This window comes from Rattus rattus, chromosome 12, assembly GCF_011064425.1.
Source record: "Rattus rattus isolate New Zealand chromosome 12, Rrattus_CSIRO_v1, whole genome shotgun sequence".
NCBI classification, from domain to species: domain Eukaryota; kingdom Metazoa; phylum Chordata; class Mammalia; order Rodentia; family Muridae; genus Rattus; species Rattus rattus.
This window is the reverse complement of record NC_046165.1, coordinates 27,124,937-27,197,025: the sequence shown is the minus strand read 5'-3', so window position 1 is coordinate 27,197,025 and position 72,089 is coordinate 27,124,937. Positions and strand designations below refer to the sequence as shown.

General features: G+C 36.3%; 1 protein-coding gene across 1 annotated transcript; it reads right to left on the bottom strand.

The window, feature by feature from the left end:
• Positions 1 to 48,567: 48,567 nt before the first annotated feature.
• On the bottom strand, positions 48,568 to 49,161 carry LOC116913913 (peptidyl-prolyl cis-trans isomerase A-like). Its single transcript, XM_032918189.1, has one exon. The coding sequence runs from the start codon at positions 49,153 to 49,155 to the stop codon at positions 48,568 to 48,570; it is 588 nt and encodes a 195-aa protein (XP_032774080.1). The 5' UTR covers positions 49,156 to 49,161.
• Positions 49,162 to 72,089: the final 22,928 nt, after the last annotated feature.

The following is a 72,089-nucleotide window of genomic DNA, read 5'->3' as shown; positions in this document are numbered from 1 at the left end:
TCTGTGCCAAAAACTTTGAACACCTAGGCAGTTTTAAACCACTGGAGTCATCTAAATTTCAAAAAATCATTTTGTAAAGTATTCTTCTAGCATACTACTGAAGTCCTTTAAAAGTACTTGGCAAATAGCAATCTAGTAAACATGTAGTCTGAGATATGAGAAGGAATGCACCATACACACAAAGTTTGCAGTGTTATTAATTCAATTAATAACATTTGGACCCTCCATGTACCTGAGAATGATCTTGAGTTGGATTTCCCTGTATCTACTTTACTCTGAAGATCATAAACCTAAGTCAACATGCCTGGTTTACGAGCAACACAGGAGTCAAACATGGGGCTTCATGGTAAGCCCTCTACTAAACTGAATTACATCTCCAGCTCCACAGTTTTCTTTTCATTAACTTCAATCTCCATGTTTAAGGACAGCTCTGGCAATATAAGGAAGTAACTGACTAAGCCAGGGGTAACAAAGCAACCAGCACTGGTTTCAGGTTCGATGGACTGCTTGAGGGTCGCGCATTGGCTTCCTTAAATGCTTGAATTACCCTAGATGCCTAGAATAAATGAAACTCAAGACGGATGATCAAAATGTGAAGGCTTCACTCCTTCTTTAAAAGGGGAACAAGAATACCCTTGGCAGGGAAGAGAGAGGCAAAGATTAAAACAGAGACTGAAGGAACACCCATTCAGAGCCTGCCCCACATGTGGCCCATATATATATATACAGCCACCCAATTAGACAAGATGGATAAAGCAAAGAAGTGCAGAAGTGTAGCTCGCTCCTGAGAGACACAGCCAGAATACAGCAAATACAGAGGCGAATGCCAGCAGCAAACCACTGAACTGAGAATAGGACCCCCGTTGAAGGAATCAGAGAAAGAACTGGAAGAGCTTGAAGGGGCTCGAGACCCCATATGTACAACAATGCCAAGCAACCAGAGCTTCCAGGGACTAAGTCACTACCTAAAGACTATGCATGGACTGACCCTGGACTCTGACATCATAGGTAGCAATGAATATCCTAGTAAGAGCACCAGTGGAAGGGGAAGCCCTGGGTCCTGCTAAGACTGAACCCCAGTGAACTAGACTGTCCGGGGAGGGCGGCAATGGGGGAGGGGGGGGGGGGAACACCCATAAGGAAGGGGGAGGGGAGGGGATGTTTGCCCGAAACCGGAAAGGGAATAACACTCGAAATGTATATAAGAAATATTCAAGTTAATAAAAAAGAAAAGAAAAAAAAAATGGACAGTAGCATGTGAGCTGAAATAAACATTTCTTTCCTAAGACTTTTTGCTTAACGTTCTATTAAAGCAGCTGAACGGAACTACTTTAGTCACTGAACAGCACCCAAAACAACATACTCCTTTTTAAATATTGGTTTCCTATAATACATTAAAACAATTTTATCATACTTATTCAATTTAATAAAGATTTGAAGGTACAAACAGCATGGTTTCGTTTGTATTTTGGTTTTTAAACATATTTAATTTTTAAAATATTTACATCATAATTGTTGGTCTTGAAATATTTTTATCAAAAGTTGCATTTTATTTCTTGAGTATTTATATACAAAGTTTGAGACACTGCTCTGGCAGGTGTAAAATACAAAATTACCCTATGTTTGTGTTTGATTTGAACCCTACACAAAGAGTAATAATTTCCTTGATAAAAATGAATAAATAACTACTGAAATGACAAAAAACCAATGCCTATGTAAAATTATTAATGAATCGAATACTTCATATCTTTAAGTCTTTGTTATAAATAAACCTGTCTTTGAAAATAAAAATGAATAAAATACATTTAGACAATTACAAACATAATGGAAAGCACTCATGAATGACGTTTGACAAAGGCATATAAGGGAACGTGAACATTGCTTGATAAAAATGAACATCTATAGATCGGCTGCCCCTTTTGTGATATATCATGGATTATTAAGGAAATTGTATACCCACAGACCACATCAGTTGAAATTAGTTAGTAAACAAAGGAAACACAGACTATATGTAATTAATGATGACAGAGAAAGATGTTGATTCGGTGGAACACGCTTATAGATTATGAATGAGATACAAACATAGAATGATTAAAAAAATTACTCTATGTATTTGATGAGCATATAAACAAAGCCACACGGTAATTGCTGGAAGACTGCTACCAAAAGAATACCAGATAATTACTGAACAACGATGAAGGAAAAGATAAGATCCCATAACAAAAAGTGAATGACGGAAACTATGTAAGAACAGCTCGCTATGTGATTGCTAAAAGTCTGGTACAGCCATTAATTTTAGTTACACGGAAATGAATTTTAAAAGTCTCAAAACTGTCCATTTCTAGCTCTAAAATCCTGGATATAATGCTTAAAACATGAGCCTCAGCTGCCTTTCCAAAGGTACCTATACCAAAAATCATAAGGTTTAATAAGAAGACATTTCTCAAGAATAAGATCTGATACTCTCTGAATATCATAAAAACGGTGAATGGAATTCTTTGATAACTACCACATATTTAACTGCTACTTTATTATGCAATATTGAGAACGTCTATCCTGCTTACAATGGTTGACTAACATAAATTCAGTGGAACTGAAATATGTCAATTTAGATAGAATAATGCACCTGCATTTGGAATAAGAAGTGGAAAATACCCTATAAATATTAGTTTCGAAATTTACTTAACATTATTGTATTGAACTTAAGTGCTATATAATATTGCAAGACTAATGTGAGAGAAATTATCAATACTATATATAAAGTCAAATACTAATTTGAATTATTTTCTAATTTAGTCTTGTCTATGCCTATGTCTTTAAGAAAATGTTTACACTAACATCAATAGTTATTTTAATCATCATTCTTGATTATAAATATTTATAGAACAACAGATAGCTTGGTTTTCTTTTAAACTTTTCTGTACACCACAATCAGCCTTTCTCAGATGATGATTTTGTCCCCTCTGACATCAATATTCTCCTTCCATTTTACATAGAAGTTCTAGGGATAATAATTGTCAAGTTTTCTTTTGTTGAAAATTTACACAGATATTTTAAAATATGCATTGGAAAATATCTAATTTGTTATGTTTGTAATAACATGTTGCATTAATCAAAACTTCATTTAGATAAATTGAAACCAGTTCAATTTCCACTTGTCAACCAGAAGAATACAAATCTTGTGCAATTGTATAATTGATTCTGTGATTCAAACAAAGGGCTCTTAGGAAGAGATAATTTATCAATGCCGATGAAAGTGGTAAATGAGGTTTTCCTTGGAAAATTGAGACTATCCCGATTGAAGTGTGGAACTTATAAAGTCCAGGACTAAAATGATCAAAGACTTTTATAATTATTGAATCTTTTCTTGCATTTATAATAGTTAATTCAATTAATCTTTCAAATCTATCTCAAAACCTTTTGTTCATTTTCAAAAAGGAAACACAGGCTACATATGTGAAAAATTGGTGTATATTTTCAGAAAAAAACATTAAGTTTCTCTTCTGGTCTTCTAAAATGTCAATGCATGGTCCATTCTGGGTGAAATTTAAACTATATATATATATATCTGATGTGAAGTTACTGTGATAAATGTTTTTAACTCTTACTGTAGGGTGGCATTCTTTATTATAAGAGCATTAATTAAGAGTATATATATATATATATATATATAAAATGCATTCTTATTCTTCATTTTTGTCGCTACATATAGTTTGGCTGTGCAGTGATAACAATACTGGGTCAATAATATGCTTCAAGGCATCAGATAAAATCTCTGGTGATGTCTCTTTCGCTCTGACATTTATACTGACTTCATTTATGACAGACTGAAGGTGATGAACAGGTCCAAGCAGGAGGTCACCTTGTGTCAATGCTGGTATACAATCTGTCAAATACAGGGACTGTAAGTCTGCTAATGAGGAATTAACTAGGGAGAATGTTGCTATTCGACTCTTTCCATTCATTCTGAACCTGTTAAATAATGCTAATCAGCTGTTTATTAACTGAAATCATTATGGCAAACTTGCCGCAAATTCTACCATATGTCAGAGAGGTTGGGGTATATTATTCATCCATTTTAAAGCCAGATTAATAAGTCATTCACTGAGCTTCACTTTTCTTAGCCTTCAGCAATGCCTGAGAATCAAGGTTATAATATTTCAAGATTTTCAATTTTTCATACAAATAATGTGAGAAAGTTATTTGAAGCTGGATGATGCTTCTAGGTAAATAAATACTTTTCATTTACTTCTTTCATGTTTTAAGTCCATTTTTTTTGTAATCAGCAAGTTAAAAGAAAATAAATTTAGTTTAAGGAATATTGATTAAATTAATAATGTGTTTGATAAAGTCATGGGGGAATGAATGATGATCGAAAGGATCAAAGATCTTAGGAATGAACTGAAAAATCTGAGGGCTTCCGATATACTTTAGGAGTAGTGTTCTGGAGAGGTGTGGCATTTAGACATTACAAGCTATTATTATTTGGACATTACTTAAGAGAATCAAGGAAGCATCTGGGGATCCAGATACATCTCTATAACATTTCTTACATCTCTGGCTCAGGGAACATCAAGTAAAGGGGTAAGAGATTATCTGTGCCAGAACAACAGAAAGTCCGCCACCCTGAGGAGTCTCTTTTAGAAATGGAGTCACTACCAAGATGAGAAAATGACAATAATAATGGATATGTTACCATGCAAAGAAGAAATCAAATGAGAGACAGAGAATTAACCTCTCATGGGGATAAATACCTTTGCAAGTACTATATTCTTGAAAATAGCAATTCAATGCATTGAAGAAATAAATAAGTTACAGAAAAATGTCCATTAAGGATTGAAATACAAGTTTGAAAATTTAGATGATCACCTAGGTTTTAATAGTAATCTCCATTCATTAATGACTTTCAATATACAAGACTGTATTTATATACTCACTTTAATACCCTTTTAAAAGACCAGCCAAGCTATGTGAGTTTTTTTTATTATACACTAGGATATATTCTGAAAATATATGCTCATAGGAGGTTTGTCCTAGATCTGGTCTAATCTAGGCCCCAATTCTAAATCTGATCATTGTATCTGTGCTCCTACTTGTTTATATAAAGACATGAAATTAATAAATTTTGGAATTTGTTTCACAGTAGACTGTTGTGATTAGATGATTCAACAAAATCTAGAAAATTACAGCACAATTGTTTTTATGCTTTTAAAAATAATATAGGGTGGTGAGCTTTTAGAGTTATCATTTATAATCACTGGGATTGCAATAAATTAAATTTATAGGCACCTTCTATAGCATCTAATTTATGAGTTGTTCTAATCATTCACAAGGCTCTATGTCTATAATAATTATTGAACAAAATAGATCCCTTAATGGGGTTATTTGATTTTGAAAAGTTTACAAATTTCTAAGGGTCTGGAAGCCTTTTCCTTGAGTTGTCAATAGTCTGTCTTGTGTCCACGGCAATGATAAATACTGAGCATTGTCACACACCTTTTGCATCTGTGGGTTCTTAGTATATTGTTTGATACTAATAATGGTTGCCTTTCATTGTATTTGGCTTGTTTTAACTGAAGTTTTATATCCTATGTGAATTTAATTTTAAACTAAAGTATTATTACTATCGTATTATGACTTCTGTTCTTGTTCAGTCTCTTTTAGATATCATATCTAAATGTCCCCAAACTCATGTGTGTGGGCACTAACACATGTGCATATGTACACAAATAGAAAAAAATTTACTAAATTGTAGCCTCTGATTAAATCTTAGGGTTTTGTATGATACTTGTTTATTCTAAAGGTAGTACTTTAATCAAGAGTATATGATAGCTATGAGATTTGTGTGGAATATTTTCAATTAAGTAAGATTAATCATTTCAGTGATACAAATATTGCTTTCCTTTTTTATTAATCCGCTCTTATACACTACATCTCAACAGCAATTTCCTTTCGTCTACTCAAACCCTTCCTTTCCCCCACTTCCCCTCTCTCCCATATCATCTCCTCCATTTCCCTTCAAAGTAAAGCAGACCTCCCAGGGTTATCAAACAAGTTGCAATAGAACTAGTAACAAACCCGCACGTTAAGGCTGGATGAGGCAAACCATTAGGAGGAACAGAGTTCCAAGCACACATATTCGGAATCCACTCCTGAGGTCCCATAAGAACACCAAGCTACACAACCATAACGTATATTCAAAGGACCTAGTTCAGACCCATATAGGGTTGGTATTTATGAGCCCTGCTTAATTGGCTCTGTGGGATGTGTCTTTTCTTCAATTAGATCCCTCTGGCTTCTACAGTTCTTTCTCATCCTTTTCTGCAGGGTTCCCTTGGCTCAACCTAGTGTTTGACTGAGTTTCTGCATCTACTAACATCAGTTGCTGGATGACATCTCTCTGACAATGCCAATGTTGATAAGTTCTATCCTGGGTCTCTGAGCTGTCCTGCCTCTGGTTCCTGGCCTTCTATTCTGTGTCAGCTGTGGGCTCCCTGGTGGAATTTATATTTGACCAATCATTAGTCAGCCATTCCCCTAGTTCTGAACCGCCATTGATTATCCCATAACATCTTATAGAAAGGACTGATTGTAGGTTAAGGTTTTGTGGCTGGGTTGACGTGCCAGTCCCACTCCTGGAATACTTGCCTGGTTGGAAAATGACCAGTTCCTTCTTCACGGGTGTCATTATTAGGAGACATCTCTAGGGTCACTCTCACAAATTCCAGGGAGTTTCTACTGCACTATTTTTTCTGTATTGCTCCCCCAAAGCCTCCTAATTTCAGTCGCATCTCCAGTCTTCTCTCCCTCTGTGTCCCCAAATCTGATACTTCCTGTTTTCATTCTGTTTCTCCCCCCAGTCTAACCACAAAATCTAATCTAATTCTCTTTCTCAGGAATATCCATTTGTCTCAGCTTGAGCTCTTCTTGTTACTTTTTCTGGGTCTATGATTATAGCGTGAATGACCTATACATAACAGTTAATGTCTACTTATAAGTGAGTCAACACTATGTTTGTCTTTCTGGATCTGAGTTATCTTTTCCAGGATGATTTTTTTTTCAGTTCTTTCTGTTTGCCTGAAAATTTCCTTTTTCTTTTTTTTAATTTTTTTTAATTTATTTGTTTTTACACTGCAGATTTTATTCCCCTCCTGGTCCATACCCTGACAGTTCCACCACCCGTCCCCCCATCTCCACAAGGATGTCCTTACTCCAACCACTCCAGCAGACTTCTAAACTTCCTAGGACCTCCAGTTTCATGAGGGTGCATCTTCTCTGAATGAACCCAGACCCAGACCCGGGGGTCCTCTGCTGTATATGTGTTGGAGGTCTCATATCAGTTGGTGTATGCTGCCTGGTTGGTGATGCAGTATCTGAGAGATCTCAGGCGTCCAGATTAATTGAGACTGCTGGTCCTCCTACAGGGTTGCCCTTTTCCTCTGCTTCCTCCAGCTTTTCTATAATTGAACCAGAGAGGTCAGCAGCTTCTGTTCTTTGGTTGGGTGCACATATCTGCATCTGACTTTTCCAGCTGCTTGTTGGGTCTTTTGGAGGCCAGTCATGATAGTTCCCTTTTTGTGAATGCCCTATAGTCTCAGTAATGGCATCAGGTCTTGGAACCTCCCCTTGAGCTAGATCCCACTGTCGCTAGACCTTCTTTTCCTCGTTGCCTGCAAATTTCATGATGCCATATTTTTGTTTGTTTGTTTTTGTTTTTGTTTTTTGTCTTTTTGTTATCTTTATTAACTTGAGAATTTCTTATTTACATTTTGATTGTTATTCCCTTTCCCGGTTTCCGGGCCAACATCCCCCAACCCCTCCCCCTCCCCTTCTATATTGGTGTTCCCCTCCCCATCCTCCCCCCATTACCGCCCTCCCCTCATGATGCCATATTTTTAACAGCTAAGTAATACTCCATTGTGCATACCACATTGTGTTTATCTATTCTTCTGTTGAGGGAAATCTAGGCTGTTTCCAGTTTTGGGCTATTACAAATAAAGGGGCTATGAACATAGACAACCAACTGTCCTTGTGGTATCCAGAAGTGTCCTTTGAGTATATGTGTAAGAGTGATGTAGCTGATGTAGATTGATTTTCAATGTTCTTAAAAACTGCCATAGTGGCTGTGCAAGTTCATACACCTACCAGTGATGGAGCGTTCCCTTGTTCCACATAGTAGCATGAGAAATCACTTGTGGTTGTGCTCTTAGCCATTCTGACAGGTGATGGAGTCTCAAAGTAGTTTTGATTTGCATTTTCCTTATGGCTAGGGATGTTGAACTTTTCTTTAAATGTTCTGAGACATTGGAAATTCCATTTAAATCTGTACCAAATGTTTGATTGGATTATTTGTTTTGTCGATGTCTAGTTTCTTGACTAATTTATATTTTTTGGACAGTATTGCTGTGAAGATCTGGAGCCGGAAATCTTTTTCCCATTCTGTCCTATTGATGGTGTCCTGTGTCTTACAGACTATTTTCAGCCTCATTCGACCCCATACATTGATTATTGTTCTCCTGGCTGTGCTATCTGTGTTGTGTTCAGTAAACTGTATCTTGGGCCAATGTGTTCTAGTCTATGGCCAACTTCTTTTTCTAATAGGTACATTGTATCTTGTTTTATGCTGAGGCCTTTGATCAGTCAAACTTGAGTATTATACAATGTGATAGATAGCTATCTATCTGCATTCTTTGAAATATTGACATCAAGACAGACCAGCTCCATTTTCTGAAGATGCTTTCTCTTTTCCATTACCTATTTCTTGCTTCTCTATTAAAACAACTCAAGAATCCATATGTCAAATGTTCTTAAAAACAAAAAAAAATTTCACTTTGATGTACTCTTTGAAGCATTTTTATAAATTATAACTTGATAAATTAAATATTCACAGTAGTGAATGAATGCAAATTATATCAATAAATTCAATTTCCATAAATTAAGAAATATGATAAGGTAAGTGGATAAACCAAAAGTCTTGTTAGAGTCCTATGCAACATATTTTTATGAAAAATTAAGCTTGATAACTAAAAAATGAGAATATATAATGTTTGAAAGTCACATACCTGTTAGGAATGTGTTTATAGTATCAAGTAGTACAAAACTTCTGGACTCAGACATACTTATGTACAAATTATAATTATAAAATCTGCAAATCATATGTCCTCATAAACATCAGGGTATGATCCCTGCTATAAAGAGCAACACCTCCATGAAAGGATCCTTTTGAAAAGTATTTTAAATTACATCGAAAATGCAACTGATACTACCCATTAAATTTCTATTGTATCATTCTTCTTCATGTTTTACTATAAATGAAAAGATGAAGAACTTCTAAGTATATCTATTGAACGTGGATATTATCTTGTTAAGAAGAATTGTATTTCAGTACTGAACTAATTTTACTTTTAACTCCCTTGAGCTCATACATCATGTGAAGTAAAACTCAATGATGACTAATTAACGTAATTATTTTGTGAGTTTTAGAACTCATTTTGGGTTTCCAAATATTTCACAGGAAGTCTATTGCTTGCAGCATTGATTGTTTGCTACTTAGGCTGCATGTATATCAAAGTGAATATAAACAAGGCATTTTCTTTGAAGCTTTGGCGAACACTGACTATGCATCTCCTTTGTGTATAAATCTGGTGGGGAGAGAGGTTTTTGATTGTTACAAGGGAAACGTTGATAGAACCAAAATGGAAGAATTTTTCAGCTTTATATCTCATAGCTTAACAATGAGAAATAGAAAAATCTCTACTCTATAATAGCAAAGATTAATTTATACAGTTAAAATTAAGATTTGCTGCTTCAGTTTTATTTCTTAATTTCTATTTTAGCTTGATGTAGAGTGTCCCTTTCTGTTTAAAATTTATGAACCCCAGTGAAAGGAATATTTGTTTTATAATAGATTCATTTGCTAGGCATTCAGTAATAACTTTCTGTAGGAATTAAAATTGATATCAACATAGTCTGATCTTAATGTTTCAATATTTCCAATACAAAGTATTCAATATTCTGAGAAGCGAAACCTTGTGTAGAATTTTGGTAGATTAAAAACATTCATATTTCTAAATATCAATTATTCAATTTGAACTTGGAAATATTTTCAGAGTAATATTTAGCTAAGCTGTTGAATACTTAATTGAAATATATCTAATCAATTTTACAGTTCTATATTTATAATATATGATTGCAATTATTAATTGTGGACTGACTGTTTACAAGATATAAATATGATTTTAAGTTACATTGTGAAGAATAAATCTAAAACATTCAATTCATAATATAAACAATATATATGTATGTGTTACACAGACACACACACACACACACATATATATATATATATATATATATATATATATATATAATTTCTATCCACATAAGAAAGTAGTAAAGACTTAATACAAAAATAAAAATTTACTTAAAACACTACATGTTTTGGTGAGAATATATTGTCTTAAATATATGAAAAATTTTGGAGAAAAATTTTAGTAGTGCAGTTACCAAAGCAAATAATAAATGCAAAATATAATTGGATGAATGCCAAGTCCATTAAATACTTCCTCCAAAATATTCCTTCCAATGGTTCTTCCCAGATGACAATGCCTTGAACATCTTTAACTCTTCAATCAGAACCATTTAGCGTTACTATGCTTCTGCTCAGTTTGAGCATCACTTCCATTGTCAGAACCAGGCAAACAAATTTATGATGATGTTCCTGGGAATATGGAACCAATGCTGAAGGGATTTCTCTGTAGTTCTTCATTAACATTTTATTCATTACAACAGGGGAGTTTTAAGAGTTTCCTTTTAAGCAAATTAGGTCACTGAATAAAAAACACACAGCATGGAAACACAGTGTATTACTACATAGAACAAAAGATCTGCTTAATAAATTATGATAATGGGATTAGCCGTCTGCTAGTGGTGAAAGGCACGTTTCCATATTTTGGAATTTATTTTAAGAGAATACTTGGTTCATGCATTTATGTTATGCTTCTTTGTGTTTTCATTTTTTTTTTTTAACTAGGGTCCTTTGAGTGTACGTAGAACTCTTTAGATACCTTAAATCATTTAAGATGAGAAAAAGCATTTACAAATTCAGGGATGATAGGTTTAAATACTTAATTACAGATGGCACAAGCTTGAAGGAAGCTTTGAAAGTAAGTAAACAAAACCTAAAATGCTCTTTCCATAGGAATTTTCATTCTTAGAGCAATATTTTAAGAATAATTAAAGATTATGTTCAACCAGAGATTTGTCCTCTGTATTTCTTCCTTGATCAAATGTATGTTTACTTGGGAAATTTTGGGGGGAATACTATGAATTTTAAATTTTGGGTCTGGTAAAGTAAAAGATTCTAAAATTAAAAATTGCAGAAGGTGGATCTTTAACACAGGGAGTTTCTTTCTTAAGTCATTTTCTTCTTCTCTCATTTAGGCAAAAGTTGTTGGCACATTAATACGAAAAGTGAAATGAGAGTCCCAGAAGTAATTCCTGAATGATTTGTCAGCTCTCAAGAAATGGACAGAGATGAGCTAAAGGAATTTTTGTTGTTGTTGTATATTTTAATTTATGACATATATCATTTTCAATTTTTATCGTCTTGGAAAATATCTGTCTCAGGTAAAGATGGGAGAGATTATTTACATGAATTGCAAGATCATTTGCTAGAAACAAATGTAGACTCTGTGACACCTAAAGCTCGCTTATTTATTTATTTATTTATTTATTTATTTATTTATTTAATCATTTATTTATTTCTTATTTTTACACTCCAGATTTTATTGCCCTCACAGTCCACACTCAGACTGTTTCACATCCCCTATCTCCCCCCGAGGACCCCCTCAGTCTCCACAAGGATGTCCCCAACCCACCCACTCCACCATACCTCTAAAATTCCTCCAGTCTCTTGAGGGTTAGGTGCATCTTCTCTGACTGAACTCAGACCCTGGAGTCCTCTGCTGTATATGTGTTGGGGGCCTCATCTCAGCTGGTGTATGCTGCCTGGTTGGTGAGCCAGTCTCTGAGAGGTCTTGGGGAGTCCAGGTTAATTGACACTGCTGGTCCTTCTACAATGTTGCTCTCGTCCTTGGCTTCCTCCAGCTTTTCCCTAATTCAACTGGAGAGGTCAGCAGCTTCTGTTCACTGGTTGGGTGCACATATCTGCATCTGACTCTTTCAGTTGTTTCAAATTCATCTGGAAAGGCAAAAACACCAGAATATGGAAAACAATTCTTAACAATAAATGAACAGCCCAAGGTACAATCCACAGACCACATGAAGCTGAAGATGAAGGATGACCAAAATGTAGATGCTTCAGTTCTTCTTAAAAGGGGAAACAAAACTACTCATAGGAGGAGATATGGAGACAAAGTTTGGAGCAGAGCCTGAAGGAATGGCCATTCAGAGCCTGCCGCAACTGGGGATCCAGCCCAGATACATCCAGCCACCAAACCCAGACAATATTGCTGATCCCAAGAAGTACATGCTGACCGGAGCCTGATATAGCTGTTTCCTGAGAGACTCTGCCATAGCATGACAAATACAGAGGTGGATGCTCACAGCCAACCATTGAACTGAGAACGGGGTCCCCATTGGAGGAATTAGAGAAAGGATTGAAGGAGTCGAAGGAGCTTGCAACCCCATTAAGAACAACAATAAGAATCAACCAGAGCTCCAAGGGACAAAACCACCATCCAAAGAGTACACATGGACAGACCCATGGCTCCAGCTGCATATATATATTGAGTGAATAAATACATTTTACATAAGAGACAATACAAGTTGTATGCAATATTCCAGGAAGTAGTTGTGGGAAAGAGAAACTAGAGATGGGCTGTATTAGTGGTTATATTATGGTCATTTGTGACAGCTTTGGGGAGGTTTTCTACATTTATGGACAGACGAAAGGCAGTGAGTTGCTTTAGACATAGAATATCATTTTAAGGTTTAGACCTACCTATGTTTCAATTTGGTGTCTCTGAATCCTAACAATGGCAATAAGCGAAAGATATTAGAGAGAAAATTAGCACAAATGGAAACTGATTTAGGAATAAATAGGTATAATTTATAAATATTTGAAATCCTTGTGGCATTTAAAAATCATACAAAAATTGTCACCGATAATATTTGTATTGTTTGAATGGGGAAATTTTTTTGAATGCTATTGTATCTGTGTACTTTAAGACTTTGATAAATCTACTTCCCAACCCTGATGGATATGATATATAGTGGGAGTAGTTTAGTTTGATGACTTAGGAGCACAGTGGTCCTTCTAGATTTAAAAATCACTGATATTACATATCTATGAGAAATATCTGTGAAAGTATGTTGTAGAAAGTTCTGAATGTACATGAAAATAGATTTATTTCTAAAAGGATGCTATTGTTCAATATGGAGAAGTCCTTAATGACCATCGAGATTGGTAATTTCTTCCCTCTAGTAATAAGACAGACAACTTGTCTAGACTGTTAACAATGTCGTTAGGCTCTTCTCTAATAGATCCATCTAACTAGCGATCGAAAACCTCCACAACCATTGTGTTTAGGGTGAATAGTTTCTAGTTATTGCTCTCTTAACAACACATTGTTGAAATTATTGACATACATTTTCATTATATTAAATTTTACAAACTGTCTGTCTGAAAGTGAACTCTGCCACTTAACATCCAGGAAACTAATCTCAATGAATAAAATTCATTTCTTAATAAAGCTATGCAGTGTAATGATTTTGGTAGTAACACAACATGAAGTTAGGCATTGACTCTTAAAGTCAAACCCAATTACGACTGAAGGTTAGTTAACTATTCATGGTTACATATCTCTCAGTTAATGAGCTTCAGTTACAGTGTTTTTTATTTCATCAAAAAAATAATAACGACTCAGGATTTCTTGATTCATGCTTTGGAAATCTGCTACTCATTTACAAAATAAATATACTTGAATGGAAGTGAGTCTCATATTCATTATTATATAAATTTTGACATAAAAGAAAATACATGGGAAAGATAATGCAAGTTATATGATAATGGGTTAATGATAGATAGATAGATAGATAGATAGATAGATAGATAGATAGGTTTTCAGTAAGATGGATGATATAGAATAGATAGATTAATAGATAGTAGTTATAACATGAGAAAATTCTCCACTTCTCTGTATAGAATATGTGTGTGGGTGCATGTGAGAGAGACAGACAGACAGACAGAGACAGAGAGACAGAGAAGAACTGTGCTTTAAGTCCTCCATTTTACAATTGTTCAGAATACTGTACACTCACTTCAAATGAAAACATAGACCTCATACAACCACATGTCAAACTCATGCAAATGAGGTTGGCAATAATCCAGAGGCAATAATTCCACTGGGATTATGTGAGTTTTCACATTTTTCTACTTCTTTCTCACCTCCCCTGCTGTTTTACCTGACCCCAGCCATTTCAAAACGCCACTCATTTAGTAGAAAACCCTGCAAAACCATGGAAGCATACAAAATAGATAGCAGAGCCACAGGCCCCGTCAATTATGCTCTTCCTGTGTCTTAAATAAATCGACCTCACATTCAGGTGAATTGACTTTATGAAAAAGTCCCCTGAACTCAGTCTATGCCTGACAAGTAGAGCAAATAAAATTTATAATATTACTAAGATAACAAAAGCTAACACTGCTTTTTTAATCACAATTTTCTGCTCTCATGTAAATGCGTTTTTCATCTTAATTGTCTAGATTGACACAAGCAAAGACATAGCCTCACAGGCAAGGCCCCTATCAGCTTTATTAGAAAACGGGCTCTCTTGTCCAGCACAAAGAAAGATTATTTTTAAGGACTGGGTGGAACAAAATTTTGGACACTGTAAGATAAAGTACCACCCTGGAAGTTACTGTGTTATCACAAACAGATTGTACCACAAAAGAAAAGGAAGCTGAAGACCATTATTTGAAGGAAGTGATCATCAGAAACAAAGCACGTGAATTCTTATGATATTTAGGACCTTTGTCTTATATAATACAATTTGTTTTGTACTGTCTTTTCTATATCTGAAGTTATTTTTTAAATTCTGTTTTAAGTTAAATAACTGCATTTTTAAATTAATTATCTACACCTAATGTGCAAAGTATAATAAAGCTCTTTCCAATGACAATGTAAGGCTATCTAAAAAAAGGATTCATTATAAAAATGTTTCATATACAAAGATACAGATAAGAATGATAAAATTAGTAGTCAAATTCATATATAGATACACATTTTACCTGTGAAATATGTATCAAAATTGTCTTTCAAGATAAAATTTAAAAGCCTATACAGCTAATGATAGATATATTATCTTTATATATTTAATTATTTATTTATTAAATGTATGTGAGTTGGGTTGCGTTCATATATGTATTACAACATGTGTGTAGAGTACACAAACAAAAGAGGTTATCAGAGTCCCTGGAACTGGATTTATAGGTGATATTGAATTACCACGTAGGTGTGTGGAACCAAGCCCTAGTCCTCTATGAGCACAGCAACCACTTTTAATTACTTTTATCCTTTTTCCAGACCCTTAGTTATAGATATCTAATAATCCACTATAGTTATCTTTAGTAGTAATGTTTCCTTCTGTAATTCACATTTGTTTTCTGCTGTAACCTGAAATATTTTAAGCTGACCCCTACATCAAAGATGAAACACATCCTTTAATAAATAGAGTTCTATTTACTTAGTTGATTTGAGTACTTTTCAGGTTATCAGAGTCAAAGATTCAATTCCTCAATCTATTTTTTTTTTTAATTTTTTTTTTTATTATTATTAGTATTTCTTTTTTTTTTTTTTTTTTTTTTTTTTTTTTTTTTTTTTGATATGTGTCCACTGGAACAGAAAAAAATTATGATTCAACCAAAATTTGCAAAATGAAAATACTAATTATAAAAGAAAGTTAAAAACATAAATGTTCAGAGTGTTTTGCAACTCTGAAGAATTTATATTTTGTTGTTATTAAGTCTTAAAATTGTGCTGCAACTTTGGGAAACCTTATGTTATAGCTGTGTTCCCAGGCCAGACTTGATTCTTTTTTTTTTTTTTTTTTTTTTTTTTGGTTTAATTAATTAATTTATTTATTTCCTTTTTTTCTGACAGAGTCTCTACACATGTAATACTGGTTGTCCTGGGCTTCCTGTGTCCCATGCTGGCCTTTAACTCACAGAGATACACCTGCTTCTGGCTCGGCCTCCCAGGTGCTGGGCTTAAAGGCAAATGCCTCTTCCTTCTTTTTCTTTTTTTTTTTTTTTTTTTTTTTGTTTTCAATTTTTTTTTATTTTATTTTTTTTTTTATTAACTTAGTATTTCTTATGTTCAAACATCCCTTCCCTCCCCCCCCTTCCTTATGGGGGTTCCCCCCCCAACCCTCCCCCCATTGCCCCCCTCCCCCCCCCACTCTAATTCCCTGGGGGGGTCAGGCTTAGCGGGACCCCGGGCTTCTCCTTCCCCCGGTGCCCTTTCTAGGATATTCCTTTCTTCCTATGAGGTCAGAGTCCCGGGTCAGTCCATGTATAGTCTTTAGGTAGTGGCTTAGTACCTTGAAACTCTGGTTGCTTGGCATTGTTGTACATATGGGTCTCAAGCCCCTTCAAGCTCTTCCAGATCATTCTCTGATTCCTTCAACGGGGGTCCCGTTCTCAGTTCAGTGGTTTGCTGCTGGCATTCGCCTCTGTATTTGCTGTATTCTGGCTGTGTCTCTCAGGTTCGATCTACATCCGGCTCCTGTCGGTCTGCACTTCTTTTTGCTTCATCCATCTTGTCTAATTGGGTGGCTCTATATGTATGGGCCACATGTGGGGCAGGCTCTGAATGGGTGTTCCTTCAGTCTCTGTTTTAATCTTTGCCTCTCTCTTCCCTGCCAAGGGTATTCTTGTTCCCCTTTTAAAGAAGGAGTGAAGCATTCACATTTTGATCATCCGTCTTGAGTTTCATTTGTTCTAGGCATCTAGGGTAATTCAAGCATTTGGGCTAATAGCCACTTATCAATGAGTACATACCATGTATGTCTTTCTGTGATTGGGTTAGCTCACTCAGGATGATAGTTTCCAGTTCAACCATTTGCCTCTAATTTCACAAAGTCATTGTTTTTGATAGCTGAGTAATATTCCATTGTGTAGATGTACCACATTTTCTGTATCCATTCCTCTGTTGAAGGGGCATCTGGGTTCTTTCCAGCTTCTGGCTATTATAAATAAGGCTGCGATGAACATAGTGGAGCACGTGTCTTTTTTATATGTTGGGGCATCTTTTGGGTATATGCCCAGGAGAGGTATAGCTGGATCTTCAGGCAGTTCAATGTCCAATTTTCTGAGGAACCTCCAGACAGATTTCCAGAATGGTTGTAGCAGTCTGCAACCCCACCAACAATGGAGGAGTGTTCCCCTTTCTCCACATCCTCGCCAGCATTTGCTGTCACCTGAGTTTTTGATCTTAGCCATTCTCACTGGTGTGAGGTGAAATCTCAGGGTTGTTTTGATTTGCATTTCCCTTATGACTAAATCGATGTTGAACATTTCTTTAGGTGTTTCTCAGCCATTCGGCATTCCTCAGCTGTGAATTCTCTGTTTAGCTCTGAACCCCATTTTTTAATAGGGTTATTTGCCTCCCTGCTGTCTAACTTCTTCAGTTCTTTGTATATTTTGGATATAAGCCCTCTATCTGTTGTAGGATTGGTAAAGATCTTTTCCCAATCTGTTGGTTGCCGTTTTGTCCTAACCACAGTGTCCTTTGCCTTACAGAAGCTTTACAGTTTTATGAGATCCCATTTGTCGATTCTTGATCTTAGAGCATAAGCCATGGGTGTTTTGTTCAGGAAATTTTTCCAGTGCCCATGTGTTCCAAATGCTTCCCTAGTTTTCTTCTATTAGTTTGAGTGTATCTGGTTTGATGTGGAGGTCCTTGATCCACTTGGACTTAAGCTTTGTACAGGGTGATAAGCATGGATCGATCTGCATTCTTCTACATGTTGACCTCCAGTTGAACCAGCACCATTTGCTGAAAATGCTATCTTTTTTCCATTGGATGGTTTTGGCTCCTTTGTCAAAAATCAAGTGCCCATAGGTGTGTGGGTTCATTTCTGGGTCTTCAATTCTGTTCCATTGGTCTATCTGTCTGTCTCTGTACCAATACCATGCAGTTTTTATCACTATTGCTCTGTAATACTGCTTGAGATCTGGGATAGTGATTCCCCCTGTAGTCCTTTTATTGTTGAGGATAGTTTTAGCTATCCTGGGTTTTTTGTTATTCCAGATGAATTTGCAAATTGTTCTGTCTAACTCTTTGAAGAATTGGATTGGTATTTTGATGGGGATTGCATTGAATCTGTAGATCGCTTTTGGTAGAATGGCCATTTTTACTATATTAATCCTGCCAATCCATGAGCATGGGAGATCTTTCCATCTTCTGAGATCTTCTTCCATTTCTTTCTTCAGAGTCTTGAAGTTCTTATTGTACAGATCTTTCCCTTGCTTGGTTAAAGTCACACCGAGGTACTTTATATTATTTGGGTCTATTATGAAGGGTGTCATTTCCCTAATTTCTTTCTCGGCCTGTTTCTCTTTTGTGTAGAGGAAGGCTACTGATTTATTTGAGTTAATTTTATACCCAGCCAGTTTGCTGAAGTTGTTTATCAGCTTTAGTAGTTCTCCAGGCGGCCAGAACTCCCCTCCGGGGGGCCTGTGGTCCCCAGGCTCAGGTTTGCTCGCGGGGTGTTGCCTATGAGCTCTCCCTCAATCTATTTTGAAATCCTCTTCCAAGTTCTCCTTTTCCTGGTTATCAAATCTGTTTGTTTTCTCTCACACTTATTTAACTCTGAGAGGACAATCTGCAGGCTGTTCTCTTGCATCACTGCCAGAAAATCTAGAGATCCCTTGTTCTTTTAGAAAACTATACAGGATTTTCTCTTACTGAACTACATGTCTATACCTCAACCAACCACAGTCAAAAGAATATTATTAATAAAACAGAAATGCCCACTGACTCCTGCAACACCTGACACCACACATCAAATCAACTTTACCAAGTTAAACAATAAAGGAGAATAATGAGTCCTTAAAAATTTGAAGAATACACTGGTCAGGAAAGAGAGCAGACATCTGTACATCTTCTGTTCTCCATAAACGTCAGAAATGTTAGAAAGCTACAGAAGGTACTTCATTCACTGTGAATGTGTACTAACAGGGATATGAGTACTGGACATTTTGAAAGGCCAAGAAAAAGAAAATGAGTAAAAAGACCATAACTGAAATATAAATCCAGTGGGAAAATGACTTAGTTTCTCAGAAATAAAAATCTAAAAGTAAATAAAATAATTCCAAGGTTGGTTAACTGTTGGTAAAAATGTGTCACAGTTTGCTGGTTAAAAAAAGGGACAGAGGGGACCTGAAATTTCCTTTTGGAAATAGCAAACAAGGAAAGATTAAATACTAGAAATAGGAATACCAGCTAAATGATAATTGGATAAGGAAGGAAAGATCAACGTTTGGGTAATAGATCATGAGAAATGGAGAGATGGTAAGTCTTTCCAATAATAGAATACTAGTTGTGAAGTATGACAGTTATAAGCACAACAGATTTGAGGATGTGGACATCCCTTACATTTATGTAACTTGATGCGAACAGCAAATAAGGTTTCTAGGAGATCAGTGTGGCATTTAGATTACAGTCTGACTTTTAAATATTCCTGAGTCATAAGGTCTTGTGGGTAATTGACACTATGTAGTCATGTGCTATGGCTCTCATAGTGATACCAGCTAAGGGGTGTGCAAGACAAGATCACTGAGGAAAAAGACATCCTCAGAAATAATTGCTAAGAGTGCCAGGTACTAATATTCAAAAAACATGAGTCGGTAATTATTTTACAGTCATTTTAGAGATAAAGAAAGAGAAAGGTAACGTTAAAAAGCTAGCTGCTGAAATTCTTTCAACTAAGAAGTGTTGAGTTCTTGACTCATGCAAACATTTTGCCTTCAGAGCCCAAACTCTAAAATAATACTAAGCTGTAATGGAGATTCAGTTATAGTTTATCAGGAAGAGTAAGATAGCCATAATTTTAAACGCATGAAAAGATTGTTTTTTCTTTGAGCCTACAAAAGATCCCATGAAACACAAGGATAAAAAACCAATGGTCTCTGAAGCAACGGACGTCGTACATCCTATCGCTTACGTCATGGTAAGTAGGTGTTGCTTTTTCACAAATGCTTTGGAGAAGTAAAAGAATTAATCATTGACATTCTGCTGTTGTTCAAATGCTATTGTTCATATTCAAGTACAAGTATATACTTGTGGTGCTAAGCCTATTAATTTTTTTGCTTAATTTACACACACACACACACACACACACACACACACACACACCTGACAGCTAGCTGTTAAATTACTTACTACTTCCTTACACCTTAGGCCATTTTGCTTGTGTTGTACATAATTTGAGGAACAGAACAAAATAAGATACGATTGAAAATCAATAGAGTATGTGTGTGTACAATAGTCACTTTCAAAACATTTCCTAAGGAACCTATTATTCTTAGTGAATACAAGAAAAATATGATGTTAACATTTCTGATACACTAACAATGCAATCAAAGCACAGTGCTAAAGCTATATTAACTTTCCTTTACCTTAAGTTAATATGTCTGCAATTCTTTGTGAAGGCTCTAACAGGGTCAATTTTGAATTTGCAATTATTTTATATTGGAGGAATTTACTTTTTGATAAACTTTGATGTCACATCATAAATTTAACATTTATTTGGTTAGTGAAGGAGGTTACTCTCAATGATGCAGATCTCTTATCTCGATATGCAGGAAGCTGAGCTGGGAAGATTATGAGCTTAAGAAGGTAGATCTTGACTACACAGTGACTCAGGAAGACCCAATGAAAACAAACAAAAACATACAGAAATACTAAAAGTCAAAACAATTACAAAATATAACCTGTAAAATTATAAGCAGTAAATATTCTTATCAGAGCCTAGGAAGGGAAGGAGGAGATCGAATATAGACAAGGGAATAGGTCCAGCGGTAGGATCAGGTTGAGAGTTGAGTGTCTCATGCTCATAACACAATCCATGAGCTGTGATTGACAATCATAAACTTCAGTTTTTTATTTTATAATTTAATCATTTTTCACCTCCACCAATGTTCATCCCTCTTGCTTCCTCCTCCATCTCGCACTGGACTTCTTAACAAGTCCCTTCTTTCTCATCATCCTTTTATGTGTGAGACACCACTGAGTTTAAGCATGTAGCCATGCTCAAGCATGGATAAAAATATATACTGGAGCAAATATACGTATCGGAGATAGTTCACTAAATAAAATGACGTGTCATCCCCCATCAATAGCCAATTCAATAATCCACCTTCAATAGCTAAGAATACCTTTCAATGGTTTAGAACCAAGATAAATAAAATCATCAGTAGTTAATTGATAAACATATAGGACTTACTCTGTAATCATTATTTATGTCTCTTGAAATATTTCAGGAATATAAGAATATATATGTGTCCTGAAATATTATAACCCAGATATTCATTTATATACAACCCTTCACGTATACATATATGTGTGTGGATAACTAAATATTTAGTTGAAGTCATAAAAACCCAAGTAGAATAGGGACTGTTTCCTTTCTTCCTTTAAAAGACACTGAAAATATAAGAAAGAATAATATAACTCAAACATGGACAATTTAGTTTATGATATAGTTGTAATTAATAAAACATATGAAAGTGTATATGAATGTATTCATAATTAAGGATATAAGTAGTAGTCTCAAACTCCACCTAATGCCTCTCTTACTAATGAATTCTTAATGTTTAAGCTTTGAGGATTGATTGATTTCAGAGACCAGTCAACAAGATGATGATACAGTTTTCTGTCCAATTATTATATTCTCATCTTTAATTTTCATTCCTTCTCCTCCAGAAACTTCGGGTGTAGTGAGAAAGAAGGTAGAAGCTCTTATGACTGTTTTGTGTTATGTGTTGTCTGCATCTTTATGGCTTTAATATAAAGTTGTGTCATCCATCTAATAAAGAGAAGCTGTATGACACATTAGCTCTGTGGTCCTTGATTATGAAAAAAAAAAAAAGCAGAACATGCTAACTGAGAAAAGGCAAGAAAAACGGAATATTTCCAATCTTTTTAAATTTACATAGTTTTTCAGATTTGTTATATCACTATTATGGCTAATTGCAAATCACAACAAGAAAATTAGAAACATTGGGGAGAAGAAATAAAGGCTACTCTTAATTCCTTTCTGCTTGTTATTAGCGACTGAGATACTCACAACACATATTCAAGATAAACTTAAAAGGAAAATGGATCTATATCTTCCCTAATTAATAAATATCCTGCTGTGAATATCTAATGATAATGTACTAATAAGAATAATCAATAAATTTATACTGACAATCAAAGTAATTGGGGCTGTACAGTAGTAAATGGCATATTGTGCATTGATCTTTTAGCAATCTTCTAAATGAAAAGAAAAGAGGAAGCTAATTATTTTAGTAGGTAACTGAAAATGATGAGATTAAAACAAACTAATTATGTGTTCTTGAGTAGTAGCTTACTTTAATGAAGTGAAATCAAGGAGAGAAACTGATTTGGGCAAAGAAATATTCAATATTAATAAGTGTGATAAAATCTGGATCCATTTGTCCTTAAACTATGTTGAAAGAAATAAACAAAAACACCAACTACTCTTAAACAGAAAGTGGAACCATTTTACACGAACGATGATGGTATGCTTAAAAAAAAAAAAACGGTTTTTAAGTTGTGATATGTGTGAAGCTGATACTGAAAATTAAAAATTTAATTTTGCATGTCTGTCCTTTTGTAAAAGCAATGTCAAAAATAAAGCTATTATTTACAACATGCAATTTAATCTCAGTGGTTTCATTTATCAAATGGGACTAATCGTATAAAATGCACTCGTTTGAATAACTTTGGGTGAAACTTAAAATAAAAATAAAATCCACAGTACAGTTTTTTTTGAAGGGCACTTCCGCCTGAATCTGAAAGTTGAAAGCTTTTACTGCTACTTGGAAGAAACACCAGATGGGGCCACAGGCTTTATTTTTTATTGGATATTTTATTTATTTATGATTCAAATGTTATACCATTTACAGATTTCCCCTCCACAAACCCCTTATCCCATCCCTGCTTCCCCCTGCTTCTATGAAGTACTCTCCTACCCAACCACTCCCACTTCACCACTCAGGCATTCCCCTACACTGGGACATCAAGCTTTCATAGGACCAAAGGCCTCTCTTCTCACTGATGCCAGACAATGCCCTCCTCTGCTACATATGCAACTGGAGCCATGGGTCTGTCCACGTGTACTCCTTGGATGGTGGTTGGTCCTGGGAGCTCTGGTTGGTTGACGTTGTTGTTCTTATAGGGTTGCAAACCCCTTCAGCTCCTTCAATCTTTTCTCTAGCTCCTCCAATGGGGAACCTTGCTCTCAGTTCAATGAATAAATGTTAGCATTCACCTCTGTGTTTGTCATGTTCTGGCAGAGTCTCTCAGGAAACAGCTCTATCAGGCTTCTGTCAGCATGCACTTCTTAGCTTCATCAATCTTATCTAGTCTTGGTGGCTGTATAGATATGGGACACATTTGGAGCAGACTCTGAAGGGTCATTCCTTCTGTCTCTGCTCCAAATTTTGCCTCTATATTCCCTCCTATGAACATATTTGCCCCCCCCCCTTTTAAGAAGAAGTGAAGCATCCGCACTTTGGTCTTTCTTCTTGAGCTTCCTGTGGTCTGTGGATTGTATCTTGAGTATCTCGAGCTTCTGGGCTATTATTCACTTATTACTGAGTGCATACCATGTATGTTTTTTTGTGATTGGGTTACCTCACTCAGGATGATATTTTCTAGTTACATCCATCTATACAGATGTACCATATTTTCTGCATCCATTCCTCTGTTGAAGGCCATCAGGGTTCTTTCCAGTTTCTGGCTATTATAAATAAGGCTACTATGAACATAGTGGAGCATGTGTCCTTGTTATATGTTGGAGCACCTTTTGAGTATATGCCCAGGAGTGGTATAGCTGGGTACTCAGGTAGTACTATGTCCAATTTTCTAAAGAAACTCCAGACTGATTTCCAGAGTGGTTGTACTGTAGGTTGATGTCATTATGCAGGTGAAGACAGGTATAGGATATATCGAGGTCTATCAGCCGCCTTGAGCTTGACTATTTCTTGCCCTCCACTCCTCCTGGGTGAGTTTGCTTCTTTTTGTTTCCTAATTCTCTCCTGTTTCTTAACCTGGGCACTTAGTGCTAATAATTTTCCTCTTAACTTTGCTTTCATTGTGTCCCATATGTTTGGGTATGAAGTGTCAACATTTTTAGTAAATTCCAGAAAGTGTTTCATTTCTTTCTTTATTTGTTTCCAGACCAAGCTATCATTGAGGAGAGAGTTCTTCAGTTTCCAAGTGCATGTGGACTTTCTGTTGTTCTCAGAGTTATTGAAGACAAGCCTTAGGTCATTGGGGTCTGATACAATGCATGAGATTATTTTCATCTTTTTGTATTGGTTGAGGGTTGCTATGTGACCAATTATGTGGTCTATTTTGGAGGTCTACTATGAGGTGCTGTGGAGAACATGTATTCTTTTGTTTTAGGGTGAAATGTTCCGTAGATATTTGTTAAATCCATTTGGTTCATAACCTCTATTGGTTCCATTATGTCTCTGTTTAGTTTCTGTTTCAATGATGTGTCCATTATTGAGAGTGGGGTACTGAAGTCTCCCACAATTATTGTGTGGGGTTCAATGTGTGCTTTTTTCTTTAGTAAAGTTTCTTTTATGAATGTGGGTGTCCTTGCATTTGAGGTATAGTTGTTAAGAATTTAGACTTCCTCTTGGTGGATTTTCTTTTGATGAATATGAAATATCCTCCCGCGTCATTTGATAACTTTTGGTTGAAAGACTATTTTATTGGATAGTAGAATTGCAACTCCAGCTTTTTCTTAGAATCATTTGCTTGAAAGACCTCTTTCCATCCTTTCACTCTGAGATCATGTCTGTCTTTGTGATTGAAGCATGCTTCTTGTATGCAGCAAAGTGTAGGATCAGCCTTCTGAAGAGCAGTCGGTTGCTCTTATTTTCTGAGCCATTTCTCTAGTTCCAAATTTATACCCATTTTAATTTACATTAGAATGAAGGACAACTAGAGTATATGCTGGAATACATGGGTGGTGACATGAAATTAACACTATAGAGAGAGTCATTTCTATTAGAAAATTACTTTTTCAAAACCAATCTAATTTCCCAGAGAAATTTGAAACTTTGTCTGACATTTTCAAATTAATTCCTAAAATGAGATAAGCAATCATATAAAATTATTATAAAACATCAACAGATATGTAAAATGTTTAGGTTTCTTGTCCCCTCTTTAAAATATTCAAATTCTAGTTTACTCACAATGAATTCAGAACATAACCTCTTTTAGCACAATATTATGGAAATTTTATTCAACATTAATATTAGTATATCAGAAATTTCTTAGTGTATAATAGCTATTTATTGTAACCTTATTTTTGGAGCTGGGTTCTGAACCCAGGGCCTTGTGCTTGCTAGGCAAGTACTCTACCACTGAGCTAAATTCCCAACCCCTAATTATTGTAACTTTAATGTTCAAATGGTTAAGACAGCATGGGACAATAAATAAATACTCATCTAAGTGACACAACCAGTCTTTACCTCTCAGCCCTGAGAAACCTCGCCTTTCAAACCAATTTATTTGTCTTTCTCCTACTTTTTCCTTTGAACTGATTTTGGGGACAGGAATGCCATATGGTACCATCAAGGTATATCACAGTGGTCCTGAGGCTAGATGCATATAGTAAGTACCTACCTTGATTTCTCAGATATTTGTGGAGAGCTACCGTGGAATGCTCTCCTGCCTTGTGAGAAGGTATCATCCTCTGAAATTGTGTGGGTCAAGCAGTGATTCCCTTTGGAGAGGTAAAGACTTAACACATTCTGAGTACTAGCAATAAATGGGAGGATCACAATCTGCCTGAGGAAACAACAGTGAATTTGATATTCGATACATATTGATATCTGAATTTGATACATAATTACAGATGACTGTGGAATCCATATTTGTTCAAGCATTTCAAAAATAGTTTCTGAATAATTCGGTTTAGTAATGAAGTTTTCTTGTTTCCCATGTGTTTGGACTTGTTTGATTTTCTCCCATCATGATCAATAGCTTACTGCTTGTTGTCATATTGGCCAGCAAATCTGCACGGGATGAAAATATATTTGATCATCACTGAGCCATTAAAAACAATGGATAGAAAATGGTTGCAAACATATTGTTTCAGCGCGACACGGGGGACGTTCCTAGTGTGTTTCTTTCCTCTGCTCCTGTAATGACGATAAGCTTTTCTGCAGGTGGAAATGTCTTCTAGTTTGCATAATTCTGTACTGCAATGTTGTACCATATTGAAATATGATGGAACTTTTGTTTAAGATAAATAGGTGATAAAGTGCTCCACAAACTTTCTTGTTTTCCTTGACTGCCATAATACTCTCGTGTGAAAGCGAATAATGAGAAGCATCATCATTAACTTTCAAAGAAGTTGTAAGGTTAACGTATTTGCCTTTGCTGTGATACACTTTATAATATTTGACATTGTGACAGTAAAATGCAGATGAAAACTGAAATAGTAAAGTTTTTTTCCCCTCAGTCCTCATTCAGGATGCAAAATGAAACAAAACAGAAACATGAACAGCAGCCTTGCCTAAATTGCTTACTGCACTCTCAAATTAATCTTCCAGAGCTGTACAGAAATATAAAAGCTTATGTGCACGAGTGTTCACAATGTCCCTCATAAATATCCTTGTAATGCAGTTTTGTTAAAGCAGAGTTGGCTATAAATACATGTATATTATGTATTTGTTAAGATTTTATATACATTAATGTTTTTAGATTCATGTCGGAGAATTCTATTTTGTAATAGAATAATTATTAATTTTCGGAACTCTACAAGGTGAAACACACAAAAGTTGTCAACTAAAATCTGGTGATAAATATGGCTGGTGTGACAGCGATAATTAAAGTAAACATACTTCTGAAAATAAATAAATGGCTGGCTACTGTAGGACAGCTGGGAGTGGTGAACAAACACCCGCACGGCCTCATTTACTCATGGCTTGTGCAACACCTTTGATGCCATTTATCCTGTCTTCACAGTTCCTGCTGAACCACATACTCTATTCCACATCACCTTGCTTTCTAGAACACATCTCACTTCATTTTACTGCTGTCCCCTCCTGGAAACTGTTTTGTTTAAACTCTTCCCCCAGGATATGATCATAAAAAATGCAAACTAAGACAAAGAAAAAAAAAAGAAAATTTGAGAATGGGTAGAACATACATATCAGCTTGTGTCTGTGGAAAAGAAGTAAAGCTAAACAAACATTAATTCGGAGAAGAAAACTCATCGTATTTGGTACAGTCAGGGAAGGACATGTGACCTGTATTGAACAGAAGGTTTGTATGTACACCGAATTTCAGTATGAATCATAATCTATATGAAGAAGTTTATAATTTATCGGGATGCTACATGATACTTTTTAAGAGAATATATATTAAGCTTGCATCTTATAAATGACTTGGAGGTTATAAATTGTTTGAAGTATATTTTACTTGAAGCATATAAGTTTATTAACACTGAAGAAAGCTTTCTAATTTCCTCTTGCCATGATGAACTTTTTTATTCATATACAAATATACGTATAAATGTTTGGACAGGGTCTACTGTAGACCAGGCCTTAAACTGTCTGTACAGCCCAAAGTGATCTTGGCCTTCAGATTCATCTACCTCCACACCCTGAGTGTTGTTTAGGAACGTGTTTGAGCACATCTGGTATATCTGGAGTGGAACATTGACTGCAGCACCTCCTTCATGCTAAGCAATCCCTCTGGCCTTCCATATGCCTGCCTTCTCTACCACCTCCCTGTCATGCCCGTGAAAGACTCTTATCTATCTGGAACTCTAAGATCAAATAAGCCTTCCCTTTTATAAGCTGCTTTGGTTATGGTATTTCATCAGAGGAAAAGAAAAGCAAATATCAAACTAAAAAATCAAAAGATGTTTTAGTAGTTGTTAAAATCACATGTATTCCTGGAAAGTTCATACTTCCTTACCCATAACCAGGGATCTTTGTGTAAATCAGTTTCCAGAGATGTGGTTTTAGTTCACACTGGCAAGGCTTACTCTGGTACACATTTCTCCTAGGTTTAGGGAGACAATTTTACATTCACTTTATCAGCTGAATCTGTTCTTGTGAGAGCTCATGGATATTTACTTCCTTACAATATGCTGATGATATAAAGTAAGATGTTGGTTCAATTTGTTTTAGAAATAATTGTAAACAATAAAAAAAAGATCAACATCTACTTGAGGCCCAGAATAGTCTTGTTGAATACTTTCTTTGCCAGTATTTTCTAGTATAGAAAACATAAATGAGAAAAAAATAAGCTGTAGAATCTGTTGTTCTTAAATTTAGGATTGTACACAAGCACACAACACACACACACGCATGCATGCATTCATGGACGCACACACACTCGGGCACACACATATACAGAATGCCCATAAAGGTAGGACAAAGATTGTATTACCACTGAGGATATGGTGGTGAGCACAGAACTGTGGGTACATTCAAGTGGCATTTTCTTTTAGAATATTAAGTTTTACGACCAAGCCTCACAAAAAGACATAAATCACAGATGAAGTGTGTTGTTCAGTATTCAAGTGGTCATGATAACCAACTTAAGCATTTATGTTACTTGCATTATCTACTAGCATAATGGTGCCAAAAATGAGTTTATAAAATATACATCCTTGGATTCAGAGCATAATGTATTTACTCAGCAAATATATGTCAACTTCCTCTCTTGCATCAGACTTTAGAGTTTAGTGGTTGCCAAAATGGAGGCGCTTCAAAGGAAAAAGAAAAGAGGAAAAGAAAACAAAGAGAAAAAGCAAAGTATCTACTTTTATGCAACAAACTGAAAGTTTGTTTCAACAGATTCACAATATTTATGTGTGGCTAAAAAACAAACAACCTCTTACAAAGAGGGCCTTACAAGAATTAGTGCAGACTTTCCAAATGCTGATAATTCTAAGTTCCTTAGTATCTCACAGAGGCAGTCAGTGACAAATTTTGAATATTAAACTTCTTTGTCAAAAGGTTTTCTCCTGGCAGTCCAGTAATCAAGAACTGAACAAAGATGATACCAATCTGCTGGTGGTGGGGAGAGCACCCCTCTCAGATTCAAAGGGGAGGAAGAATGGGATGAGGAACTGTGATGGGGGGGCCTCAACAGCTGGAACACAAATAAATAAAATAAGTGGAAGGAGAAAAGCCTAGGGGGCCTTAACCCTACACAAAGAACTATAAGCAACTAAGAGACTGGGAGACAAGAGGTGGCCTTTCTCAGAAGAGGCCACCATTTAGTGGTCTAGTGTTACCTGTTCAACTCTGAAAATATTCATGAAAGTGGCATTGTATTATTGAGCATGTTATATTTAGGTATATATTTATGTACATTTATGAATATTATAGATTTGTTATATATCATATATGTGTATTATTTTATATGTAATACACTATAGGTACTATGTGTTATATTTTATATGTTACATTAGATAAACTTCATGTTTGCAATAATAACCAATAAAAAATATGAAGAAGAGTGGGGAGACATATACAGATGAGTTTAAGAGGAAAAAGGAAGGTAGAGATGTTAAAATTAAACTATAACCACAATATTTTAGAAATGTTCTTTGAAACAGAAAAGATTAATTATCAATGGACATTTATTATTATTTGAACTGCATTTTTGTTCTTTTCAACACTCGTGCAAATATTAGAAAATTTAATTATTCAATTTACTTTATATCATATATAAAATTGTTATGTAGTTCTGGAATTTTTCGAATAGTGTGCACTTAGCTATATAATGCAGAATTTGAAGATGTTAGTAGCTACCACTATAACATATAAACAATTATCTTATGAAGCTAAATTTCTTCATTTGCATATATGATATATCCTGTAAGAAAGGTAACATGTTTATTTGAGTCAAATACAGAAAACTGAGTTACATATTAACTTATGATCACATGTAAGGACAAGGCTTGAGAATCACTGATATTTCTAAAACAATTTCCTAGATGCAGTATTGACTCTACTGGACTGGGGATGTTTTCCTTATGCCATATGTAAAATATAAAAATAAAAAGACACTAAAGAGGGGATATTTTAAGATAGTGGGAAAAGATTTTGTCAAGAAAACGTTTCACTGTGAAGTTCAGAGAGGTTATTATAGGTGTGCACCTATGCATCCTTTGAGATCATTCATTCCTTGATTGAAATTGATAAATCAAATGCATGACGTCTCATTAAATGTTTACACTAGCCTTGACTCTATAATTATAAATTATCCCACATAGTGTCACCACAAAAGCATGCTCACGTTCAGTCATTTATCCATGGCGCACACACCGTCTGCTAATGACCAACGATAAGGCAGTCCCTTCCTAGATACAAAGCTACAAAAATAATCCTTCCCCTCAAGAAGCTTCAAGATTAATCTGAATTGGAAGAGTTACAAAAATTGCCAAGACATGTGGTTATTAATATGTTAGAGGAAAGAGAAAGAGCTGGGGTATATGTCTCATGATTTGAAGTGAATATAAATTGCATGAGATTGAATTATATAAAATTTTTATTAAGCATCCAGTATAATAAGAATTACTGCCTAGAACTTACACTTAGAATAAACATGCATCCCAAAATATGTCATGGCAACTGCCACAATCAAGAGATCGCAAAATGCAGACAGTAGTTATGGAAGGAGTAGGGACAGGTATTATAGAAGTTAAGAATTCACGTTCATGGAAACACGCAATGTTTAAAAACTGAAGAAAGAGGTGGACAAGAGAGAAAGAAACAACATTTTAAAAGATAGCTGATATTTTCTCCAATCTTAGTCTTTAGAATGAATGCTGCTTTCTCTTCAGAAAAGACTATCCATGCACAGATGTTACCTATAAAATCTTTACTATGATAGCACCTACATATATCAAGCAGCTCATAACCACCATTTCTTTTTCATATAATTCTTATACACAAAATGTTTGGATTTCAAGGAAAAAAATCGGACGGGGTAGTTAAGTAGGAGGAGAAAGGAAGAGAGAAGGTTTTTAAAATGAGTCGTTTCTTAAATGCCAAGGGGAGTGAGTCATTTCATAAATATGACACAGTGGAATCTGGAAAAATTGAAAGTAGGGATAGATTAAAATGATGAGAATAATATTATTTTATTTGGATATAATTATAATTATTGTCTTATGTATTTTGATTTTAATAGTCTGTAATAACTTTTTTCCTGAAAAATATACTATTGGAGAAAGTAACACATTGCATTTAGATCATATACATTCTCTTTGCTCATCATCCCCTATCCCGTGTACACCAAATTTAGAGAAAACTATTCAAAGTCATCCAATCCAATTGGTGCTGACTGCATTCCCTGGGTAATGATCAATGTAGCATGGGCCACATGCTTACAAAAAGGTTATTCCTAGGCTAGAAATGGGACTTTGAGTCCACATTCCTTTTTTATGCTGGAATTTTTTTTTTAACTTACTGAAGCTTGTATTTTACTTCCCATCACAGTGTCTCTGCTACTTCAAGCAAATGGTTGGAACTGGAAAATATCATCCTGAGTGAGCTAACCCAATCACAGAAAGACATACATGGTATGCACTCATTGATAAGTGGCTATTAGTCCAAATGCTTGAATTACCCTAGATGCCTAGAACAAATGAAACTCAAGACGGATGATCAAAATGTGAATGCTTCACTCCTTCTTTAAAAGGGGAACAAGAATACCCATGGCAGGGAAGAGAGAGGCAAAGATTAAAACAGAGACTGAAGGAACACCCATTCAGAGCCTGCCCCACATGTGGCCCATATATATACAGCCACCCAATTAGACAAGATGGATGAAGCAAAGAAGTGCAGAAGTGTAGATCGCTCCTGAGAGACACAGCCAGAATACAGCAAATACAGAGGCAAATGCCATCATTAAACCACTGAACTGAGAATAGGACCCTGTTGAAGGAATCAGAGAAAGAACTGGAAGAGCTTGAAGGGGCTCGAGACCCCATATGTACAACAATGCCAAGCAACCAGAGCTTCCAGGGACTAAGCCACTACCTAAAGACTATACATGGACTGACCCTGGACTCTGACCTCATAGGTAGCAATGAATATCCTAGTAAGAGCACCAGTGGAAGGGGAAGCCCTGGGTCCTGCTAAGACTGAACCCCCGTGAACTAGATTGTTGGGGGGAGGGCGGCAAGGGGGGGAGGATGGGGAGGGGAACACCAATAAAGAAGGGGAGGGGGAAGGGGGATGTTTGCCCGGAAACCGGGAAAGGGAATAACATTCGAAATGTATATAAGAAATACTCAAGTTAATAAAAAAAAAAATAAATGTAACTGCCCATTCGTGTCCACAAACACGGTTGCATTGAAGGCTCTAACTCCCTCCGGTTTTCAGAATCTTTACACCCCACTTCTATAAGTCTTTTGATATAAATCTCCCACATTAGTCCTTATGAACGATGAGAGTAATTTTACTAACCCAAGAAACCATACTTCATAATTATGTGAATGACAGTCCAATAATCCGTAATTCTGAAAATCATTTTATAAGACTGTTCCTTTCCAAATATCCTTACACATATTTTAAGATCCTGTTTATCAACTCAGGAAATGTAAAGCTGCCTATGTTTGAAGTTGACCTTGAGATGATTTAGATTTGTCAGGGCCTGAATTCACCATTCCCTCTCCTCACCCCGGACCCACGGTTAATCACGGCATGCTTATCACTTTTATTAACTCACTTCAGATTCTCTAAGAAGGAGGAAGCTTTTAGTTATAAGAAATAATTGCCTTTTCCCTTTAAAAACCACAGAGTAGTCCTTGAATAAATTAAATGCCAACTTTTATCAACTACCACATAGGCTGCTATAAACTGGGCAACAGAATTAGCTGCACAATTAGTTTCCATTTCTTCCCAGCATGCTGCTTTGTCCCCATAGAGGAAATGCTTCCTCTTTTGAACAAAGTCATACCCTGACAGGGCTCTTTACAATGACGACCTTAGTTTTAGAAATACTAACCCCTGAAACAAACAACCCTGCACACAGTGTTTCTCAGATCAAATGGAAGTTTACTTTTCCTAGTGCCCATGTGAAACAAGGACATAGGACAAGCAAGCAGATATTCTATGTGTATCATTCATGGGCCTCAGCCATCTGAAATCATTCAAAGCATAAAGAGGAATCACAGAGTGCCCTGTGGTGATATAGGTACGGTACGAAGGTTGCCCAACAAAGTTTGGTATTGCTAACAGTGTTTTCTGTAGTGTCACATTGTTTCCTTTCCTGAATTAAAACTTGAATTGTGTTTCCTTGTTCCTGCTTTACAATGGCATCCTGAATGTTTTAGAGGGGAGTGAAGGTGGGGTCTGAAGTATACGATACAGAAAATGATAAGCCCCTAAGCTTGATTCCGAGGACCTATGTTCAGAGTTGATGGGTAAATAGCATGATGCTTGACTTTCAACTACATTCATGAACTCCGTAGAATTTTTAGGTTTTGTTCTTTGGAGAGAGGGTGGAAGTGATCTCTTTGTCAAAAGCAAGATTCACAATGTAATATCTATCCAATAGTGTAGACATTGATAATTTTTTTAACAAGGCAAGTTTCTTTTTCTTTGTGGACTCAATTCTAGGCTTTGCCAAGTTCCACTGCGTTACACAATGCATATCACACATGGTTGAGACAAAGCAAGGTTTTGTCAAAGTATTAAAAAAGAAAAGTCTTGGACTTAAGTTTTGTACAGGGTGATGAGAATGGGTCAATTTGCATTCATTTTCAAGCTGATCTTCAGTTGAACCAGCACCATTTGGGGAAATGCTGTCTTTTTTCCACAGGATGTTTTTAGCTCCTTTGTCAAAGATCAGATGATCATAGGTGTGTGGGCGAGGATGTGGAGAAAGAGGAACACTCCTCCATTGTTGGTGGGATTGCAAACTGGTACAACCACTCTGGAAATAGGTCGGGAGGTTCCTCAGAAAACTGGGCATTGCACTACCTGAGGACCCAGCTATACCACTCCTGGGCATATACCCAAATGATTCTCCAACATACAACAAAGACATGTACTCCACTATGTTCATAGCAGCCTTATTTATAATAGCCAGAAGCTGGAAAGAACCCAGATGCCCTTCAACAGAGGAATTGAAACAGAAAATGTGGTAATCTACACAATGGAGTACTACTCAGCTATCAAAAACAATGACTTTATGAAATTCATAGGCAAATGTATAGAAAAATGACATCCTGAATGAGGTAACCCAATCTCTCTCTCTCTCTCTCTCTCTCTCTCTCTCTCTCACACACACACACACACACACACACACACACACAACACACATGCATACACACACTTCCAACCTTTCACAATTGCCTACATCTGTGTTTAAGGTTCAGCTATCAAGGGCTTCTCTCCTTTGGTGTCATGACTTTTTAGGTCATATTTGGGCAGTCAAGTTTCAGACACTATGCTGGGCATATTTTTTGATGTCACTCAGAGAGTCACTCACAAAACAAACGTTTTAGGGCAAAACATTCCTGAAGATATCCAGAAAAAGATTTTTTTAAATAAAGTGGCCCAGTGTATAGAGATGCACGCTATGTGTAACTCATCAGTCTTCTTTGTCTGTCTTTGGGTTTCTAATTGGAATGCACAATAAAATTTACCAATAAAACAACAATCATCTTCATTTAAAATATTTTTCTTGCTTTCAGAAGAAACTGTGGGAAATATGGTGGAATACATGATAATAACATAATGAAAGCCTCCTAGCATAGAAGATTCTGAATTTGGGAAGTTTACAGTAGCAGAGAGTGGGTGTACATCATATGAGAGTAGCAGAAATTTTGATTATGTCTTTCTATCTTCATGTTCCATATTCAGTTGACTGACACTGGCCTCTTCTGCCTTGACCATAGCATCTGGGGAATTTTAAGCCCAGCTTTTCTGTTGAAAACTGAAAGCTCACAGAAATTTATGTGTTTCTGATACTTCTCTGCATATGCACAGAGTTATCTTCTGTATTGATCTTGTGTTTCTCACCTTAGTGGGACATTTCTATGAATGTGCTGCTTGACACCATTACAAAAACACCTAAGTTGTATTTGATATCAGTGCTCCTATCAGCCTTCGTATGAGTTGCAATTGTCCTGTTTTCAAATATGTTCCAATAGATGTTCTATAAAATAAACTAAGTACATATCTATATTTTATAATCACACAATACATGTAAGCTTCATAAATTAATTTATCTACTTTAATCTAGCTCTAGAAATCTAACAGATACTAATAATGTTCACTAAGTTATAAGGAAGATAATTGAGTTAGTTGTGTATTTTTCTTATTTTGTTAATCGAAATTCTAGAAAAGGAAGAAACCTTTTCTTTTTTTTAATGTTTTAATTCAATAAGAATGTCACTTTCTCCTTCTATTTCCTCTTTGCAGACCCTGCTTCCAGCTACCCTGCCTTGAAATACTTCATGGGCCCCTTCCAATTAATAGCCTCCTTTCCTGTATTCTTATTGTATATCTGTGTGTATCTATGTATGTTTATATAGAAGTATATAAATATAACACATTGAAGACATTTTTTGTCGTTGGTTCTTATATAATTTCAAGCCTGAATAACTGCCTTCTATTTTTATTTTAGACAAACAATTTAGATCTAGCAGGCCTAAAACTTGACCTGTAGGCCAGGATAGCCTCTAACTCTCAAGTTTACCTTCCAAGTTAAAGGCATGTACATCACACACAATGAGAAATGCATCTATGTTCTAAATAATAATGTCACTTTCTATAATACCCTTTCTAGCAGGCAAAATAAGGGCTCTGTATTCACTTTATTTAGTATTTCCAGATCTTTACCACATATGTAGTTGCATAAGCGTATATTACATAAATTTCTTTCAGATGCTCCAAATATTTAAGTACCAGCAATGTGATATGATCCTTTTGATCAAATGCCAACTACAGTTTGAGTATTTGTTATGAAAGCTGTTAATTGGTATATGATTAGAGATAAATTGCTTTAAAAATAATCCATGGCACTTTGTCATAAATCATGTCATGATCAACTTTATCTTGATAAAGAGTAAGAAAAACATATATACAAACACAATTTGTCAACATAATTCCCAGCATTAGAATACCATATGATGTGGAATAAAGTTAAAATAAAAACAGTAACCTCATATATGAGAGTGCTTGTCAATTGTCAAATTAGCATAACTTCACTTTCTGTGACAATGACTAAAATAATCCCAATGATGAGTTAGTCCAACACCAGATATCGCTCCCTAGAGGTATTGAATCTTTCAATGTGAAAGAAAGAAAGAAAGAAAGAAAGAAAGAAAGAAAGAAAGAAAGAAAGAAAGAAAGAAAGAAAGGAAGGAAGGAAGGAAAGAAGGAAGGAAAGAAAAAAGTTAAGAAAGAGTAGTATATTCCTTCTTCATATTCTAAGGACATATAGATATAGATATAGATACACTATCAATAAAAGTGTCACTAAGGGAATGGTAAATAAAATGTCTACAAAAATAAATTACTTTATGCCCAATATCTCTGGAAGAAACATGTTTGCCATAGGACATTTTGAACTTGATCAGGTGTTAATAGATCATGAAGATGTTGCAAGGTCAAGTAATCACAGAGAATTCTGGAATTATTTCAACCACACCAGAATGAATCACGAAATGCTGGACTATTACATCTTCATTCAAGTTTAATAGGTACATTCCTTTTTCTCCCTCTGATTTCTGTGATTTGCCAGCCCTGCATTACATGAGGCAAAGGAGATTGTGATCATGCCAGATGTTTGATGCAATATGTAGAATCTAGCACGGGAAATTAGTGCAAAGATAGATTTAAGAGGATACATGAGTATGTTGCCGCTCTTCCTCTACTTTCTTCAGACGCATACGTCTTTTACATAAAGGATAAAAGCTGCTTCCATAGTTAAAGACTGTTTGTAATTTGGAGAAAGTATCTTCTTCTCAACTTAGTTGTCCTTCTCAGGCTGCTTCATTATGAGGCAAACCAATTAAGTGTGCTCAGACTAAACCACCTATGTTAAGTACACAATTTGTATGAAATTCTATTCTGTTCATTACCTTTATGCTAGTGATTTTATTTTCCATGACTTGGAGTGGTGGGTTCATTTTTTTAATAAGAATTTTGTGTTAAAAATGGCATGTTAAAATGCCTGACATGAGAATTCTCAAACTGTCTTAACTGGATTTTGGCATTTAATAAGCTGTAAACTGCTGAAGCTATTTGCAGATGAAGTCTCATTTTTGTCCATCAGCAGGGGGCTGGAAGCATAATTAATTGAGTGAAAGTTAAAAGACGGACAGTGCAGCTACATTTATGCAAATACTGCAGCCGAACATCTAACGGAAGAGAAAAATAGCTTGCAACCGATTGGTGTAGTTTTGGGCCCAATTCCACAGGGCCCATTTAAACACTGCAGATTGTGCATTTGACAATTAAGACATAGTGTTTTATAATCCTGGCCGTGATGGTACGAATAGTAGGCAAAAAGTTGAAGTCCAGAGAGACTGTTCTATTTCAGCTCTTGCCTTTTTTTTTTTTAAATCCTCTCATGAATGTTAACATATACTTTCAAAAAATCAAAAGTCAGATGATGCACGTGTATGTAACCATATGCCAGACTCTGCTGTTTGTTTCTCTTGTTCATATCCCAGGCATATGTACCCTTGCACACCAAAGATTCCATTTAATTAAAGTTAGTTAAAAGCTTAGACCGTAGAGATCAGGACAGATGCTTGAGATATTAACCTGGGCGCTGTTTGGGGACAACGGCAAGCTTTTTCTGGAAGTCTGTGTCCTATTATATATTTTGGTAGTGTTTTTTCCCAGTAGCTGTTTGCCTCAGAAGATGGCTGGGTTTTTTTCTTCTTCTTTTTTTAAATGGATGGGAAACATCCCCAAAGATCACAGGATATTTCAAATTGAAATTGTGCATATTCCTCATTTGTATGTTTTTCCTCATGATGAAGATCTGCATGACTACCTTAGTGATTGACTTCTGAGGACGCCTTTGTGCATGTATGAGAATCACTGGTTATTCAGTAAGACACTGCTTCCCATACAGAAACTCCTTACAGAGTCTTTCTTTTTACTCCTTGCATTTCTGTTCTCCTGGCAAATATGCTTGAGGTTTTAATTCGAACTGATTCAGAAGTATTTGCAAGAGTGGAAAGTAGATTTATTAATGAAGCAAGAAATATTTAAAGTACACATGCACATAATTCTGTATGTGTCTTCACTGTAATCCTGAAAGACAGAAATTTTAGAAATTAGAAGAAATGGCTTTAACTTAAGTCCCGAATATCATTAAAACTATATAGTTTTCTGAAAGATTGTTCACCTTAAAACAAATAGAATACACAGGTTGGGGGCTTTTTTAAAAAAGCAAATTTAAAAGTTCTGAGAAGAAAAAGAAAATAATATATAACTCCTTGGTATATTCATAATGAAGAATTATAAAATGTTGCAAAAGTTATCTAAGCACATTTTTGTAAAAATAAAATGACAGAATGAAAGAGTAACAAGCTACACTAAAGTAAATGTATACAGATGGAATGTTTTCTAAATGGATCTGAGTGTTTTACATTGTATACGTTTAAAATCAAATTATACTCAAATATCAAATATATTATTATATTATTCAATGTTCTTTCATTCAAGTATCATAAGTAAGGTACAATAGAGACACTTTAAACACTGTAATATTCTTCAGGTCTAAAGTACAACTTCAAAGTATGCCTTAGAAATTCAACTTCCTCCTAGAAATACGGTCCATACTTTGTCATTTGCTTTAAAAATATTTCAAATACATAGTTCTCTTTGCAGATCTATTTACTATACAGTGTTTTCATGCAAACAGCTTAAAATATTTTTACAATATTTTGAAATATTTCTCTGGAATCAATGTTGCAGAGAATACTAACAAATTTGAGCGATAATCTTATGAATCTTGTTATTTTCATGAACAATTCCTTTTGCAGAGGAAAGTATGACTTATCTTTATTAATAATCTTTAATAAATAAAACTCTTCCCAGTGCTTAAAAATTCTGGTTCTCCAGAAAGTGCCACGAAAAGATACTTACCTTATTGTAACTATATTGTTTTTTACATTTTTAGGTTATTTTTATATTGTATTTTTACCTGCATGTACACGATTGTCTGTTTATATGCATGCACTGTGCACAAAGACTAGAAAAGTCCATTGGATCCACTGACACTGGTGTTACAGATGGCTGTCAGCCCCCATGTGGGTGCTGGGATTCAAACCTTGGTCAAGTGGAAGAGCATGCAGTAGTCTAAACCATCTCTCAAACACCCAATAATTGTGTTTACTTGAAAAAATAGGAAACGTTTTTATTATCCACTTTTTATCTAATATAAGAAAGAAATCTATGATTGCTTGATATGCAATGGTATCCTGACTTGACACTCAGGTTTTGTCTTACACAGAAATATGTCCACTAATCTGGTAAATTAGCAGGAGAACAAATATCCAAGATAGGCCTAGAGAAATGAAAATGTTTGCTCCTCCAAGGACATTTAGTATACTGTGCTATCCTGCATTACGTATAACTTGAGTTCTGGATTTACAAGTTAATAAGAGCTAACTGACTCAAATAAATACCAATATTAGAAAATATACAGTTCAAAAATTACTTCTTCCAATATTGACTAGTCCTTGAAGAATATCTTACAATGCATTTAGCTAATACTAAATACATAACACACACACACACACACACACACACTCACATACACACACAGGCACATACACATACACATATACATACATACATGGACCCACACATACACACACCACACCCGCACACTTCTCTTCTTTTAGCTACACTTTCCCCTAATCACCTAACTTTTATAGATGAAACGAACCAGCCAAATACCATTATTGTTGCCTATATACTCTTATTTATGTGACCTCCCAGAGGAATATGGTTGACATTTCAGGAACTGCATCTTAAAGAAAAATCTCTTTCTTCAAGAAGCTATCAATTGCAAATAGTTTCTCTTCTTCACTTTGTGCCCACCTTCATCCTCTATGCTGGGACTTTGAATGTCTTGGACTTCCATGGGTTTTGTATATGCATGAATTCATAATGTTAACTGCTTTGAGCTCAAATGTGTGACTGCACTTCTGAGCTTAGAAAATTTAGGGCCTTGTCATCATCCAGCGAGTCTGTGCCTGATGATCTTTCTACATCTGTTTTTCACAATGATCCTTGATTTTTGGAACAAGAAGTATGACATAAGTGTTATATGACATAGCTGAACTTTATACTCTCTTAGTCACTACTCCCTGATGAGTTCTATGTTTCTGTGCTAATTTTCATTTACTGCAAAACTAAGCTTCTCTGATGAAGATTAGTAGATATACTGCTGGTAAGGTATAACGATTAGCGAATAGGAGTCTGTTTAATAGTATGCACACCATCAAAGTAATAATTAGACAGGTCCTTCCCACCCTATGACCTTTATGATCACAGTATCTTAGCATAGGTAATTGCTGGTTTAGATTTCAACATGTAGAAATGTACTAAAGTGAAATCAGAAAGTGGTTGGTTATTCCCATGACATCCATACCACTACTACATGAGTAGTCATTGTAAGGCTATATCTTTATTGTACCTTGTAGGGTTCATACCTGGCTAACCACGTTTTTCCTATGTAGTGTGTCCAGTACTGTTCAGCAGAATGAAGGCTAATTAGTAGGCATGAATGTTATAGGTGACTACCTGATTGATTTCTCTGTGTTCTGTGACTCAAATATGTTTTGATTTCATCAACAGAATAAGAGCACCAAGTTCTGGAGGATAAGAATAGCAATAACCTATCAGATTTGGATGTCTATATTAACTCACTTCCTAACAACTCAAAAGTGATAAATTTTCATAGCAGTGAGCTTATTCTTAATATTGTCACGTAGGTTATGCATGGCCCTTTAAAATTATTTTATATAGGTATCATCATCTATGGGATCAACTTTATTATGAAATATTTATTTGAAGTATTTATGAAATATTATGACAGAACATTCATGTTATATATGTTATATATGTTAAAATACATCCCCTTGTCTCAAAATATTCCCCAGGAATGTTAGCAGAAAGGAATTTTTAAAATGGTAAAGCAGTAAGTGTAATCTGGCATATAAAATGACTCAATTTGACAAAACCCAAAATATCATCTTAAAAGATGCATAAACTTTCACTTGAAAACATTAGCAAACTTTCATGATAATTGTCCAGATGATTTCTTCATGTACTAGTATATTATTACTAAATGTTTGTAAGTAAAAATAAGTATAAAACAAGTATTGGTTAGCTGGGATCGTTTCCTGTCTAGTTGGTTACATTTAGATTTATTATTTTATTTATTTGCATATCAAATGCTGTTCCCTTCCAGGACCCCATCCATAATCTCTCTCCCCCTTCCCATCACCTCTTAGGGTGTGTTCCCCCACCCACTTATTTACTCCCACCTCACCACTCTAGCATCCTTCTCTGGGGCATCAAGCCTCCACAGGACCATGCATATCCTCTCCCACAGATAAGTAAGTCTTAACTAACCCAGAACCCAAGGAGTTCCCAGATACTGAGCCACCAACCAGGAGCATACAGACTGGACCCAGGCCCCCGACACAAGTGTAGGTCTGGCCTCAGTGAGATAAGATATGCCTAACCCTCAAGAGACTTGAGGCTCCAGGGAGGAAGGAGGCCTGGTTGAGGGGACCATCTTCTGAGAGACAGTGGGGAGAAAGAATAGGATGAAGAACTGAGTGAGGGGGGACTGGGAGTGGGGCAATGGCTGGATTGTAAAAACTACTTATATAGTAAATTAAAAAGAGCAATAATATATAAATGGAACTTCTTGAAATTAAAAACTACATAGCAAAAGACACCATTGTTCCAGGGAAAAAGTAATCTACAGAATGGAGAAATATCTTTACCAGCTATACATCTGAAAGACGGCCATTACTTGGAATAGAAAGCAAGCAAGCAAGAGGACAACTAAGTATAAAGAAGATGGAACTGAGTGAGGTAACTCAGACACCAAAGAACATGCCTGGTATGTACTCACTAATAAGTGGATATTAGCCAAAAAATGTATAGAATACTCAGGATACAGTTCACAGAACTCGAAAAGGTTAACAAGCAGAAGGGCCCAAGTAAGGATGCTTCAATCCTGCTCAGGAGGAAGAAGAAACCAGGACGGAGAGGGGGAGAAGGACCTGGGTGTAAGAGGGGAAGGAGAAGGAGAAGGGGAACATGATCAGATATAGGTAGGGGAAAACAGGAGAGAAGACCTGAGGGCCATCAGAGTGAATGGAAATATGCAATCTCAGGGGGTGAGATCTGGGCATCCCTCTAGGAAGTACCAGAGATTTGGAAGGTGAGAGAATCTCGGGACACAAAGGGCAGGCTCTTACATGGGAAGGGAATTTGTAGAGTCCACCTCCAGGAGAAAGTCATGGCATCAAATGTATGGATGGGGTTGCCATCCCACAGTCAGAAACTCTGACCTAGAATTGTTCCTGTCTAAAAGAATTACAGAGACAGAAATGGAGAAGAGACTGAGGGGAAGGTGAGGTCCATGACCAACCTAACTTGGGATCCATCTCAAGGAAAGGTTTAAGGCCAGACCCTATTACTGATGCTACGGTGTGCTTAAGGAAGGAACCTAGCATGGCTGTTCTCCAAGAGGCCGAAAAAAGCAGCTGACTGAGGCCGATGCGATGCTTACACTCAACCATTGGACTAAAATCCAATTACCCCCGTGGTTGAATTAGGAAAGGATGGGAGAAGCTAAGGAGAAAGCGACCCCATAAGAAGATCAGCAGGTCTCAACTAATCCAGACCCCTGAGAACTCTCAGACAACAAGCCACCAATCAGGCAGCGTACATGTGCTGCTGTGAGGCCCCAGACACATATATAGCAGTGGACTGCCAGGTCTGGCCTCAGTGTGAGATGTGACTAACCCAGGAGAGACTTTAGGCCCTAGGGAGTGAGGATGCCTGGTGGGGTGGGGAATATTCTCTTGGAGACGGGGAGATGAAGAATGGGATAAGGAACTGTGGGCAGGGGAACCTGGAGGGGGGCAGTGACTGTATTGCAAAAATAAATTTGAATGTGTTGACCTGTAGGTTTTTAAGCACTGTCCTTCCAATGAGTGTGTATCTTCACAAGATGGGCCCTTCAGAGGATAAGGCCTGGTCCTCTGGGCATTTTCTTCTCTGTGTCCCAGAGTAAAGTAACCTGTTTCTCTTTAATGACGCTAACTTTCTTTTTAACAGTTACAGATGCTTTCAGATGTGCTTTTTTTTCTTTTGTGGTCAAAACTGCTCACTCTTTTCCTCAGTAAACTGCACAATGTTATTCTTTCTCCTCTATCCCACAGCCTGCACTGTCTGAGCATTAAGAAGTAACTTAAATATTGCCCTATGCCGAATCTCCTTCAGTGAACACATTAGTCACTTAACTCCTGTATTCAGCCTTCTTAAGTTCGCAAGACACAGACATAATGCAGCCAGATTCCTTAACCGAATATAACATGAATGGCCTCTAGGCCACTTTCCAACAGTGTCCTTGTTTCTTTCTGAAACTTCATTAGCTAGCCCTATATTCTCCACAATTTCTCCTCAATCTTAGATATTCATGGACCCACCAAAATGGCCCATTAAATTCTGCACATTGTAGTGTTGTAGGGCTTCTGTAGTCCAGAGTTCCAAACTCTTACACATTCTTGCCATAAAACCATTATAAAAGGCTTATGTCTCAAACAATCAGCTAGATCAGAGCATGGTCCATCATAGTATGATTTCTTTTGTATTGGTTATTACTTGGCTTGATATGGCCTTCTGACGAATAAAGAGCCATTTCCAGGAGTAAGTTAGCTTTAGCTTACAGTTCTAGGGCATACAGTCCACCAGGGCAGAAGGTTGGCAGCAGAAGTTTCAGACAACTGTCTACATTACATATGCAGTGAGGAGGCAGAAAAGGAGAAATATTCATTCTCAACCAGATGCTCTGCTTTATGTCATCTGGGACTCACCAACTCTGGAAAGCTGAAGAGAAATTAGGATAAGTCTCCCCGTCTTAACCTAGCCAAGAAGATTCTTCACAAACATTTCAGGAGATTTCTCTCAAAAGGGATTCTAGAACCTACCAAACCGACAATAAACCATGGTAGCAATCAATACGGCTTTCACTAAAAAACCGATAAGAAATTACCATAGAATTCAAAATTATATTTAAAAAGACTCTAAATATGAATTTACATAAACTGTCGAGAAAAATAAAGTTTCCCTAAATTGATGTCAATAGAGAATGAGAAAATTATGATCTTGAAAAATCAAATATGCTAATGATTGCACCTTTGCTCTATAAGAACGGCAAGCCTCTGTGTTAGTCACTTTTCTTGTTAGTGGGGCCAAATCCTAGACAAACAGCCTAAAGGGCAAAAGGTTTGTTTTAGCTTAGCAGCTTAAGAGCTTATGCTGCACTGTGACAGGGGTTGTGTGTTTATGTTTATATCAAATTATAGTATATTCAGGAACAAAAAGTGGACAAGAAGTTGGACCTGGCTAGTTTCTATACATCTTTTAAAACACTTTATTGCATAAACTTGTGGCATTGAATTAGAGTATAGAAAATTTCAGCTAAGAAAATCACATAACACTTATTTTAAAAGAATAAAAATGTAATTCATTATAAAATAAATAGTAGATACTTTCCTACTTACTTCAGTGGTGCAATCTATACTATGATAAAAGATTTATCCTTTTTTTCTTGCTTTCAAATGAAACAAAGTTCGAGAAAATGGAGTTTTGAAAAGTTAAATTTTCTAGAATCTCTGAGTAGATATGACTCAGCTCATGTGTTAGCCTCAATTAATAAACAAAACAAACAAGTTCTAGCCCGAGGAAAAGAAACAAAAGGAAAAAGAACCAACATCTGTCTTTTAGTGTATATCCCTCTGGGATAAGTACCAGTTAAAACTACTTTTAAAAGAATGGCAATAAAATTTCAGCTGCTTGTGAGTTAGTCAAGCTTGTCATCATTTCCACATCCCACCCCCTTGGGAACCTTGGGAAAAAAGAACAAGATGAAAACCAAAATTAGATCTAGTTTGTTGAGTTCGCTCTATCCAGGTAGATCATGAGGCTGCAAATGGTATGTTTTAAAGTAATTCAATGCAATTTACCCTACTGAAGCAACAGTACTTTTCAGAGTAAATCATAATATAATTACTAAATAAATGGAGGATCGTTCAACCTCTTTTAATTGTTTGAATAAAACTGTTATTAACTTAAGTTATACATCACTGAAGTATAAAAGTACACACACGCGCGCACACATACACACACTCACACACACACACACACACACACACACATTTCATGAGAGTTTTCTAATTTACTCTTCCAAAAAGAGTGTTAGATTGGTAATTAATTTTTCAATTATATAAAGAAATTTAAACATATTACAAATAGTAAATCTATTTATAGGAAAGTATACATCAGTGATCATGTAGATTTTATGTGCTTTTCCCTTCTTTTCTTTCCATGGTTTATGTTCAGATAGTATGTAAAACTGAACTCAAAATAATGGCATGTTAAAGAAAGTTTACACAATTGATATCAACTAATCACTTTGTGCTTTTCAAATTTTTTCAATCACTATAAATTAGAAATAAAATATTAACTAATGCATGAAGTTCACAGTTTATTCTTAAGTTACTACACTTGAGAAGAGAAAGGCACATCTGATGTCAGGCCTGTTGGTCTTCAGGGGAAGATCTTAAATTTATTAAGAGCTATCATAATAAAACTCCTTTTAAATTGGGTGAACACTCTCCTGTGTTGTATATAGTTCATTTGTTTCTTTCCATTACCCAGAATTGGACCTAGGGCATTAGGCTTTCAAGGAACCACTCTACTACTTTTCCATGTAAAATCCAAGAGGCTTGACATCAGATATTGCCTTTTTTATTTTCCAGTCAAGTATCTTAAACAAAATCAATTAACATATTCATGGATTAGCTAGTATATTATTAGTAACTTTTAGTAAATAAAAATTTGTATAAATACTGATTAGCTGAGATCAAATTTTCTGTCTAGTTCTTTATATTTAGATACTTTTTATTATTTTATTAATTTACATAATAAATGTTGTCCCTATTTTTGACTCCCTTCTCCATGAGCTCACCACTGCATCCCTCTCCTCTTCACCTCTAAGAGCCTGCTTCTCTACCCACTCATCTACTCCACCTGACCCCTCTACCATTCACCCTCTGGGGCATCAAACCTCCACCTGACCAAGTGCATTCCCTCCCACCGAGGCCAGACAAGGAAATCCTCTGTTATATATGTAGGAGGGGCCAGGAACCAACCCACGTGTACTCTTGGTTTTGTGGCTTAGTCTCTGGGAGCTCTAAGTATCCACTTAGTTGATATTGTTCTTCTTCCTATGGGGTTGCAGTCCTCTTCAACTCCTTCAGTCCTTCCCTTAACTCTTCCTAAGGGATCCTAGAGTTCAGTCCAATGGTTGCCTGTGAGTAACTGCTTCTGTCTAAGTCAGGTGCTGGCAAAGCCTCTCAGAGGACAGCCATGCCAGACTTCTGTGTGCAAGCACAATATGGCGTCAGCAATAGTATTGTAGCTTGGTACCTCCACATGGGATGGATCCCATGTTGGGCTGGTCTCCGGATGGCCTTTCCTCCAGTCTGTGCTCCATTTTGTCTCTGCATTTTCTTTAGACAGGAAAAATCCTGGGACAAAACTTTTAAGATGGCACCATTCCTCAAATGGGGGTTATAACTCTCTATTGCATTAATCTCTGGTCATCAGCGAAATGTACATCAAAACAACCCTAAGATCCACCTTATACCAATCATAATGCCCAAGGTCAAAAACACAGGCAACAACACAGGCTGGCAAAGATGTGAGGAAAGAGGAACACTCCTCAATTGCTGCTGGGATTGCAAACTGGTACAATCACTGTAGAACTCAATCTGGCAGTTCCTCAGAAAATTGGAAATAGCTCTACCTGAAGAACCAGCTATACAACTCCTGTACATATACTAAAGCGATGCTCCAACATATAACAAGGACTCATGCTCCACTATATTCATAGCAGCCTTATTTGTAATATCCAGAAACTGTAAAAAAACCCAGATGTCCCTCAACTGAAGAACAGATATAGAAAATGTGGTCCATTTACATAGTGGAATACTACTCAGCTATTATAAAGGAGGACATGATGAATTTTTCAGGTAAATAGATAGAACTACAAAATATCATCATGAGTGAGGTAACCCAGGCACAAAAGGACACACATGATATGTACTCACTGATAAGTCAATATTAGCCAAAAACATCAGAATACACATGGTAAATCTCATAGATCATATGAAGCTTAACAAAATGACTGAAGTGTGGATGCTTCCATCCCTCTTAGAAGGGGGAACAAAATTATTATGGGAAACTGAAGGAGGGAGGGACCTGGGTGGGAAAGGGGAGGGGGAGTGTAAAGGTGGGGGACAGGATCAGGTATAGGGGGGAGAGAGGAGGGAAGCCCAGAGGGCCAGGAGATTGAATAGAAATATGTAGCAGTGGGGGGCTGGGAGTATAAGAAGAACCTCTAGAAAGTCCCAGACACCATGGATGTGAGATACTCCCAGGACCCAATGGGGATGCCATTAGCCGAAATGCTGAACAGTGGAGACCTTGAAGAGAGCACATTTAGAGAGAGCACATTTAGAGAGAGCACATTTAGAGATTTGTATGTCATCCTTACTTCTTCCTAATTGTCTTAATGGACACTACTGTCCTTAGTTTTTGTTTTTGTTTATTATTCTCATTTATTGGTTGGAGAATATTAGCTCATGTTTCTCTTATAGGTTGCAACATTTCAAAGAACTGTAGTGTCCAGGAAATGAGGGACAAATGGTTGTTAAACAAGACTTAAATAATAATCTTTTCATCTCTAGTTAATAAATTAATTAACCTCATTAATTTCATTGGTGCTTTTAAGACCAGTATGAAGCTTGGTAACTTATATCCCACAATCCCATTATGAAAGTTATTACAATGTATAAAATCCATCCTCAGATAATCTGTCAGTTGACTAAAAACAGCATCAGTTATACTTTGTGTCTTTTTTTTTCTTATTAGTTTTTATTCATAATCATAAACTTAACTTTGCAATCCTCCTAGACTTGAAGGGGAATGAGGATAATATGGAACCCAAAGAACTTCAGTGAGAGCAGAGATTACAGGGTATTGCGAGCAGATGGGGTGGGGGCGCTCTCCTGAGCTACAGAAGGAGTGGTTTGATGGGTAAAATGCCCGCAAATCAAAGAAATTAAGAGTTGTCCACCGTCGGAAATGGTGATCTTCTTGCAGGTCTTGCCATTCCTGGACCCAAAACGCTCCATGGCTTCCACAATGTTCGTGCCTTCTCTCCCCTTCCCAAAGACCACACACTTACCATCCAGCCGCTCAGTCTTGGCAGTGCAGATAAAAAACTGGGAACCATTTGTGTTTGGTCCAGCATTTGCCATGGACAAGGTCCCAGGACCTGTATGCTTCAGGATGAAGCTATCATTCTCAAATTTCTCTCCGTAGATGGACTTGCCACCAGTGCCATTATGGCAGGTGACCTTACCACCCTGGCACATGAATCCTGGAATAATTCTGTGAAAGGAGGAACCCTTATAGCCAAATCCTTTCTCTCCAGTGCTCAGAGAACGAAAGTTTTCTCCTGTCCTTGGTACTTTGTCTGCAAACAACTCCAAGGAGACGCGGCCCAAGGGCTCGCCATCGGCAGTGATGTTGAAGAACATGGTGAGGTTGACCATGTCTGCAGCAAGCGGCGAAAAGCGACAGCGGCATCTGCCACACTTTGTGTCTTTATTAGAATGTAATACACATACCAATATTAGAAGGTACAGTTACTTGTAATTCTAAATATCACATTATTGAAAGTTCAGCATTATTTTATTAAAATACTTTCCTAGTGCTTTTCTTTCATGTCATCTCTGTTTCTACTCCTCCCTCTTTCAACAGAAATGAACATGATTTACACTTTTAGATAACTGAATATTATGATATGACAAATGTTTCAGTGAGAGACTAGAAAGTTTCATATCCATGGACCCAAAATATCCAATGCACTGACTCTTCAATCCCCAGATAAACATACTTAAGAAGTGGCTCCTACCAAAAATTAATGCTTTTCAATTTTCTTGTGATATCATTTGAGATTAATATGCTACTCTGATTCAAAAACTGCCTAAATTCTGGGAGGGGATTTTATCAGAAGCAGTATAATTTTGGAATAATGATATATCAGAAATGTAGCCAGCAATTTGTAAGAGAAGAAATAAACACAAAACAGCAAGCAACAAATATGGGAAAAGAAAGGAGGAAGACAGGGAAGAGAGAACTAAGAAGAGAGTGAGGGTAGAGAATTAATCATAAGGAATAAAGGTGGTACAACTATGTACAAATATATAGCTTAAATAAATATTATACATAGTTGTGTTGGCTGGTTTTGTGTGTCAAGTTGGCACAAGCTGGAGTTATCATAGATAAAGGAGCCTCCATTGAGGAAATACTTCCATGAGATTCATAAGGCATTTTCTCAATTAGTCATCAAGGGGTGGAGGGACCAGCCCATGGTGGGTGGTCCCATCCTTTAGCTGGTAGTCCTGGTTTCTATAAGAAAGCAAGTTGAACTTTTCTGGTCACTTAAATATACTATCATATCATCTCCAAATATTTTGACTTCTTCCATTCCGATTTGCATCTATTTGACCTGCTTTTGTTGTCTGATTACTTTGGCTAGGACATCAAGTACTATATTGAATAAGTAGGGAGAAAGTGGGCAACCTTGTCCAATCCCTGATTTAGTGTGATTGCTTCAAGTTTCTCTCCATTTAGTTTCATGTTGGCTACTGGTTTGCGGTATATTGCTTTTACTGTGCTTAGGTATGGGCCTTGAATTCCTGATCCTGATCTTGATTCCAAGACTTTAAACATCAAGGGCTATTGAATTTTGTCAAATGCTTTCTGAACATCTAATGAGATGATCATGTGCTTTTTTTTAGTTTCTTTACATAGTGGATTATGTTAATGTATTTCTGTATATTGAACCATCCCTGCATCCCTGGAATGAAGCCTACTTGATCATGATGGATGGTGATTTTGATATGTTCTTGTATTCAGTTTGCAAGAATTTTATTGAGTATTTTTGCATCAATATTCATAAGAAAAATTGGTGTGAAGTTCTCTTGCTTTGTTGGGTCTTTGTGTGGTTTAGGTATAAGAGTAATTGTGGCTTCATAGAAGGAATTAGGTAATGCTTCTTCTGTTTCTATTTTGTGGAATAGTTTGGACAGTATTGGTACGAAACTTAAATAAAGAACAGGTAAAAGAAACAGTCTCATGTCCTCTAAGGAAATAGAAGTCATTTAAAAAAACTCTCAAGAAAAAAAAAGCAGGGCTTTAGTTGAAAATTCTACCAGACTTTCCAAAAAGAGCTAATACCAACACACCTCAAACTATTCCATAAAATATAAACAGAAGGAATACTGCATAACTTTTTCTATGAAGCCACTATTACTCTGTTACCTAAACCACACCAAGACCCAACAGAGAAAGACAACTTTAGACCAACTTTGCTTATGAATATTGATGCAAAAATACTCAATAAAATTCCATCAAATCAAGTCCAAGAACACATCAATACCATCATTTACTGTGATCCTGTAGGCTTCATCTCAGGGATGCAAGGTTGATTCAACATACAAAAGTCCATTAATGTGATCCACTACATAAACAAACTCAAAGTAAAAAAAACAAAAACAAACAAAAAAAAACATATGATACATAATTCCCTCCTTAGATGCTGAAAAAACGTTTGACAAAATGCAACACCCCTTCATGTTAAAGGTATTGGAGAGATTCAAGGCCCATACTGAATAAAAGCAATATATACCAAACTAACAGCTAATATCAAATTAAATGGAGAGATATTTGAAGGATTCCCACTAAAATCAGAGAAAAGACAAAGCTGTTCACTCTCCCTGTATCCATTCCATATAGTACTGGAAGTACTAGCTAGAGGAATAAAACAACCAAAGTCAACAAAAGGGGATATACATTGGAAAAGAAGTCAAGTTGATATGTTAGTATACATAAGCGACCCCAAAAAGTCTACCAGAGAACTTCTATAGCTGATAAACAACTTCAGAAAAGTGGCCTGATACAAATTTAACTGAAACTAATCAGTAGCCTTCCTTCATGATATGGCTGTGAAAGAACATAGGGAAACAACACCATTCGCAATAGTCACAAACAATATAAAATATCTTGGTGTTACTCTAACCAAACAAGTGAAAGATCTGTATGACAAGAACTTCAAGTCTCTTAGGAAAGAAATCGAAGAAGACCTCAGAAAATGGAAAGATTTCACGTGTTCATGGATTGGTAGGACTAACATAGTGAAAATAACCATTATACCAAAATCAATCTATAGATTCAACACAATCCCATCAGAATTCCAGAACAAGCCTTCACAAACATGGAAAGAGAAATTCTCAATTTCATATGGAAAAACAAAAAAATTCGTGATAGCAAAAACAATTCTTAACAATAAAAAAACTTCTGAGGGAATCACCATCCCTGACTTCAAGCCGTATTACAGAGCAATAGTGGTAAACACACACACACACACACACACACACACACACACACACACACACACACACACACACACACAAACACACACACACACACACACACAAATAAAACTGCGTGGTATTTGTACAGAGACAGAGACAGACAAGATGATCAGTGGAATAGAATTGAAGACCCAGAAAAAAACGCTCATACCTATGGGCATATGATCTTTGACAAAGAAGCCAAAACCATACAGTAGAAAAGAAAAAAGAAAAAAAGAAAGCATCTCCAACCAATGGTGCTGGTCTAACTGGATGTCTGCTGCAGAAGAATGCAAGTTGACCCATGGTTATCACATTGTACAAAGCTCTAGTGCAAATGGATCAAGAACCTCAACATAAAACCAGATACACTGAATCTAATAGATGGGAAGTGGTAAAGAGTCTCAAACTCATTGACACAGTGGGGGAGGAGGGAGTCCTAAACAAAACTCCAGTGGCTCAGGCTCTAAGATCAAGAATTGACAAAAGGACCTCATGAAATCTGAAAGCTTTTGTCAAAGAAAGTTAGTAGAAATTGGCAACATACAGATTGGGAAAAATATCTTCACTAACCCCCCCACCCAAAATATATAAAGAACTCAAGAAGCTAACTTCCAAAAAAACCAAACATCCCAATCAAAAAATGAGGTATAGAGCTAAACAGAGAATTCACATCAAAGGGATCTTGAAATCCTAAAGAAATGTTGAAAGTCCTTAGTGACCAGGTAAATGCAAATCAAAATGACCCTGAGATTCTTCTACCCCATACCAATCAGAATGGCTAAGATCAACAACTCAGGTGACAGCACATGTTGTTGAGGAAGTGAAAAAAAAAAAAAAAGAACACTCCTTCATTGCTGGTGGGATTGCAGACTGGTACAACCCCTCTGGAAATCAATTTTGAGGTTCCTCAGAAAATTAGATATAGATCATCCATCTGAAAACAGAGCTATACCATTCTTAGGCATATACAGAAAAGGTGCCCTACCATACTACAGGGACATGTGTTCCACTATGTTCTTAGAGGCCTTATCTTTGATAGCCAGAAGCTGGAAACAAACCAAATGTCCCACAACCGAAGAATGGATTCAGAATACGTGGTTCATTTACACAATAAAATACTATTCAGCTTTCAAGAACGAGAATATCATGAGTTTTTCAGACAAATGGAAGGAACTAGAAAATAATCATCCTGAATGAGGTAACTCAGACCCAAAGGACATGGATGGTCTCACTAAGTGGATACTGGCCAAAGAATTACAGAATATCTATGTTACAAATCCACAGAACTCAAGAGGGTTAACAATCAGAAGGCCCCAAGTGAGGAGGGGGGATATATCAATCACTGGAGGCAGAGAGAGGGACCTGAGTGGGAGAAGAGAGAGAGAAGGGAAAAGGGGAACATGATCAGGCGAGGGGGGTTTGGAGGGAGACAGGACTGAAGCCCTGAGTGCCAGGAGAATGGAAACAGAGTACCTCGGGAGGTAGGAGGAGGAGGGACCCTCTAGAATGTACCAGAAGCCTGAGAGGTGAGACTCTCAGGAATCAATGGGAGGGACCTCCAATGAAATGCCCAACAGTGGGAAGAGGTAACTCATAGTGTCTACCATTAGAAAGACATGGCATCATGTGTAGTGATGGGGTTGACATTTCACAGTTAAAATTCTGACCCAGAACTGTTCCTGTCGAAGAGAACTACAGGGACAAACATGGAGAAAAAAACTGAGGGAAAGGTGTTCTGATGACCAGCCCGAATTTGCATTCATCTCAAGGGGAAGCTCTGAATTCTGACACTAATACTGATGCTATGGTGTGCTTGAAGACAGGAGGATAGCATGGCTGTCCTCTGAGAGGCCCAACAAGCAGATGACTGAGACAGATGCAGATACTTATACCCAACCATTGGACTGAAGTTTGGGACCCCTGTGGTTTAATTAGGGAAAAGCTGGAAGAAGCTGAGGAGGAGGGCAACTCCATAAGAAGACCAGCAGTTTTAACTAACCAGGAGACCTGAGATCTCTCAGACCCTGAGCCACCAATCAGGACGCATACATGTGCTGGTTGCTGAGGGCACTGACATATATACAGCAGAGGACTGTAAGGCCTTCAGTAGGATAACATGAGCCTAACCCTTGAGAGACTTGAGACCCTAGGGGTGGGATTGCCTGGTGTGGAGGAAGACAGAAGAAAGGAGGAATGAGATGAGGAAATGTGGAAATGAAGACATGGAGGGAGGCAATGACTGAACTGTAAAAACATAAAAGAAAGAAAAGAATTCATATATTTATATATATAATGTTTATATATAATATGTGTCTATATGATTTACATTTATAATATATACAACTTAAGGTGAATGTATATGTAATTCGTATCAAGAGCATGTCTGTGAAGGGTATGTATATGTTTGTGTTTTCACACATAGTCATATAGAAGATCGAATAGGCTTTTGGGAAAATGCTTTTGATTTTAACTTCTTACTAAATTGAATTGCTTTCGGGAACTTTATTGTGAAGAATGTATGGCAGACACTTTCCTAAACCATCTCATTATATATAGCATATTCTAATTCAGACCTACTCCTTGAGGCAGTAAGCTAAATGCGGTAGAATGATTCAAACTGCTTTGTTTAACACTTACTCTAACTGAATAAGATTAGCTTCCTAGATATTTCTTTCCTATACAGACTAAATAGACCCTAAATTGCTAAATAATTCATTAGAATTTAACAGCTTTAATGCAGTAAAAGCAAGTGCTTCATTCTAGTTTCTATGATTAGCATTATTTGCTTTTGAGCAAAATGGAAAATTACACACAGTTCATTTTATCGACTACCAGTCTACTGTTGCTCTTGAAAAGGCAGTGGAAATTAAATGTGAAAAAGCAACACATTTTATACAAAGCTCTAATGTCTAAGCAGTGCTCTAATGCCTAAGTGAGTAAGAAAGAAGTCAATGTGCAAGAAAAATACATTCTACATAAAATCAGAGTGATGTGTGGCGGTCAATAGTAACTATCCTCTGAGAGGCTCTACCCAGCAGCTGACAGAAACAGATGGAAATACACAAAGCCAAACATTGGACACAGATTGGGGACTTTTATGGATTACTTGGGGATTGGTGGTCCTGACATGAGGGGACCCCATAGGAAGATGAACATAGTCTACTAACCTGTACCTCTGGGAGCTCTCAGAGTCTAAGCCACCAACAAACAACACACATGGACTGCAGTGAGGCGCCCCCTGCTCATATGTAACAGACATGCAGCTCAGTCTTCAAGTGGGCCCCCCAACAACTGTACTGGAAACTCTCCCTAAAACTGTAGCCTGTCTATAGTGTCCTTCCCCAAACGGGCTGCCTCTTCAGGCCTCACTGGGAGAGAATGAGTCTACACTAGAAGAGACTCAATGCACTGGGATGAGGGGGATACCCAGGGGAATACACCGTTACAGAGAAGGGGAGGGAGGATGGAGTGATGTTTTTGTGGGGAACGACTGGGAGGGGGCAGTGTTTGGGGTGTAAGTAAATAAATATAAATTTAAAATAAATAAAAGCATTTACTATGGAAAACTAATATGATAAATTCGTCAGACATAATACCACACATGAGACTGGGTGTTGAGAACATGCCTTTTAAATAACTCATAAACTGCGTCTGTGGTGATGTGATATTATTTTAAATGTCTCATGAGTTTGTTGTTTGTTGTAGCAATGCCACCCATGGTTTTGCATATGAATGGAATAGTTCAGATATAAAAATGGAGGGACACAAATAGAAAGGTCGTCTCCATCTAAGGCCGTGCTGGTGTACTCTCACTTTCCCAGTTGAGGCAGCATGAGCAATATCTATTCAAACGCAAGGCAGAGTAACTCCAACACAGAGTATGGAGGTACTAGTAAATCTCTACCCGTAGCTAAGCTCTGAGTAATTGACAGGTTCCAGAAGCAGGAGAGTTGCTGCTTTTTAAGAGTGTTTTCTGGTTGTCCAAACATGCTCCAGTTGATGACCACACACCCATAGGCATGTACACAGCACAAATAGGAGTATATAGGAGTATATATAAAAAACAAAAAACAAAAAACGAGGACACAAAAGTATATGCATGCGTAGAATGGAGCTGGGTCTAGGGAGAACTTAAAAAGGAGGGGATTATGAGTAAACTGCAATTTATAATATTTTCATATCTTCAGACACACCAGAGGAGAGCATTGGATCCCCATTACAGATGGTTGTGAGCCACCATGTGGTTGCTGGGAATTGAACTCAGGACCTCGGGAAGAGCAGCCAGTGCTCTTAACTGCTGCGCCATCCCTGCAACCCACAAATGGATTTCAAAAGAACAACACTATATAAATTCCATAATTGTGTAGCCTGGTGACCTTGTGGGGCTCCTAACAAAACAGGGTCTCTCTCTAATGCAATATGAGGGGAGGTGCCTAGTCTTTCTAGAATTTTATATGTCATGTTTAGTTGCTATCCCTGGTTGGCCTGTCCTTTTCTGAAGAGAAATGGAGGAGTAGATATGGGGGAGGGGAAAAGTGGATGGGTGTTGGAGGTTGGTCCTAAAGCTTTGATTCAACTGGGAATCTGCATATCCACACAGGGAAGGTACTTGTCCCCATTGGCTACTGGCCATTTCTCCTATTGGACCTGGAGCAGAAGGAGAAGGTTTAGGACTGCCCAGCCATTAAGACATTTTAAAAATAAGCTAACTTGTGTGTGTTTAATTCGAGAATCCAAAGATAGCGCCTGGGCTGGTGCACATGCGCAATTCACCTGGAGCCCAAAGCGGTGTAGCCAAACACTTACTACCAAAGCTAAGCTACCCAAGCTACCGAAGGGAGCAACAAGGAGGGGATGAAGAGGAAACTTCAGTCACGATGTAATATGTGAGAGAATACATTTAAAGTATGAAAATGTTTTCATTTAGTCATTGAATGATTGATACAATGGAACTCTAAAATGACTAATATTGGTTGAATCCTACAGAGTGCTGGATGTTGTCTGGTACATTCAATGTGTCCTACAATGTATAGTGTTAATCATTCAGCAATAATGTATTTTTTATTTCTCTCATTTTGTGACCAAGGTAAAAATCAATTAGGCACAAAATATAGACTTTTAACATATGATCAAAAATAGACCAGATTGCTTTTCATGTTTTCCTTTCTTCACAACAATACATGACATGATTTGCTGACTAATTCATCTACAATGTATCTACCGAAGAGATGGGTGCAAATAATTCAGAGTACTGCTCTTCCATCCACCTACATTTGTACTTTGTACATAAGCTACTCTAGCTGATGTAGCAGTCACTAGCTTCATTTATTATTGAGAAATTATAATAAGTTTTGTATGATTAAAACCTACTTTTAAACTTTAATTATTAATTTATTTAAACCTAAATAGCTATATGAGTTGTAGTCGACAGCATAAATCTAGACTAGAAGCCTTGACTCTGTTGAAGATAACAGTTTTGTCTTTTAAATTTAGAACATTAAAATCTGAACTATACAAATATTTTAGTAGGCAAAATAATTATTGGAATAGTGCTGAAACTCTAAGGCACATATGAAAAATTGAGTAAGTAGAAAGCATTATTTCTTTTTAAAATTTCTCTTTACAAAGTTTATTTCTTTATGGGTTCTGTAGAACATTAGTCTTGGCTTCGGTGTGGAATACAAATGAACTTATAGAAATCAGTTCTTCCATTAAAAAAAAAAATCCTTGGACTGGGTTACATGTGCTGAAATTTTGTAAATCCTGTAGGTTCTCAGATAAATTTCTTAAGATATTTTAAATGGCCTTTGAAAACAGTTAATGAGATTTATTCAGAAATTTGCTTATTTGTGGAGATTTTAATTTAGAATTATGTTTTATTCGTTTTCTAAAATTCAAGATAGGTATGTTCCAAACTTAAAAGACTAGTTTATCAGTGAATAATTTATACTCAGTGTGTACTTGAATGGAAGTATTTGAGCACAATCTGTGAATAAAGAAGAGACAGGACTAATATTAATATTTACTATCATTATATAAATATTATTCTTACTTACTAAAAGAAAACTTTAATTTTTCTAATCCATTTAGTATATTAGCAGTTTAATAGCATGGACCTAGGCTGTTGCAGAGAAAATATTACCTGTTAGATAAGCGTATCCTTTCCAATTTTGAATGACAAATTTGTACAAATAAAAATAACATGTCGTGTTCTTTCAGCCAAGAACAAAGACAGTTTCTAAAGAGTCAGTCTACTGAGGGAACAGATTTAGTCCATAACAAAGCAAAATTACCAAAAGCAAAACACTTGAAGAATTTACAAGGACACACCATGACATAGTAAGTGGCCCTTTTTACCATTCTTTTCTCATTTTCCTGAAAACCTGGGGGGAAAAAAAGAATAACTACAAGCATCATTCTCAGTGTAGAAATAAGGGTACAAAAATCTCCATAAACAGTTCATGTACATTTTACAACACACAAGGGAAAATATTAGTTATTCTGTGCTGGTGGTTATGTCTCCCAAATTCAAGCTGTGCAAACTGCCAACAAGACACAGGTGCATAAAAGATGAGCAGGTGAAAGGAATAAAATGTTATTGTGGGGAAAATATTATCTTTGTCCATTACACATATACCTTAGGACAGATTAGCGCATCTGTTATATATTTACTCGGGATCCAAGTTTATGTGAACAAGTTTCATTAAAATGTAAATCCAAATATACTTTTTATGCCTAGCATTAAAATCAAATGCAGAGCCTTATGAATGCAGGGAAACAGCATGACCTCAAATTTACTATTACATTTTTCAAAAATTTATAGATGTTGGATACTAATCATTATATTTGGTACAGTTTAGTAAATACATGATAATCAATTTAGGTGATTATTATTCCAGGGATAATATTGCTATTATATTATTCTCAGCTTTTGTATTGAATATTTAAGTGTACAGTTTGATTTTTTTGCTTTTGAAATAATATTTTATCATTAATTTTATTGAGATTGTGTCTCTTTATAAGTTATCCTGATTTGAATATCTAGAGCATGATATAGTTGAGTGCATACTCAAAGTTAAAGGCACTTAGTCAAATTTTAAAGTTTAAACCACATCATTTTATTTATCCTATTTCTTAAAATTTATTCAGTTCACACCCTTTACTACTTAATAACTTCATTTGAAAGGAACATATATAAGGCTGGAATTAATTATTTTTAACTCATTCTGTATTGTAATTGACAATAAGACACGTTCTGAAAAGAGGATTGAGAAAACAAATTTTCACCATGTGAAAAGGAATTGAAGTTGTTGGTATTATTTTTAATTATTTGTTTCATAAGTACTAAGTACGCATGCACACTCAGCACATATGTAATATGCCTATATGAAAAAGTATGATTTTAATTAAAAGTAACTATCTTTTCAGTATATAATTTATTCAAATAAATTTAGATAACCTAGACATAAAAAAATGTTTGAGTCTATTTGCCATTTAAAACAGTCTTTTTATGCATCCTTAAATTTCTACACATATCATGACTCTTTAAATTTCTTTTGTTTGTTTTAATTTCTAATTCATCAACACTCTCCAAATTTTATTGTTTTAAGATCTTTTCCATGTTCTGTATATGTTTATATATTTGGGGTTATAGTGATTTTATAATTTTTATTATGTCATGTTGACTTACTGATACTCAAATTACAATGACAAAAACAATGCACTATTGAATGATTGTTGAGTTCATATAGACTAAGGAATTTTCTGCAAATCAATGTGCTTAATCCTACAAGGTTTAACTGTTCAAATTCAAGTTATCTTATAATATATCTTCCATCAGTCTGAGCAATGTTCTTGGATATACTCAGTAATAGAAATTCCAAAAAAACTGTGGCACAAACACCAGGTTCCTAAATATAGTTCTTCCCTGTGCATCAGAACAATGTAGATCAGAAGTTTTTTCATCTTGAAAACCAGGCATAGCTCTATGATAGCAAGATGCCAATACCTCACAAAGATTCTTAAGACTAAGGGAAAGGATAAGAGGGGACCTTGTCCAGCAACATGTACAGGAGAGTAATAAAGACTATCTAGATTATACACTGAGCTTAGGTCTTACTTCAAAAATCTGGATTCCACTGAACTGAGAATAGGACCCCCGTTGAAGGAATCAGAGAAAGAACTGGAAGAGCTTGAAGGGGCTCGAGACCCCATATGTACAACAATGCCAAGCAACCAGAGCTTCCAGGGACTAAGCCACTACCTGAAGACTATACATGGACTGACCCTGGACTCTGACCTCATAGGTAGCAATGAATATCCTAGTAAGAGCACCAGTGGAAGGGGAAGCTCTGGGTCCTGCTAAGACTGAACCCCCAGTGAACTAGACTGTTGGGGGGAGGGCGGCAATGGGGGGAGGGTGGGGAGGGGAACACCCATAAGGAAGGGGAGGGGGGAGGGGGATGTTTGCCCGGAAACCGGGAAAGGGAATAACACTCGAAATGTATGTAAGAAATATTCAAGTTAATAAAAAAAAATCTGGATTCCAAAATATTAGAAAATCTAAACAAAATGGACAATTTTCTTGATAGATACCACTTATAAAAGCTAATTCAAGACCAAGTAAAAAAAATTAAGTAGAATTATAATTCCTAAAGATATAGAGCAGTCATTAGAAACCCCCAACCCCCCCCCAAAAAAAAATTCCCCAGGGCCAGATGGTTTTAGTGTGGAATTGTACCAGACCTTCAAAGAAGAACTAATTCCAATATTCCTTAAATTACTTCACAAAATAGAAATAAAAAATAACAGTGCCAAGTTCATTTTATGAGGCCACAGTAACCCTGAAACCTAAACCATACAAAGACTCAACCAATAAAGACAATTTCAGACCAATTTCCCTTATGAACATGGATGCAAAAATATTCAGTAAAGTGCTCAGAAATGAATGCAGGAACACATCAAAAACATTATCAGCTGTGATCAGGTACACTTCACTCCAAAGAGGCAGGGATGGTTCAACATACAGAAATCTATTAATGCAATACATCATCTAAATGTACTGAAAGAAAAAACAATCAAACAAACACATGATCACCTTATTAGATGCTGAAAAATCCTTTAACAAATCAAACATCCCTTCCATGTAAAAGTCTTGGAGAGATCAGGGACAAAGGAAATGTACCTAAATACAATAAAATTACAATAAAGTACAATAAAGGCAACATACGGCAAGCCTCTAGCCAATCTGCAAGGTTTAGTAGCAAAAGGGTGACATTTAGTATACAGCAGATAACAGTAGTGAATATTGAGGGTCTTAAGGTACTAGAAAAACATGACAAAAACAGGTATAACTTGTGACTCACATGGAGATTAATAGAAGAAAAAGTAAGGTAATTTTGGCATTTCCTTGTGATTGATAGCTTAACAAGAAATATTTTGAAATCTATGCCAAAGGCATTTCAGGTTTTAAAAATAAAATATTTGTTATTTGATAATTTTATATGCCTCATTTTTTGATCTTCATCTCTAACTCTTCCCACCATACCCTCACTGATCTATCCTATTCTTGTTTTATCTGCATCATTCTTTTCTTTTTAGAAGAGACTATTGTCCAGAAAATTTTCTGTTTTACTGACTCTTACAATCTTTCCATTCCCTCTTCAGTCATGCCTCCCGAGACTTACATATATGGCCTATGTTATCAATGTTAGTTGGTTTTGTCATTGTTGTTTTTATTATTCACGATTTGACCACTTCAGCTTTCTGTCATTATCTCTGTCTGCTATTGGAAGAACATCCATTTTAAGAACTATTAGTTTATAGATTTATCATTACATATTACTCTAAACACGATTATTTTGAAAATGTCAGGTTGTCATTCTAACTAGTGTTTGTGACATTTTTTTTCCATTGTGAAATACAATGAAAAGAACAATGTTCATTTATTTGGTATCACTGTGAGATTAAAGGTCTTTTTAATATAATACTTCTATAAATGACTCGAGGCTGTTATAAAGTATAAATTGATCGTATTCATAACTCCCATCCTCCTATATTCACCCAGATCCACTCCCAAACCCTGGCTCCTTCTAATGTCATGGCTTCTATTTTGCCTTTTCTTTTAATAACCCACTAAGTCGAATTTGTGATGCTTACATACTCAGGGGTGTGGGACTATTCACTGGCACATGATCAACAAACAGGTTCTTAGTATTACTGTCATAAATAATTGTACAAATCACTCTCGTTATATTTATATACATAAAAAGTAACTTTGATAATATGCCGTCTTCTATTAAGACTTTAGTTTAATTCTGTTTCCAAAAATCAAAATGCAAACATTGAATGGTCAATTTGACTTAGAAAATGTACCCAGTGTTACTCATTGTCCCTGCTACTTGGATTCAAATCCATATTCACAGCTGCATGGATAAATCAGAAGCTTACTTTCACAGATTAGTTAATGAAATATTTTTCATGCAAACTGTTGGTTGACTAAAATGGAGCAGAAGTTCAGAAAAATCCAATGTAATTCATAGTAAAATCAATCCTTTAATTTCCTGACACCAAGGTGACAGTAAGAAATAGATTATGCAGCAAATAAAGTATGTAAAACGTTTATAAAAATTTGCAAAACAATAACTCCCATGAATATTATATTTTCCTATGTCCCCTTGTGTGCTATTATTGTTAAGTACTTATTGTGGCTCATTAAACCAGGTTCAAGAACTGCTGATGGAATATAACCATCAAATGACTTCGGTAAAGGCTCACTGTACTCTTCTGCTGAATGCTTACTTGCTCTCTCCAAGTCTGACATCTCAGTCGTTTAACTCTTCCTTAGGTCTTAACCTCTCTCGCATATATCGAACAAGTTGAACGTTTAAATTTTGTCATTTGGCTTCCACTCTCTTTCTGGTTGCAACTCAGTCAAGTCTACTAATCTGAGATCATCTTTTTAATAATGAATATTGCTCAATTTGCACTCTCTTTGGGCTCAGATCTATGCATATATGAATCTTCAAACTGAGATGAAGTGAGCAAGTGGGTTAAGTCCCCAGTTCTGGAACTGCCATTTGTCATATTATACTGTAGGTAAATCTGGCAAAACAAAATGCTGTTTGTTTCCCTGGCATTCTATCCTATTTGTAGAGTTTAAAAATGAAAAAAAAAAAGATGAGATTATTGTCACGCCCACCTCATCCGGCGAGGAAGACACAACACCGTTGGGTCCTTGTCAACAGCCTTTATTGCAGGACACCTTCATTGCTGATACGGGGACCACGAGCGGCAAATTCGCTCGCCTTATGTACACAACAGTATGCTAATAATCTCTCAGGGATTGGTGGGGCACAGGTCACCCCACTATCACCCCACTATCACCCCACTACTTGTCCTCCAGGGATTGGCAGAGAACGAATCACCCCACCAGCATGGTACCGCCCCCCTCATTAACATATTACCGACCAACTGACAACAGGTGCAAAACCTGCGCATGCGCAGTACTATTGTTCACCACAGGAGGGCGCCGGATCATACAGCTGCCCTGATGAGGGGACAAGCCTGCGCATGCGCGGTAAGTTGTTTCCGTTCAGACAGGGCTGGCTGTCGGCGCCATCTTTGTTTTGCCAAGCTGCTCCCTACAGATTATAGTATTTATTTGATTTGAGGAGAGGAAAACAGGCCTCAATCAGTAAAGTGCATTTGTAGAAGTTTGAAGATGTAAGTTAGATTCCCTAGTACTCGGTCATGCCTGGCTCTGTACTGCCAATTAAAATTACTTGGCTGGGGGAAGGCCTGGACCTTAGAAGAGAGAAGGGAAACTGCTATTGTTTATCTAAATTGACATCTCACATAATGACTTCTAAATATTTAAACTGATACAAAATCTACTTTCAGCTATAACCAGAATAGCCTGTTTACAGGAAATACTGGTGGATGCAGAGACTCCTGGCTGCAAAGGTGTTGAAAATAAGTGATGACTGAATGTTCAGACTTACACAAGACATTTTTTACATGCCTCTAAAAAGGAATTTCAAGACTCTAAAGAAAGAAATTGAAGAAGATCTCAGAAGATGGAAAGACCTCCCATGCTCATGGATTGGCAGGATTACTGCAGTAAAAATGGATATTTTGCCAAAAGCAATCTACAGATTCAATGCAATCCCCATCATAACTCTAACTCAATTCTTCATAGACTTAGAAAGATCCTTTACAATTCATTTGAATAACAAAAAAAAAAAAACCAGGATAGAAAAAACTGTCTTCAACAATAAAAGAACTTCTGGGGAAATCACCATCCCTGACCCCAAGCAGTATTACAGAGCAATAGTGATTAAAAACTGTGTGGTATTGGTATAGAGACAGGTAGATAGATCAGTAGAATAGAATTGAAAACCCAGAAATGAATCCACACACTTATGGTCACTTGATCTTTGACAAAGGAGCTAAATCCATCCAGTAGAAAAAAGATATCATTTTCAAAAAAAATGGTGCTGGTTCAACTGTAGGTCAGCATGTAGAGGAATGCAAATCAATCCATTCTTATCACCCTGTACAAAGCTTAAGTCCAAGTGGATCAAGGACCTCCACATCAAATCTGATACACTCAAACTAATAGAAGAAAAGTGGGGACTGGGGAAAATTTCCTGAACAAAACACCAATGGCTTATGCTCTAAGATCATAATCGACAAATGGGACTTCATAAAACTGCAAAGCTTCTGTAAGGCAAGGGACACTGTCATTAGGACAAAACTGCAACCAACAGATTGGGAAAAGTTCTTTACCAACCTACATCTGATTCAGGGCTAATATCCAAAATATACAAAGAACTCAAGAACTTAGACTCCAGAGAGCCAAATAATCCTATTAAAAATGGGGTACAGAATTAAACAAAGAATTCCCATCTGAGGAATATCCAATGGTTGAGAAGTACCTAAAGAAATGCTCAACATCCTTAGTCATCGGGGAAATGCAAATCAAAACAACCCTGAGATTCCACCTCATACCAGTCAGAATGGCTAAGATAAAAAACACAGGCAACAGCAGATGCTGGCGAGGAGTTGGAGAAAGAGGAACATTTCTCCATTGTCGGTGGGATTGCAAACCAGTACAACCTCTCTGGAAATCAGTCTGGAGGTTCCTCAGAAAATTGGACATAGCACTACCTGAGGACCCAGCTATATCTCTCCTGGGAATATATGCAAAAGATGTTCTGATATACAAAAAAGACACATGCTTCACTATGTTCATAGCAGCCTTATTTATAATAGTTGGAAGCTGGAAAGAACCCAGATGCCCTTCAACAGAGGAATGGATTTTAAAAAATGTGGTACATCTATACAATGGAGTACTACACAGCTATCAAAAACAATGACTTCATGAAATTCATAGGCTAATGGATTGAACTGGAAAATATCATCCTGAGTGAGGTAACCCAATCACAGGAAAACAAACATCGTGCTTGAATTACCCAAGATACAATTCACAGAGCAGGTAAAGCTCAAGAGGAAGGATGACGAAAGTTCGGATGCTTTATTCCTTCTTAAAGGGGGAACAAAAGTATTCATAGGAGGGGATATGGAGGCAAAGTTTGGACCAGAGAATGAAGGAACAGCCATTCAGGTTCTGCCCTACATGTGCGATATATATATATATATATATATATATATATATATATATATATATATATATATATATCCACCTGGACTAGATAAGATTGATGAAGCTAAGAAGTGCATACTGACAGGAACCTGATATAGATCTCTCCTAAAAGACACAACCAGAGCATATCAAATACAGAGGCAAATGTCAGCAGCAAACCACTGAACTGAGAATCGGACCCCCGTTGGAGGAATTAGAGAAAGGACTGAAAGAGCTGAAGGGGCTGCAATCCCATAAGAACAACAATGCCAGAGCTCCCTGGGACTAGACCACTACTCAAAAACTATACATGGACTGACCCATGGCTCCAACTGCATATGTAGCAGAGGATAGCCTTGTTGGGCACCAATGGAAGGAGAAGCCAAGGTTGGGCCCCCAGTGTAGGAGAATTTCAGGGGTGGGGAAGCAGGTGGATCAGAAGGAGAACACCCTTATAGAAGAAGGGGAGGGGAATGGGATTCAGGGCTTATGTCCAGTAACCAGGAAAGGGAATAACATTTGAAATGTAAATAAAAAATAACCAATAAAAAATAAGCTAGCTATTTATGTCAAGGTATTTTATCAAAACAATATAAAACACTCAAACAATTGTGTTCGGATGTATTCAGAATTACTTTTTCTACTTACATAAGCTATGTATAAATAGGTATCATAGATATACCTAGAACATAAATATGATTAATTCAGGTGTGATAATGCACATTTCTAACCCTAGTGTGATAGTGGAAGTAGGAGCATGGACGAATATAAAGGGAAATTATAGAAACTTACTCTCCTAGCAGCCTAGCCAGTTGGTGAACACCCAGTTCTATGAAACATCCTGTCTCAAAAGAATGAGGTAGAGAATAATTACAAAAGGCACTGAAAGAGGACCCCTGAATTCCAAAACACATGGTCACCTCCATGTGAGACCACATACATTCCTACTCACAAACATGAAATTAACATGCATGTACACATGCACACACAAATATGCACACACACACATGAAAGGTAACGAACAATGAGAAGGAATATACTAGGGTATGAGGGGAGAAAAGAAATATCTTTTTATATTTGAAGCAATTTGGTTTTCTTAATACCGTAAGTAAAAATAAATTTTAAACCTTATTTAAAATTTTTCTAATTTAGTCCTGTCCTTTATATGTTTAAATATTTTAGTTAAAATTTGGGTTTTCACTTAAGATAAAATTTTATTATTGTCGCATTATAAGGTGGTTGTTATCACACAGATTTTAAACAAATGTTTGAAATCTTTATGAAAACACAGTATCTATGGAAAAGCATCTAAATAACATCAAATAGATCAAAAGTGATGCATTATCCATATCTTATATAAGTCTTGTGCTGAATTTACAAAGTGTGTTCCCAAAACTTAGCACCTTTCTTTAAATTAGTACCTACTTCAGAGATGTATCAACTTTGTCAGATGATAACTAACTTAATGAGAATATCAATATTTTTCAACTTACTCAAATACTGTTTCTTATACCAGCATTGGATTTGAGCTTAGTACAGATAATAAATCATTTGTGGTCTATCGTAAAATGCCTTTGTCATTTTGTGAAATGGTCCTAAAAAGTCATGACAAATTAAACAATTCAAAGGTAGTACATGTGTCAACCTAAGAAATTCAAAGATAACTGAAAACAAACATGTTTGCTGTTCAAAGCTAATAGGAGTCAAAATTAACAGACCCACATTGTAATGATATTGCTATCATTTTAGGAAACCTAGGAAGTAGTGAGAAATCACTTATATATGACTCATGATTGTTGTTCATGGCAATGCACACACAGGTAGTCCGTTTAAAGCAGTCCCCTACAGAGCGGCCATAGACATTTAAAAATGAGCCATTGGCTTTGCAACCCCATAGAAAGAACAACAATATTAGCCAACGAGACACCCAAGATCTCTTGGATACTAAACCACAAACCAAAGAGTACACATGGATTGACCAATGGCTACAGTCGCATATGTAGCAGAGGATGGCCATGTAGGACATCAACGGGAGGAGAAGGTCTTGGTCCTGTGAAGGCTCATTTCCCCATTGTAGGAGAATTCCAGGGTGGTGGGGTAGGAGTGGGTCGGTGGGAGGGGTAGCATCTTTATAAAAGCACTGGGAAGTGGGATGGGAGAGGGGGGAAACGGGAGAGAGAATAACATTTTGAAATGCAAGTACATAGAATATTCAATAAAAGACATATAACAGACACAAAAATTAGCCATTTATTAAATATTTCAACCGAGTCATATTTGCCACTCACTACCCTAAACTGTTATCTAGAAACAGCCATATATATATTTATATATGTATATATGTGTGTGTGCTTGTGTGTTTGTATACATTATAGATAGATAGATAGATAGATAGATAGATAGATAGATAGATAGATGTAGATATAGATATAGATATAGATATAGATCCTGCATCCAAAAGGACATATATTATGGCCCAAGGTCAATAAGATATTGTTATCTTAGTGTAAATGGAATATTTCTGATTGAAAAATATTTATTACAATTAGCTATGAAAATTAGGCTGTTGTGACAACCTAGGTTTGTTGATGCTTAAGTTCAATTATTTTAAACTTTGGAAGTGGAAAAGTCTGGAAAAGCCAAAAATAAGAATTAAATCTATATACTTGTTTTTGCAATATTCAACACGTTAAAGATTGATGAGTCTTTTTCTATGCTTATTAACTCAATGAGAAATACTATTATATTATTGCTCTTCAATCTAAAATGAATCTCTTATTATTGAGATAAATAAAACACTTTTAAGTTGATTTTGCTATTAAGGAGACTAGAATGTATCGACCACCTACAGTCTAATTAAATAACAAACACCAGTATATAGGGTAAAATCAAGTACATATCTATCTTCCATACCAATTTTTCATTCAAAGAAATACAGATGTTAAAATGTGAATCCAACTCTTATTTTCTTTTGGGGAATTTATTTGCTAAATGTTAGTTGAGACTTTTTTTTTCTTTTCTTTATTGGGTATTTTCTTGATTAACCAAATGTTATTCTCTTTCCAGGGTTCACCTCCAGAAACCACCTATCCCATCCCCCCTGCCCCTACTTCTATAAGAATGCTACCCCACCCACACAGCCACACCCTCCTGCTTCTCTGCCCTGGCATCCCCTATACTGGGATATCAAACCTTCACAGGACCAAGGGTCAACACCCCCCCCATTGATGCCCAACAAGGCCATCCTCAGCTACATTTGCAGCTGGAGCTATGGGTCACTCCATGTGTACTCTTTGGTTGGTGGTTTAGTTTCTGGAATCTCTGGGGGTCTGGTTGGTTGATATGGTTGCTCTTTCTATGGGGTTGCAAACCCCTCCAGCTCTTTCAGTCCTTTCTCTAACTCCTCCATTGAGAACCCCGAGCATTGTCTCTGTATTGGTCATGCTCTTGCATTGCCTCTCAGGTGACAGCTATATCAGTCTCCTGTCAGCAAGCACTTCTTGACAATCAGCAATAGTGTCTATATATGGTTTGGTGACTGTATATGGGATGTATCCCCAGGTGGGGCAGTCTCTGGATGTCCTTTCCTTCAGGCTTAGCTCCACACTTTGTCTCAGTATTTCCACCCTTGAGTATTTTGTTTCCCCTTCTAAATAGAACTGAAGCATCTACACTTTGGTCTTCCTTCTGCTTGAGCTTCATGTGGTCTGTAAATTGTATCTTGGGTATTCTGAACTTTTGGGCTAATATCCACTTATCAATGAATGCATACCATGTGTGCTCTTTTGTGATTGAGTTTCCTCACTCAGGATGATATTTTCTAGTTTTATTCATTTGCCTAAGAATTTCATGAAGTCATTGTTTTTAATAAAAAAAAATTTTCATAAAAAATCGAAATGTATTTTCTCACTTCTTTCTCATTGAATTTCACATATATACATATATGTACACTTTCATATATATGTATATGTATTTATATATGTGTGTATATATGTATATATAAATGTTGTTATGTTCCATCAATTTAAAGAATATTTCCTCTTTGAAAACAAAAAAAAAACACTATCAAAAATCCATGAACATTTAACTAAAGCAATATGAAGACATGTATAAGCTACATGAAAAACTTTGTACGATTGATAATAGATAACTGTATCGGATTTTTGGAATAAATTGTTCGATTAAAAGGCACAGAATGTATTATAGCCATTCACGGCTTGAGGCTTTATGCTGTATTCCATTTGGTTCCGTGTGTAGTTCTCATGATTTATTGACAGCTGCTATAGATGGTTCTTTATTTTCAACTCATCCCAACCTTGGTCAAACAATGCAACCTCGTGCATTTTTTCAATATTTTCCTAATATCTCAGCTCATTTAATTCTATTGATCCACTGAAGAGTATAATGGCATTGAAACTGGAATTACTAGCACCTCCCTACGCCAGTGCTAAGAGCTTTCCTATTGAGTCCGTGGACCATCACACAGAATCATAAAAGTAGACAAAAAAAGTAGAATGACCTTTACTTGCTACTATTGTACGGCAAGAATCCACAAACCTCAGAACATCATTTTCAATTTTATGGCACTGTTTTCTTAAATAATAAGAGAAGGGGGAAAAAAGGAACAACTGACCCCTGTTCGGCATTTACTTAAGCAGAATTGGCATTAATAGAGTATTCTGTCAAAAATTCAAGCTCAAGAAAATGTATGGCTTTGTCCGCAGCAGTAGCTATCTTAGCAGATTGCACTGTCACCGCCTTGCACAAAGCACATTGCAACACCATTAGTGGGCATAAATAATGCACAAGCTCTTAGGCAGTACTCAGCTAAGTGCATGGAAACCTTGGGCTCCTGTTGTCAGAAATTCAATGGATTAGTACCTAGATTTATTTTAAGTCTGTAAAGCACTTTGTTCTTGACAGCGTTCAAAGTAGAAAGAGTGCTATCCTGAATGTGCATCTTAATACTGTCATTCTTGTCTTGTAAGAGTGGATGATATATGGGCTGCAATATTTCGTTTTAATATTTAAAGTTTTCACTGTGCAGATGCAAAGAAATATATTAATAGCTATCTGCTGTTACTTTATTGATCTCGGGGAGAACAAAGGTAACCTGTAAAATTTCAAGTAAGGCTAGTAAAAACAGAGACATTACAATGGCACTGTGCTGAAATAAATACTGATGGGGATGATGTCCACATTGGGTTTAGGAAATTAGGAAAATCCGGTATTTACTTCCTTCTCTCGCCGCGAATGTTGTATAGTAGAGTTCATTTTAAAGAGAAATTTTATCATAGTTTTACTTAATTCACTCTCTTCAGATCATGCTGTCTTTCCTGAAGGTAAGCGATTGTGTGAGCTAATGTTCCACTGGGTAAGCGGTGTCCTGGAAGGTTACTAAGAATCTCTGCCCTTTGGCTTCCAGCCGGAAGCAGTTGCTGACTGCAAATATGTCTAGGAGTTAAGTCCAAAAACTTTCAGTGAACTGAAAGGATAAATACATTATTGGGTGCATTAAAAGCAACTTTCCTTTGTGTGGATCTAACACAAGAATAGAGCTCTTTCATATAAAAAGTTCAATCTTTCTTCTCTATGAAAGCATAAATTCTTAATTTAAAATAATAAATTTCTTTTCATTCAAACTACATGATCTATTCATTTCAATCCAAGTGGAAAATGCTCACATACTGAGTTACAAAAATATTATCAGGATGTACGATGTTAAAGGAAAATAGATAACTAATGAATATGGTGATAAATGCTACACACATTTATTATGGTATATGCTGCATGTGTGTTAGGAAAACCCTTTTAATCATGTATGACTGCTATATTTTTGTTTTTCGTAAAACAAATATTATGGGATTGTGGTGGCTCATTTTATTCTAGGAAACTCATTTTTGAATAAAACAGATATGATTAGATATGTTTGCTTCTGTTATTTCAGTACACAATACATCATCAAATACACCTATGAGAGGATTATTATTTGTTCGCCACACAGAATATACCGAAAGACCAGTTCCCACTCTTTCAGGATAAATAGAATCGATCAAAATGTGAAATGAGCCAATTACTGGTAAACAGAATAAAATACTTTGATAATGAATAGCTCAAATCTTCAGCCTTGCGAATTCTTTCACTCCAGAGAAGCTTACACTGCTAAACGGCGTCAACAAACATTTGCATCTTCTTATCAATAGGTGGCGCTTTCACCCTTTCCCGCAGTTTACTCGGACTCCTTGTGGAATTCGACAGACTTAGGAAAGAGCAAATATTTCAACTCTTTCTAACTTTGATAGATAGTCTCAAGTCTTAAAACTTCACATTATTGCTAGCTATTTTGTTTCTTTGAAAATCATCCTGTTTGGACATTAGTGAATATACTTAAAGAAAGCCTGAAGTTCTTTTTCAAGTCTAA

Coding starts and splice junctions, on each gene's coding strand:
- LOC116913913 (XM_032918189.1), bottom strand. CDS start 49,155: ATGGTCAACCTCACCATGTTCTTCAACATCACTGCCGATGGCGAGCCC.